Source organism: Staurois parvus, unplaced genomic scaffold, assembly GCF_062004578.1.
Source record: "Staurois parvus isolate SC_StPar_1 unplaced genomic scaffold, SC_StPar_1.0 ptg000694l, whole genome shotgun sequence".
Lineage (NCBI taxonomy): Eukaryota > Metazoa > Chordata > Amphibia > Anura > Ranidae > Staurois > Staurois parvus.
This window is the reverse complement of record NW_028318490.1, coordinates 3,909,453-3,981,541: the sequence shown is the minus strand read 5'-3', so window position 1 is coordinate 3,981,541 and position 72,089 is coordinate 3,909,453. Positions and strand designations below refer to the sequence as shown.

Sequence of the window (72,089 nt, the reverse complement as noted above, 5' to 3'; positions counted from 1 at the left end):
GGAAAGGAGGGGGGAACGAGCAAGCGCCCCCCCCCGAACCAGGCCACATGCCCTTAACATAAGGGGGTGCTTTTGGACTCCTTCCCACAACAAGGGGGTCCCCAGATCCTGCCCCCCCTTATGTGGATGAGTATGCGGTACATGGTTACCGCTACCCATTCACAAAAGAAAACTATAGTGTAAAAAAAGACAGGAGACATTCTTTATTCAAAATAAAAATTAGAAAAATGTCCCTTGAAGTAGATCTGCCTGGCCACCATCGCCGACCCGAAAAAAGGAATAAAAAAACGCTCCGCCCTGTCGACTCTGGCTCCCACCGTCTGACAGCTGCAAAGTGATGACAGTTTTCAAATTGGGTGATGACATCACAAACTGTCGTCAGGTGCAATGCTTTGGCCAATCACAATGCATTGTTATGGCGCAGTGCATTGTGGGGCGTGGCGAGCGAAAAGCGCGCCGAATGCCTGTACCGTTCGTGTGTTCACCAAACACCCCTTATAAACTCGACTCAGACATGCAGCCCATCATTAGTGACAAGGTTTCAAAGTCCAGAAACTAGCATATTGCTTAGCAGAATGAAATTATGATTTGACAGATACCAAATATGACATAGCTATGTTGTATGTTTTTCCTCTAAGGTCTAATGTCTTATTAACCTTCTGGACCTTGTAAAATTGGTGTTTTTGGTGTCTGAGTGTTAAGGTAATTCCATTACGGTAAGAGTTTAAGATTTATAGAATATAAATGCAAGTTACAAATTTGAGGTGTGTTTTCTGCTTTGTGCTCTTTAGCCTGGGTTCACACTTCTGCAGTGCATCATATCGCATGTGACCACACCACATTCCTATGCAAATCACATGTGAATTTTGTGTGGTGCGATTTGAGCCATACATTTTGTAAGAAGGGTCTTTATTATTGTGTTTTAACAAACAAAATGCTGTATATTCAATTGAAGGAAAAACAATACAAGACATACAAAGTATTACAGATATACATACAAGACGCCTGCACAGCCTACCTAAACTTCCTAGAAAATGAGCATGAACAATAGTCTGGGTACAATAGGAATACACTAAATGTTATTTAAGCTCAGGTTATAGTAGCTTCATGAACTCCATAGGCAACCAGGACCCCAGGCTCCATGAGCAAATGCAGGAAATCGGGCGTTAATGTCATTCCCAGGTGAAACACTTCCTATGGCCCTGTAAAGTCCCCTCTGGCACAAACCTTCTTTGTTGTTATTTTGTTATGGAGTCCTCCAAAAAAATACTTCTGCTTCTTTGTCTTCAGCACATGGCTTTGTTCAAGTCCTTGAATTCCTTGTTACATATTCTGTTATATTCTTTGTAACATTTAAACGATGATAATGTTCCTTTATTTTTATATTTTTTAAAAGCTCTTTTTTTTATTATTTGTAGCTTTTATAACTTTGGACTTGTGTTACATAGATTTTATTTTTAGCCTTTTATTCTTATTGCCCATGGGAATATATTTTGTAGTGTATTCACATACAGTATTTTTGAAGAATTTCCATTTGTGTTCTGTGTTCTTCAATGCCAATATTCCCTCCCAATCTAAGTCTTGGAAAGCAGCCCTCATCCTTGGAAAATTTGCTCTCTTAAAGTTAACTGTTATTATCTTTCCAGTATGTGTTTGTTGTTTACAGCTAACATTAAATGAAATCAAGTTATGGTCACTTCTACCCAGATGTTCTTTTATAGGAACATTCATAATAAGTTCTGCTTGTTTTGCGATTACCAGGTCCAGCAGAGCATCATTCCTAGTCGGGCCTCTATGAACTGTACCAATTAATATCAGGGAAGTTAAACTCCCCATTATTTTCATCGTCTTAACCCTTGCAGCCCTTTCCATCTGTGCAAGGAGCTGAGTCTCCACCTCCTCATTAACTCTCGGTGGCCTGTGACAAACGCCAATGATTAACTTTGTTCTATGCACATCCATATGCAGTTCCACCCATAATGCTCTTATGCCTCTTTCACACTCACTTTGAGATAACTTCTCACATAGAGACTGACACCGTCACCTTTGTATTTTACCCTGTCTCTCTGAAAAAGAGTATATCCAGGAATATTAATAGCCCAGTTGTGTGAGGAATGAAGCCAATATTCAGCAATACAAATTAAATCATAGTTCTCTTCATGCACCAAAGCTTCCAACTCGCCTATTATGCTTGGCAGACTCCTGGCATTTGATTCATTGTCACATTTTGCTCGTTTTTGTATATCATTGTTAGTAGTACAAATACTACTATCATTTTCAATAGTTGTTTGTAACATGGGAACCTTCTTATCACCTGCCATAACCCTTCCCACATCTATCCTTATTACACTCTCCATTATTGTCTGACCCCTAACTGACCTCTCTGCCCTATTGAATTCTAGTTCATCCTCCCCCCTCAATTCTAGTTTAAGTACTCCTCCAGACTTCCCATAAACCTCTTCCCAAGCACAGCAGACCCCCTTCTGTTTAGATGCAAGCCATCTTTAGTGTATAGGTTGTACCCCATGAAAAGTCAGCCCAGTGCTCTAGAAACCCGAATCCTTCTCTCTTACACAAAGTCTTTAGCCATGTATTCAGAACCCCTGTTTTCCTGTGTTGCGCATGGTACAGGCAATATTTCAAATAATATCACTTTGGAGGTCCTTCCCTTGCAGCCTAATTCTTTAAATTGATTTTTAAGGAGCCTCCGCCTTCCATGTATTCCATCATTGGTTCCAAGGTGGACCAAGACAGCTGGGTCATGCCCAGACCTTCCCAGTAATTTAACAACCCAGTCCACCACATGCACCTGGCAGCAGGGAGACAGCAAAACAATCGGTTGAAGCGATCCTGGCAACAAATTACTCTATCAGTCCTACTGATTATAGAATCCCCTATTAGCACCAACTGTCTAAGCCTTCCTGCGCTATCCTCACCACCAATACTAGATGGGCTGCTCTCCCGGCTGTTAGGTGTAGCAGTGACATCTAGAGCTGCCACCTCTGTGTTTGCCACCTCCACATCACTCAACTTTTCTTCCTTTTCTGTGAACCCTTGCCACTCCCCCTAGCTACAGTAACCCATCTTTCTCCTTGATAATCCTGACTTACCCCTCCTCATCAATCCCATTAACCACCTGCTCAGTGAGCAGAAGGCCCCTTTCAAGGTTGTCTTTTCTGATCAGTGTCGCTCCTCCTGATCTCTAATGTTAGCTTCTAGAATGGCAACCTGCTCACATTTGTCACAGTGGTATGCATCCTGAAGCTGTTGCACCATTTCTGCATACACATGACACACTTCACTGAGCAATACTGTGATGGATTTGGTAAAATGCCTATTCGGTTTCCTCCTGAATATATATACATTTTATACATATTTGTATACAAATATATACTTTTATAGTTTTATGCTTTTTCATATTTCTAAATATATGTGTTGTGCGTATATATTTTGTCTGCTGGGCTTTGCAGTCCTCCTTAACTTGTTTGTTCAGAGCGATGTTCTCAACCCCTCCCTTCGAGCTGTGAGAATCTTGTACCTAGGCCTTGAATACGTGAGGGGGAGTGAAGAGATAACGGGCCTCAAGCATCAAGTTTCTGCACTTTTCCCATATTTCAGCCAAGCAAAATGTGCCTTTTAGAATGTGACTGTATTTATATAATAATGACGTATACCCTATTGCTCTCCTTGTATAAAAGGTTAAGCACTGCCCTGCAATAAAGAGATTATGTGAAAGTGGTTATACTGGACAGTTGTCAGTGTATTGCGTGCACGCAATCCATATCTCAAAATCAGGAGCAGCAGCAGACATTCAACCCTGAGCCCAATTGTGGTTCCCAAAACCTTTACCCTTGCTAGCACCAGGGGCGGACTGACAACTCATGGGGCCCCCGGGTAATAGGGGATCATGGGGCCCCTGTGTTCTTGCCCAAGCTCAAAAATCCTATGAAAAAGGTACCAGGGGCATCTCATGGGGCCCCCTACTGACCCCGGGCCCTCGGGCAGCGCCCGAGTTTCCAAATGGTCAGTCCGCCCCTGGCTAGCACCCATTATTCCTGTTACAATATAACTACTTATAGGAAATTTAGGATTTTACTTACGACTTAGAAGACTGCTATCTTAACTCCTGTTTTTTAACTCTCCCCTTCAGTTCAAAATTCCACTTTTGTTCACAAATTTCACATGCAAGCAACCATCAAGTGTGAGCAAGGTCAAATGTGAGTTCTATATAAACTTATATACCCCTGTGAATAATTAAGCACTCCCCTAATTAGCAAACTGAAGGAAAACCAAAGTACTTTTTAAAAAGATTCAGAAAAGGAGAGAGAAAAAAAGGAAAAACTGTTTTAAAAACTGATAGCAAACTTATCAAATAAGGAAAGGAAAAAAAAAACACTTGCAATCACAAGCAGTCCCCAAGCAATCAAAAGCACAATTCCTGGTTTTCAATTCTCCACTTTTGTTCGCCAATTTCACATGCAAGCCACCATCAAGTGTGAGCACGCTCAAATGTTTTCCTATGTGTCCATGTACAGTAGTTTACAGGCAGTTGAGTTTACAGTTGTTTTTTTTTAACGCAGAAAATTTGCGCTCAGGAGTAGATTTTATCAGCATTGATAGAGTCCGGATCTTTCCCCAGCCTGGACAGCTGAGTGACATCAGCTTATAGCAGACTTTAGCCCCCTGTTGACTAAAAACAGGTAATAGAAGTGTAGAACGAACTGCACTCCTGTGATCCACAGGAGAATTACAGCCAAAACGAGCTTATGCTTTACTTCTCCTTTAACCTTGGACTGTGAGAAGGAGCAGTAAAGCTCAAACAATGTCAGGTGGCTCTTTATGTTTAAGCCTATGGAGCAGGGCAGGGGGCCATTGTGCCCATTTCTCCGGTTGACTTAACTAATCCACTTGTTGTTCCCACCAATACGCCTTATTCAGTAGTGACTCTGATTATCCCTCCAGTGTCTACTGTCTACTAGCGCCTTTACATATATAACTTAAAACATGAAAAGACAATGCATCACCTCTAAATAAAAAAATACTGAGAAGAAAAACACCTGCCAAATCCAAGAGTGTAAGGTTCCCTAAGTGATTGCTGCTACTCCATGTAGACATATGACATTCCATGTGGTTACTGATAAGGACTGACACATTGGCTGGAGTAGTGAGCACTGGGAGTTTGAATATTTCCTCTCTGTAGTGCACAAAGAGCTTTGCAATTATAAAGCAAACAAAGGATTGGATTATCTCAATCAGACAATTCTGTATCAGCCTTTTGCACAAAGCTGCTTGCAAACTATGAGTGCAACAGCACAAGAGTCTCCTGGCCTGTGAATTATAGATGATATATGTTTTTTTTTTTCTACACTTTTTTTTTCTGTTGATGGCATGTTGCATTGTAGAGCACAGCAACTCTTTCCTAAACTCCAATTAAAAAATCCATCTGCAGCTGACCAATCTTCATTTTTTAAGCCTATAACACCTAAAAAAATCTGAGGTCATGTGATCTATTGCAGCACCTCTTCTTGTAGTTATGACTACTCACATTTCTCTCTGGTCAACCGGTCCTTCACTCCTGAAGTGGTCAGGACTTTGTGAGGGCCCTGTTATGGACTCTTATGACAGCCAATGAGCAGTACCCACAACACCAGGAAGCAATGTGACCAATGTAGACTTGACCCTTTAACACTGCAGACCAGAAGAATAAAGGCCCCGGGACCCAACTTGTCATGTAACCAAAGATTTAAGTAAGTAATCGGGGCTTTAAAAAATGTATATGTGTGTATATATATATATGACATATATGTGTGCTATCGTAAAACATAAATAACTCAGTCAAGCTTGTTTCACATGACGTGTAAGGCCATTAAAGCTATCTGAATGCAAAACGTGCTATAAAACGTCTCTACCACAGCTTAACAACTCCACACACAATTTGTAAAATCCAACAGGAAGAGGACACATTAATATTAGGTATATATTTGAATGGGGAATATCATACTGAATAATTCAAGGTCATACATGAATACATACATACAAGTTAACACATACGAAAGGGGAGAAAGCAGTCTCCTCCCTCCTGGGTACTCTGTGTTTAGTATCCCTGGATACGAAATATAATTCTGAATATTAATCTGCCAGTTTCTAGAATACCACCTGCATATGTTGGAAGATATTAATATTAGTATAAAACTGTATTTGGGACTCATAAACTTGGTGACCTCCCAGCACCCATCCCTTAAACCCGATTATTGGTCAGTTGGTCTCTGTGGACACCCCTTTGATATCATAGAAAAAGGGAATGACAGGACCTTGTCAGGAAGCTCTTGTTTTAACATCACCCAAGGAACACCCAAGAGAGCCACGGCAAAGTTTTTGCTTGGACAATTGGACTCTGCTAAAACCAGGACTTTTCAAGTATTCTCCATTTTCACCTCCTTTTATTTCCCTGTTGTGTTATTGTTCTCTTTATGTCTTTCAAACATTTCTGTAAATATTTTAATTGCACCATTTGACCTTCATTATTAACCAATTCAATACCGTGCAATTTTACACCTTCCTGCCCAGGCCATTTTTCAGGTTTCAGCGCTCTCACACTTTGAATGACAATTGCGCAGTCATACAGCATTGTACCCAAACTAAAATTTTATAATTTTCTTCACACAACTAGAGCTTTCTTTTGGTGGTATTTAATCATCGCTGGGGTTTTTATTTTTTGCTAAATTAACAAAAAAGACCGAAAATTTTGAAAAGAAAATACGTTTTTCTTTGTTTCTGTTAGCAAAATGTTTGCAAATAAATAATTGTTCTTCATAAATTTAGGCCGAGATGTATTCTACTACATGTCTTTGGTGAAAATAACCCAAATTAGGATGTATTTTTTAGTTTACTGTATAGGAAAGTTATAGAGTTCACAAACTATGGTATAGATCTGAATATTGATCAATCCTGAAGTACTGACAGCCAATCTAATTTCTTGAGGTCCAAGAATGTCAGAATAGTACAGATATCCCCCAAATGACCCCTTTTTGCAAAGTAGACAGTCCAACGTACTTCATAAGAGGCATGGCGAGTTTTTTGAAGTTGTATTTTTTTTGTCATAATTTTTCGGAAAATTAAAAAATTAAAAAAATTATTTTCACTATTTTTTTTTACATACTGTCACCAGTGCAGTACAGCGTCATCATATAACTGGCATGGTGTTGATCAGGGACACTGACTTGTGACAGTCTGAAAAAAAAAATATATTTTTTTTTTATTTTAAATTTTTTATTAATTTTTTTTTCTTTTTTTAAGTTTTTTTTTTCATATTTCACTATGTCCAAAGGAGTACAATGTTACCATAGTAACATTGTACTACTTTGGGGAAGTGATCAGTATTTTTTTTTTTTTTACACAATTTGCTTATAGCAAAGAATTACTTTGCTATAAGCAAGCATTTACCTGAATGACATCGATTCATTCAGAGTTTTTTTTCTGTGCTTAGCTGTGACTTGGCCACGGCTAATCTCATGACATGTGCATGTGATTGTAAAAGGTGGGTAAGTGAGCGCAGACAGATCAGGTAAGCAGCTAACATACAGGGTAATCCTCAATACCTTGGAATGTAAACTATAAATGGGGTATGTAGCGCTAGAGAACAGATATTAGGCACAGAAGTTGTTACGATATGAAGCAACAGTGCAGCAGTTCTTATAATAGTTCATATAATCCGGCCAGAAAAAGCATGGAAAAGGTCCAATGATGTTCCAAATCGCATTCAGTAGAATAGGCAAAAATAATGAGGTTGTGCGCTTACCACAAGTACACACAATATGAGCATTGTATGCAATTTCAACAGCAACCGGGCATCATGGTCTGGTCAGCAGCCTGGGCGACATCTGGTCATATCCGGACATATGGATAACAGGTACACCGCTGTCCAGGTCCCCTCTGGCTTCCAAATCCCAAACGCCACCTTGCATAAGCTCATTAAAAAACGAGCCGGGAGGCAAGAAAGTGCTAATAGTGAAGTACGTTTATTAAAAACATAAAACGTGAGCAAAGCAACCAGAACTCACATCAACAAAATATACATCCAGGCCCAAATTGATGGGCTCCCTGGTGGTTAGTGGATCACTCAGCATGCACTGCATACAAATAAAAGTCCAATAGATAACCCTGGTGGCTAGTGGTATCATTGGTATATAGCCATAGAGTAAGGTAAGTAATATGCAGATATACTCATCCAGGTCTGGTGGGTTTGTTCCCTGGTGGCTAGTGGTTCATTAATAGTAGAGGCGTCAATAGGGTGGATCCCCTAACATGTTTCGAGCGAAAGCTCGTTCTCAAAGGGAAAAGTTCTCAATTCGTTCTCAAAGTTCTCGCTCGAAACATGTTAGGGGATCCACCCTATTGACGCCTCTACTATTAATGAACCACTAGCCACCAGGGAACAAACCCACCAGACCTGGATGAGTATATCTGCATATTACTTACCTTACTCTATGGCTATATACCAATGATACCACTAGCCACCAGGGTTATCTATTGGACTTTTATTTGTATGCAGTGCATGCTGAGTGATCCACTAACCACCAGGGAGCCCATCAATTTGGGCCTGGATGTATATTTTGTTGATGTGAGTTCTGGTTGCTTTGCTCACGTTTTATGTTTTTAATAAACGTACTTCACTATTAGCACTTTCTTGCCTCCCGGCTCGTTTTTTAATGAGCTTATGCAAGGTGGCGTTTGGGATTTGGAAGCCAGAGGGGACCTGGACAGCGGTGTACCTGTTATCCATATGTCCGGATATGACCAGATGTCGCCCAGGCTGCTGACCAGACCATGATGCCCGGTTGCTGTTGAAATTGCATACAATGCTCATATTGTGTGTACTTGTGGTAAGCGCACAACCTCATTATTTTTGCCTATTCTACTGAATGCGATTTGGAACATCATTGGACCTTTTCCATGCTTTTTCTGGCCGGATTATATGAACTATGTGCATGTGATTAGCTGTGACCATTCACAGCTAGACACTAGTATACAATGGATGGCATGAATGAAGCCATCCATTGTATACAACTGTCATGTGACCTATTGTGATTGGTCACAGCAGGTCACATGGTACCGGCAACAGGGGCCGGTACTCAGATCTGTCCGAGGTACACATCCGGTGACAGATCGCGCCGCTGTGCGGCTCTGCAAGCGTGCGAACTGCGCATGTGCGGGAGGACGCCATATGGCGGCCTCCCGGAAAGGTAATGCATTTTTGCAGATGCCATTTGGCCATAGGCCGGGCGTCAAATGGTTAATGAACCCTATTTTGAAAGTGTTAAAACTATCTCTAATGCTTTTAATGCAAACTAAAGAATCCCTGTTACTGTATATAATCCTCTGAGTATACCTGTCTGTGATGACAGCGTGTGTTACAGACGTTTATTGTTCACATTTGTTCTTGCTAACATTGTGAAGGGTTAATAAGCCCAAAACTATCTGGTGGCAGTTTGGAGTTTGAAGAGTTAATTGCTAATTAACCTAACCCCGTGACAATTGCTCTCAGGCTGCTGGCACCTAGATTGTGGTCCCGTGAGCTGGAAAATCTCTGTGCAGGGTGCAGTTGAGAGTGGCTGGTCCTTTGTCACGAGTTGGTGAGAAGGGCGGAGGTCGGGCACCGCGTTCGTCACAATGTGCAGTGCCATTTGACCTCCAAATATGGTGTGTATTAAGGCATCCTAAGAGTTAAATTTTGGTCTCATCTGAGCAGACTATACTCTCCCAGTATTTTACAGGCTTGTCTAAATATTGTGCAGCAAACTTTAACTGTACTTCAACATGCTTTTTCTTCAGAAATGGAGTCTTGCGTGGTGAGCTTGCATACAGGCCATGGCGACTGAGTGCATTACTTATTGTTTTCTTTGAAACAATTGTACCTGCTAACTCCACGTCTTTCTGAAGCTCTCCATAATGTGCATACTAGCACATTATGACATTAACTTTTTTTCCCACCACTTTAATGTAGCAGATGAAAGACATATCATGCTTACTTCCCGTCAACATCAGGGTGAAACCAGTGGAACCCAGGTACACCCATCTACTGTCCAGAGAAGTCTGGCCAGAAGTGATCTTCATGGAAAAATGTGGGCCAAAAAGCCATACCTTCAATGTGGAAACAAGGTTACACAACTCACCTATGCAGAAATATGGCAGCAGGTGCTCTAGACAAATTTGAAACAAATTTGAAACATTTGTCAGTAGCAGGAAGCAGTTTGTTCGCAGAAGGGCTGGAGAGCTGTACAATATTTAGTGTCTGCAGGCAACAGTTAAGCATGGTGGAGGTTCCTTGCAAGTTTAGTTCCGTGTTTCTGCAAATGGAGTTGGAGATTTGGTCAGGATCAATAGTATTATCAATGCTCAGAAATACAGGCAGATATTTATCTTCATGCCGTACCACCAAGGAACCATGTGATTGGCCCAAATGTATTCTTCAGGAGATCAAACATACAGCCAATGTAAAAAAGAACTATCTTCAGTGTAAAAAAGAGCAAGGAGACCTGGAAGTGATAGTTTGGCCCCCACAAAGCCCTGATCTTAACATCCTTGGGTCGGTCTGGGATTACATAAAGAGACAGAAGGATGTGAGGCAGTCTACATCCACTGAAGATCTGTAGTTAGTCCTCCAATATGTTGATTTGGAGCAACCTACCTACCAAGTTTCTTCAAGAACTGTGTGCAGTTGTACCTAGAAGAATTGATGCTGTTTTGAAAGCAAAGGATGGTCACACCAAACAATGATTTGATTTGGATTTCTCTTTTGTTCATTTACTTTCTATTTTGTTAACTGCTAAATATAAAGTATTAACACTTCTGAAAGCATTCTTAATTTACAGCATTTTTTCACACCTGCCTAAAACTTTTACACATTAGAATGCTGGAGAAAGAAAACATTTTAGGTGCTCTAATGAAATCTTGGGCCCCAACGCCAGCCACAGACAGATATACCGTAGCCAGTTGGAAGGAATAAGGAGGGACTGTGACTTATAGCCCCCAAAGTGTATATATCTTATATTTAGGGCTCTCCCATAGGTCAGGGCTTCGGATGTGCAGACTTTGCCTCTTAAGCCAGGTTTTCAGATACCCTGTGAAGCTGTGTTTTATAATACCTTGTTCAGAAACTGTTATCAGTGCAACTGATATTTGCTTTTGTTTGCAATTGTCTGATGTTATTGTTACTAGTACTTGCCTGTTTGATGTGTTTCCCAAATAAACATCTTCTCTTTCATCCTTGGTGTGTCAGACTGTGTGATGTTGATTCAAGGGTCATCATCATTACAAACCAGGGAACCCAATCATCCAGCGGCTTCTTCAGCTAGCACTACAAAAAAACATACTTACTAGACCATAGAATTCGATATTGTCTTGCCTGAATCTAAAGTTCTCCCTTCGCTCCTCTCTTCCAGTGCTACCATCCTTACTGGGAATCTCTCACATGCACAGACACATTGCAGTCTTTTTCCAGTTTTTTGGCGGAGATTCTGTGATGTGTGTGCATGTGCAATGTCTCTCAAATGGCTCCTGGGATAGCGATGTCACACATTCCAGGAGGCAGCTTGCAAGATGTGCATGTGCAAACACATGTCTACACATGTGGGGGGCTGCAATGTCATCCTGGTCTAGGCTGGGATTTAGCAAGTGTAACATGGACTGCACTTCATAACTCCTATGAAACGTCTTCCTTTGTTGCTTCTGTATTATCCTTCTTCAGTATGGACAGGGTTAAACTGGATGCAGAAGAGCAGCAGCTATTTTTAAAGAGACCACTTTGCAATGGTCATCTATGGGGTGTCACAAGTACAGAGGGAAGCCATCTTGGCTAGGCCTGTGTCGATCCTGCAAGGACAGTGATTGGCTTCTGCAATCAAACAAGCAGAGGAGGTTCTGCAGACTGCTAAGAGGAATGAAGAAGACAGTCGTAAAAGAGATGGGGTGAGAAAAAGAGACTAGACTGCTGGTTAAACAGAGAGGCTGAATTGCTGGCTGAACAGAACCCAGTCATAGCCAGTAGATCTCAGAGAGAATGTTTATTGCACAGGACATTGCCACAAGGATGGGAAATTTCTTCCTGGGAAGGTGTGAGGTGTGATTTGGATGTTTGGTGAAATGGATTTGTACTACACAGTGCTCTCACTGCTTGTAAGGAAAAAAAAGGACTGTCTCAGCAGGATTGAAAGAGAGAAATCACAGCAACTCCTACTTCTATCTTAGGCCTTGAACTGAATAGGAGCACATGTCCAGAGACCCAGAACAGAGTTCCCTGGTCCTGGTAGGAGACTAACATTGCACAAGTTAATCTGTTGTCTGCTGGGGGCTGTTGTACTTTCTTCAAGGGCCCCAACTTTGCTGGCCAATGTTTTTCGTTTATAGAGCAAAAAATTAAAAACCCAGTGATGATCAAATACCACAAAAAGAAAGCTCTATTTGTGTAAAAAAATATATAAATTTAATTTGTATACAGTGTTGCAGGACCTTGCAGTGCCGTATAGCATAAAATGGTCTGGTCACGAAGGGGGTAAAATCTTCCGGAGGTCAAGTAGTTAAACAAGCTGCTAGCAGGCTCCAGTAAGATTTCAACAAGCTCCAAGTAGTACTAAAGGCTTGGCTTAATGATTTATTTGAAATATACCAACAGGGCCAGTGCTAGACTATTTCATGCAAGAAGACCAGCTACTTGCAGCCCACCCCAAAAAAAAAATAAATAAAATTTCCTAATTTTTTAAAACAATAGAAGAAATAAAAGAACAAAACATTAAACTGCTAAATGTGCCAAATGTGCCAAAGGGTAGGTGCAGTGTTCTGTAAAGTAGATTGGTATGGGGTGGGGGTGCAGGGTTCTGTAGTGGAGATCAGTATGGGGTTGTGGATTTCAGATTTGTACAGAGTGATCAGTATGGAATAAGAGGTGCAGAGTTTTGTGGAGTGGGGGATGCAGTGCTGTACAGGGTGATCAGCATGGGGTGTAGTATCGATCAATATGGGGTGGGGTGCAGATTTGTACAGAGTGATCAGTATGAGGCAAGGGTGCAAGGTTCTGTAGAGTGATCAGTATGGGTTAGTGGGGTGAAGTGTTGTACAGAGTGGGTCAGGGTGGGTGCAGGGTTGTGTAGAGTAGATGAGTATGGGGTGGGGGGTCCAGTATTCTGTAGAGTAGATTAGTATGAGGTGGGGGGAGGATGTATTTGGTGCAATATTCTCTAAAGTGATCGTATGGGGTGGGGGGGTGCAGTGTTCTATGGAATGGAGGACGGGGAGAGGGTTGTGTAGAGTATATCAGTGAGGGGTGCAGTGTTGTACAGGGTAATCAGTATGGGGTGAAGGGTGTTTCGTTCTATGGGTGGGGGGTGGGTGTATATTGAGGGGTGCAGTGTTCTGTAGAGTGATCAGTATGGGGTGAGGGTTGCAGTGTTGTAAAGGATGATTGGTGAGGGGAGAAGGGTCCTGTAGCGTGATCAGTGAGGGGTGCAAAGTAGATGGGTTGGTGCAGGAAGAGGAGAGGGTTCTTGCACAGGGTCAAGCGGGACCCCAGACAGCCTGACACAGTCGGAGGGTCCCCGGATCACAGCCCTCTGTACTGATCAGAGGTGGGAAGGGAGGAGGGCAGCTGGTACTCGCGATTTGGGCAGCAGCAGAGCCCGGTCTCTTCTTGAAGCACATTTGTTTGGCTGGGGAGTGAGCAGGCACCAAGAAGGAGGGACCCAGGAATTGGGACTCACAGGAGGGACCCGGGGACACAGAAACAGCCAGTGCCACACTGGGCATGCTCCCCGTCCCCACTTTCACTTCTGATCAGTTGCTGCTGCTCCACGTCAATCTCTGAGAACTGGGCACAGCACCGATCAACGGGATCTGTCAAACTGTAGCCACCTGTGGCTGAGATTGGGCTCAAACATTCTGCCCAGGATACTGGAGCAGCACTGCATGTGGCTAGGGTGGCACTCAAATTCAGTCATACCTGACACAGGTGCGGCAGAGAGTAGAGTAACCAGCAGCCGTGGCTGCGCCCTAGGAGGCAGTGCGCCCTAGGCGGCTGCCTAGTTCACCTAGTGGTACTGGCGGTCCTGTATACCAAAGAGTGTCAGTAGGTGTTCGGTGAGCAAGATGTGTCATCTTCATGTGTGCAGATAAATCACAAGACAATACAATGGCTCCTCCGGGGTAGTGCTACATAAGCAAGTGTTAAAAAAAGTTTACACCTTTCAAATAAATATTTTTACTAATGTGTAGGAGGGAAGGGAGAAGACAGGAGAGGGGGCCTTGAGAAAATGGGCATAGTTGTGCTTTAATTTAAATGTGTTTTTTTTTTGCTGCAATCTTAGTAAATACATTTTATGATTTTATAATATCTCCTCTATAAGATATTTATATGGGCAGCACAGTGGCTAAAGGGTTAGCCCTTCCGCCTGGCAGTACTAGGGTCGTTGCTTCAAATCCCAACCACAGCACCACCTGCCTGGAGTTTGCATGCTCTCCCTGTGCCTGTGTGGGTTTCCTCTGGGTACTCCAGTTTCCTCCCACACTCCAAAGACATACTGGGAAGTTAATTTGATCCTGTCTAAATTGGCCTTAGTATGCGTATGTATGAATGTAAGTTAGGGACTTTAGATTGTACGACCCTTGAGGGTTAGGGACTGATGTAAATGTACAATATATATGTAAAGCACTGCGTAAAATTGACAGCGCTATATAAGTACCTGTAATAAATAAATATATGCCACTACCAACACAAATCCAAAAAGCACAGCTCCTTCTTCTAGTTTGTATACAGCTTTTCAAGCAAGCTGCAATAAATTGCTCTGTGATTTTAGACTGTAATTGTGCTGTAAACCATCAGTTCCCAACGCACAGTTGGGCATAAACAAATAATTTGCAGGAAAAAACCTTCTTCTAGATTTGTGTAGGAAGTGATAGTATAGAAATATCTCCTCTTCTAAGAAGGCTCAAGGCTGATGCTGCTGCATTCTGCAAACATATGCTACATATAAAGTACTGTATGTGCAGGCATCTGACTGCATGGATTTAAACTGAAACATATTACAGGCGTACCTCAGTTTACGAACGCCTCGGTTAACGTGATTTTCTGTTTACGAATGAAAATCCATTGAAAATAATGCCTCGGTTTACTAATTTATTTTCGCAATACGAACGGATTAATTGGTTTTCAATGCATTTACTAATTTTTTTGAATCATGTCCCTGTACAGTACTATGCCTTTAAAGTGCACTTTATAAAGAGTTTTGAACAGATAAAACTTTTTTTGACTTGTTTCTGACTTCCGGAACGGATTAATTGGTTTTCAATGCATTTACAAATTTTTTTTTAAATCATGTCCATTTATGCCTTTAAAGTTCACTTTATAAAGAGTTTTGAACAGATAAAACTTTTGTGGACTTTTTTCTGACTTCCAGAACGGATTAATTGGTTTTCAATGCATTTAGAAATTAATGTTTAATTATTTCCCTGTACAGTAGTTATGCCTTTAACCACTAGCCTGCAGGGCACTTTTACCCCCTTCCTGCCCAGGCCAATTTCCAGCTCTCAGCGCTGTCACACTTTGAATGACAATTGCGCGGTCATGCAACACTATACCCATATGAAATTTTTATCATTTTTTTGAGACAGATAGAGCTTTCTTTTGGTGGTATTTAATCACCTCTGGGATTTTTTATTTTTTCTTAAACAAACCAAAAACCACTGAAAATTTTGAAAAAAAAACGTTTTTTCTTAGTTTTTGTTATACAATTTCGTAAATAAGTGATTTTTCTCCTTCACTGATGTGTGCTAATGAGGCTGCAGTGATTGGCACTGATAGGCTGCACTGATGGACACTGATAGGTGGCACTGATGGGCACTGATGAGGAGGCACTGGTAGGTTGCACTGATGGGCATTGACAGGCATCACTGATGGGCACTGAAAGGCGACACTGATACATGACACTGATACATGACAGTGATATATGGCACTGATAGGCGGCACTGATAGGCGGCACTGACTGGCACTGTTAGGCAGCAGTGACTGACACTGTTAGGCGGCACTGACTGGCACTGATAGGAGGCACTGACTGGCACTGATAGGCGACACTGACTGGCACTGATAAGTGGCACTGATTGGCAGCACTGATAGGTGGCACTGATAGGCATTGATAGGTGGCACTGACTGGCACTGATGGGTGACATTGAAAGGCAGCTCAGATGACACTGATATGTGGCATTGATGTGCACTGGTATGCACTGATATGTGGCATTGATGTGGCACTGATGGGCACTGGCAGGTGGCACTGATGGGCACTGGCACTGATGAGCACTGACAGGTGGCACTTCTGGGGCCACACTGATCATCAGGGCACACTGATCATCAGTGCCCTGATGATCAGTGTACATGTCCCCTCCGCGGAACGCTGATCACCGGCTCTCCTCCCGAGCTGTCAGCATGACAGCTCGAGAGGAGAGAAATGCCGATAACCGGCATTTCCGTGTTTACATGTGATCAGCTGTGATTGGACACAGCTGATCACATGACCGAGCCGACATCTTCGTCTCTTTCCGTGATCGGACTGCCGATCGAGAGAACCACCTTGCGCCCATCATTGTACTATAGGGCGGGCGGAAGGTGGTTAAAGTGCACTTTATAAAGAGTTTTGAACAGATACTTTTTTTTTTACTTTTTTCTGACCTCCGGAACAGATTAATTGGTTTACAATGCATTCCTATGGGAAACTGCATTTCTTTTTACAAATTGTTTGCAATACGAAAAATCCCACAGAATGAATTAAATTTGTAAGGTGAGGTGCGCCTGTACTTAGTTTTTTGTACTAAATATAAAGGATTAGTTGATCCTGTGTGCACCTGGCTATGGAGAGTTCACTAGAATGAAGAAATAAAGTAAATCATTGATGTACAAATCAAATGAAAAGGAGATCTTTCAGAGGTCTTATAACTCCTACAGAAGTGTACCTTGCATCTGTAAGAGAACTCTAGCCAGCTTGTGCATTTACAGCTGAAATACATTCATGAAACCTGTTTTACTTGTCATAGAATTTGTAATCCTGTTCAGCTACTATTGTAACTATTGTGTAGGTGCAAATATGTCGCTTTTACTCATGTGTGGTGTGACTTTCTTCTCTTCCTGGAATGAAAAGGTTCCAGGGGTAGAAAATCCCGCTAGATCATGTGCCTCTACTAACACAGACACAGCTCTGCTTCTCCATTTGTTGCAGGAGATCAGCCAAAAATCATTGGCCAGGACCTGCTGACAAGCATGTCCTGCAGCGAATGACGGAGGGATCAGCAGGGTGGCGCACGCATGCATGTGCCAAACCTGAAAAAACACAGTGACATATGGGTCCTTCACTGGTCGCATAGTGGCCCCGATCCTCCATCCTCTTGTCCCCCGCTGGCGCTCCTGGCTCTTCTCCCCTGCCGAGTGCCCCCATAGCTAGCCACTTGCTATAAGGGCACTCGTGCAGGCTCACTGCCGAGCCCTGCTCTGTGTGTCCATTGACACATACAGCGTGGCTCAGCCCCACCCCCTCCTCATTGGCTATGATTGTCAGCAGTGGAAGCCAATGTCTCAGGGTCCAGCGATGTGCTGTCCCATCCCTCCTCCCCCCCGGCGCCAGCATCTTAACTGTGGGCACCAGGCTGTGACAACTTGCGCATGGGCCTATCCCATGAGGAAGTCATGTGATTTGTGATGTAACGCCTAGGAAGGAAGTGTGGTGACATAATATTTGGTCGGACGGCGGCTGCCATCTTGTTACACCTGTTTCTGTGTATTTTATTATCAATGCTTGTATGGGTCTGCTGGCCTGATTTTAAAAGTTGAATAATCTCTACCTAGTTTTTATGCATTAAACATGGAAGTATTACACTATGAGATGTTCTTTGATATTTTTTTGAATATGGATTTCTGATGAGGAATTGGAGAAGGAGCCAAAAAAGTACACTTATAGAGGAGAGCTGGTTGGATTTCAGGTTGATATTAAAGCGCATTTGAGCTATATTCCCTATAGGTCAAAATGGGAGGAAAGCGTGCACGCTCGCTGGTGGAGGCTTTTTAACGTTGACTGTAGCAATTGTACGTACAAATATGGACGCGAACATTCATTTTGGTATAGACCCTCCATCTTGTATCATTTCTCACTCCAAATCAGCTCCCCCCCTCCCTCTCTGTTGAGTGACACGTGGTCCTTGTGTGCTGGGTTCAGGAGTGCGCAGGACACAGCTGGATATCCTTCATGGTTGTAAACCCAATTAGCTGATTCCAGTGTGTCTGGCAAACTCTTGCCCTGAAGCTGATCATAAAGCTATAAACCCATCAGTCACTGGACTTCAAACGCATTCCGAAATAGCAGTAAAACCTGTATCCCATGTGAAAACACTTTTTCATACAATTTCGTAATTTCTCGTAGGTATACATACCATAAAACAAGAAATACAGTTGCAAGAAAAAGTATGTGAACCCCTTGGGATTATGTGGAGTTTTGCATGAAATGGGCATAAAATGTGCTATGTCACAACAATAGAAGAACACAGTCTGCTGAACATAATACTACACAAACATTAGATGTTGCCATGGTTTAATTGCACATAACATGTAAACATTCACAGTGCAGGGAGGAAAAAGTATGTGAACCTTTGGACTTAATAACTGGTTGACCCTCCTTTGGCAGCAATAACCTCAACCAAACGTTTCCTGTAGTTGCAGATCAGACCTGCACAACGATCTGGAGTAATTTTGGACCACTCTTCTTCACAAAACTGTTTCAGTGTAGCAATATTCTTGGGATGTCTGGTGTGAATCGCTCTCTTAAGGTCATGCCACAGCATTTCAATCGGGTTGAGGTCAGGACTCTGACTGGGCCACTCCAGAAGGCGTATTCTGTGCTGTTGCAGCCATTGTTTTGTTGAATTACTTGTATGCTTTGGGTCATTGTTGTGTTGCATCACCCATCCTCTGCGGAGCTTCAGTTGGCGGACAGATGGTCGTACGTTTTCCTGCAAAATGTCTTGATAAACTCTGGAATTCATTTTCCCATCAATGACAACAATCCGTCCAGGCCCTGAGGCAGCAAAGCAGCCCCAAACCATGATGCTCCCTCCGCCATGTTTTACAGTGGGGATGAGGTTTTGATGTTGGTGTGCTGTGCCTTTTTTTCTCCACACATAGTGTTGTGTGTTCTTCCCAAACAACTCAATCTTGGTTTCATCTGTCCACAGTATATTTTGCCAGTAGTGCTGTGGAACATCCAGGTGCTCTTTTGCAAACTTCAAACGTGCTGCAATATTCTTTTTGGACAGCAATGGCTTCCTCCGTGGTGTCCTCCCATGTACTCCATTCTTGTTTAATGTTTTCCTTATTGTAGATGTGTCAACAAAAATGTTAGCATGTGCCAGAGATTTCTGTAGGTCTTTAGCTGACACTCTGGGATTCTTCTTTACCTCATGCAGCATTCTGCGCTGTGCTCTTGCAGTCATTTTTACAGGATGACCACGCCTAGGGAGAGTAGCAACAGTGCTAAACTTTCTCCATTTGTAGACAGTCTGTCTTACCGTGGACACATGAACATCAAGGCTTTTGGAGATACTTTTGTAACCCTTTCCAGCTTCATGCAAGTCAACAATTCTTGATCGTAGGTCTTCTTAGAGCTCTTTTCTGCGAGGCATGGTTCACATCAGACAATGCTTCTTGAAACCAGTAAACCCAAAACAGGTGTGTGTTTTGTAAGGGCAGGACAGCTGTCAGCAACACATCCAATATCATCACACTGATTGGAGTCAAGGTTGGCTCACTCCTGGCTCCAATTAACTCTGGGAGAAGTCATTAAGCTAGGGCCTCACATACTTTTTCCTCCCTGCACTGTGAATGTTTACATGTTATGTGCAATTAAAGCATGGCAACATCTAATGTTTGTGTAGTATTATGTTCAGCAGACTGTGTTCTTCTATTGTTGTGACTTAGATGATGTTCAGAGCACATTTTATGCCCAATTCATGCAAAACTCCACGTAATCCCAAGGGGTTCACATACTTTTTCTTGCAACTGTATATTCAGAGAGGTAATTTTAAAACAAGTCACCTGATACCTTACACCCCTAGATTACGTCTACAAGAGAGCAGAAAGCGATATCTCCTTAACCGTCACAGCCAGATACATCATATCTGATGTCTGGACGTTCAGAATATCGTTCTGCATATTATCCTGCCAGTGGATAGGATGCCACATGTACCTAGGGAAGGTTATTGACCCTTGTATAACATGCGAGGGATTTTTGTTCTAGCCTGGATCTCCGCCTAACCCCCCCCCCTCCCCAAATGAGGCGATTGGCCCTTTGCTTCAGTAGACGCCCCCTGCTGGAGGACTACAAAATACGCTGTCAGGCCTGGAGAAGTAAGTTGAAGAATTCTCCCTTTTTAACATCAGGAACCAACTTGAGAGAACGGTACCCTTTGTTCAGGAAACTTGATTTGCTTAAACCAAGGCTGACGGCAAGTATTCTACCTCTCTAAACTTCTTTCTGTTATCTTTCTGTTGTGTTATTGCTCTCTGTATTTATATATATATATATATATATATTGGCTAAATCTTTTTCTGTAAATATTTTTATTGCACCATTTTGACCTTTTTAGTAATAAATCCTATTTTCTGAAAAGTGTTGAACTGTTTCTAAAGCTCTTTAATGCAAACTAAGAATCCCTGTTTCTGAAGAGCGCTACTGTGTGTTTTTAAACTTCTGCATACATCTGCCTGCGGTGATATTGTGTATACAGACGCTTATTCAAACATCATAGTGTTACTGCTAAGATTGGCAAGTTTCCTCCTACTCTGTACAAAAAGGCGGTGGTGGCAGTGTGAAGGGTTAATTGCATAATTAACCTGATCCAGTAACAATCGCTCTCAGGCTGCGGTATATTATTATTATTATAATACAGTATTTATATAGCGCTAAAAGGTTTGCTCAGCGCTGTACATTATAGTGGGGGACAGAACATGAGGCAATACAGTAACAAAACAATGCACGAGGGGGTCAAGGGCCCTGCTCTTTCGAGTTTACAATCTAGGAGATAGATTGTGGTCCATTAACTGGAAAATCTTTGTGCAGGGTGCAGCTGAGCGTGGCATTGTTACGCACGTGACAGTGCGGTTTTAGATTGGTTAGTCCTTCGGTCACGAGTTGGTGAGAAGGGCTGGGGGTCTGACGCCGCGTCCGTCACAGTGACCACTCTTCAAGTCATTTGTGGAATATATGCTGATTTGAAGATTTTTCTGCACTACAGATCTTGATTTGTACTACATTTATGGACAATTATTCACAGACTGTTACTTGCTTGAGGGCTCAGCCGGGTGTTTATTATTCATCATTTTCTTTTTATTTTGTGTGCTTTGTTTTATATGTAAAATATATATATATATATATATATATATATATATATATATATATATGTCGTATATTTGCACATACAGTGGATGTAAATGTTTAAGTTTCACTTATTGATTTGCTCATAATTGGTATTTCACTTATTGATTTGTTCATATTTGGTATTTCACTTATTGATTTGTTCATATTTAATATTGCCCAGCAGGGCATCTAGTCTGGATATTTTCATTCACTTGTGTTTGGTTATTCTCTAGGTATGCACTTATATCACCTTATTTAGGAGCTCTGTCAGGTGTTTACTTTTTGCTCTATGGTTAGGTTTAGAAAGTGGCGCAGCACTATTTATCTATTCATTTATTTGTTAGTGTTGTGGGAACGCAATTCGGTGTTTGCAGACACTCTTAGTTTATCATATTAGGTTTGGCAGCACAAGAGGATTTTGTATTTGTTTATAAGTCGCTGATCACAGCCATTACTAGTATAAAAAATAAATAAATAAAAAGTCCAGTATATACAGCACCATTTGTAAACGCTATAACTTTCACGTAAACTAATTTACACGTTTTGGATTTTTTTTAGCAGACATGTAGCAGAATACATTTTGGCCTAAATTTATGATGAAATTTAATTTTTTAAAAAAATTTTTACTGGTGGTTTTATAGCAAAATGTCAAAAATATTTTCGTTTTTCAAAATTGCCGGTCTTTGTTGTTTATAACACAAATTATAAAAACTGCACAAGCGATTAAAGAAAGCTCAATTTGTGGAGAAAAAAAGGATATAAATGTCATTTTGGTGCAGCGTTGCATGACCACGCAATTGTCAAAGTAATGCAGCTCCGTATCGCAAAAAATTGCCTGGTCAGGAAGGGGGGGTAAATCCTCTGGAGGGCAAGTGGTTAATACAGACAAAGCATTAAGGTGCAACAAAACTTCGGTCTTTAAAACCACTTTAATATTTATTCACTGGCATTGCCCTGCATTGAAGACATATAGAAGTGGAACGCCAGAAGCATCAACACTTCCCGGCTCAGACAGAACGTCCAGCACAATGCTTGTTTACAGCGCCCTGCGTCAGGGATACGCACATTGCGCAAACCAAGCGCTGGGCGACATGGGAAAACAACATCGTCCGGGGTTCAAAGAGGACAGCGGGAGCAGATCGCCATAGCAACCCATTGTTTACATGTCACGTGAAAGAAGACGCAACTCAACCATCGGGCGGTGCTTAATGACGTCTTGGAGATCGATTGGAGGAAGGAGAGAACTGTTACTAGGGAGACAATGTGTGGGCGGGGGTAGCGAAAGATCCCGGAAGGAAAGCGGGAAATAAACATAGGACTGGGGGATGGAGGAATGAGAGCGACAATTATAGCTGTCCAGACAGTGAGAAGAGGCGGCTCCTGAGCTGGGGTCATCGCCACAGAGAGATAAACACGAAATCAGAGACGTCCATCCACTTATAACAGTCCGAGGAGCTGTGCTGGAGAAGTAGGAGAGGTAAAGCCATTGTCCTGGTTTGCATGGGAGGTGGGTGAAGCAGGGAAGATGGCCGGGGGCTGAGACATTGTATTGTGGGTGAGAAGGTGTTCTGAGAAATATGGGGGGAGGACAAAAAGGGGCTCAGTGGGGTAGATTTACTAAAACTGGTGCAGCTGTGCATGGTAGCCAATCAGCTTCTAACTTCAGCTTGTTCAATTATGGACCAGGCTTTTTCTGTTACTTTTCTTTCCATGTGACAATCAGTTTTTTTTTTTGCTAGAAAGTTACTTAGACCCCCCCCCCAATGTTATTAATATTTATTAAAGCAGAGGTCCTAGAGAATAAATTGGTGGGTATTGTAATTTTTATGTCCCATAGTATTTGCGCAGTGTTTTTTTAAATGCAATTGGGACAAAATACACTTTTTTTTAATTTGAATACAAAAACAAACGCAATACATAACCCACTTTTTTGTAAAATATAAAAGATGATGTTATGCCGAGTAAATAGATACCAAACATGTCATGCTTTAAAATTGCATACACCCGTGCAATGGCAACAAACAATGTAAATTTTACTATCCTTAGGTGACAGGTTAATAACCTTTACACTTTAAATTTACAGAGAAGGTCTGGTGCTCACGATCTGACGTTCATGGTGATACCTCACATGTGTGGGAAGATCGCTGTTTGCGTGCATGTGGGGCCAATGTGTTAGTTCTCCTTTGCGCACAAGCATGGGGGAATGGGGGCACTTTATTTATTTTACACTGTCACTTTAACCTCTTGGGGCCGGCTGCACGCAAATGACGCCAAGCAGCCACACATTTGCGGGCAATTAATAAAAACATATGTGCTGAGAGTGCGCGCCCTGCTCTCTCCCAGCACGCATGTCTGGTACTCACGGAAAGGTCCCGATCTCCTCTTTCCTCCTCGATCTTTCCCGATCATGTGACTGCCGTGATGGTGAATCACGGCAGTCACATGACCCTAAAACCCCGCCCCGCCTCCCAGCTTTTCACGGAAAGGTCCCAATCTTCTCTTTCCTCCTCGATCTTTCCCGATCATGTGACTGCCGCGACGGTGAATCACGGCAGTCACATGACCCTAAAACCCCGCCCCGCCTCTCAGCTTCTGAAACCTTTAATGGGTCGGGAGGTGCCGGTGCCAAGGGGTTAAATCTTCTTTTTTTTTTTTTTAATCACTTTTATTGCTGTCACAAGGAACATAAACATCCCTTGTGACAGCAATAAGCCTGTGACAGGTACTCCTTTATGGAGGGATCTGGGGTCAGTGAGACCCCCAAATCCCTCCTCTGCTCTTCAAAGCATTTAATCACAGCAAGATTGATATGATTGAATGCTTTTCTATTTTAAAAATGGCGCCAAGTGTTTCAGAGTTAACCGATCGTGATGTCAGGTCATCGCTTCCAGTCTACTATTTAACGGAGCAAAACAAAGCTGATCTGGTCCTTGTTCGGCTCGGTGACTAGCTGGTGGCAACGCATGCTGGTCAGTCGGGACTGGCTGGTCAAACAGGAGAATCCCGTTAAAGCATCAGGAAGGGGGGAGCGGGAACATCCCCTCTCGCTGCTTGTAATAGAGATCAAGCGGCTAGTTAGCCACTCTAATTGCTATTACAAGACAGCCAACCGTCGTCTGTAAATAGCTGTACCTGGATAATACCTGCATCTGCAGGCATCATCCCAGTACAACCACTTGAAGACCGGTGATGTACCAGGTATGTGACTGGTCGGCAAGTGGTTAAGCTTTGACAATAAAACCTGGACGGTGATTGGTTTCTGTGCAGAGTTGCACCAGATTTTGCACTCTCCATCTTCAGCAAATCAACCCCAATATTATACAGACTGCGCACTCCTGTTTAGAGGTTGCAGAGTCCTTTATAGCAGTGGTCTCTAAACTGCTGCCGGGGTCAGATGCAGCTCTTTGCTTGCCTCTATCTGGCCCTGGGACACTATTCTTCCAACTGACACCATTACTGGGGCACTATTCCTCCCAATGACGCTGTCGACGGGGCACTATTCCTCCCAATGACGCTGTCGACGGGGCACTATTCCTCCCACTGACGCTGTCGACGGGGCACTATTCCTCCCACTGACGCTGTCGACGGGGCACTATTCCTCCCACTGACGCTGTCGACGGGGCACTATTCCTCCCACTGACGCTGTCGACGGGGCACTATTCCTCCCACTGACGCTGTCGACGGGGCACTATTCCTCCCACTGACGCTGTCGACGGGGCACTATTCCTCCTTTTAATACCAACCATGGGGCATTATTCCTCCTCCTAAAACAAACAATGGGGCTCCTTTCCTCCTGTTAAGACCAATGATATGGCAGTGTTTAATCCCGCTGATGACAGGAAATTGTCTACTCCCACTGGCCACAGTCTGGCCCTCCAGAAGTCTGAAGGATAATAAACTGGTCCTTTGTTTACAAAGTTTGAAGACACCTGCTCATTAGTCTAAAGTCCCAGACTCTCCCCAGGCCAGGGAAGCCACACAAAGACACAAATACAAGTGAATGGCTGTACTTGTGTAAACATGAATGCTTCTGCATCAGCCTTTGGCTGCACATGTACATACGGCTTATTTTCCTGAATGTGCCACTTTTGATTTTTGGGAAATACGTTATACAGGCATGTACAGTGGATATAGAAAGTCTACACACCCCTGTTAAAATGTCAGGTTTCTGTGATGTAAAAAAAAGTGAGACAAAGATAAATAATTTCAGAACTTTTTCCACCTTTAACCTCCCTGGCGGTATGATTATTTCAGATTTTGGTGCTGAAAGCAGTACCATTATTTTGCATGGAAATTTGGCGTTTTTTTATTGTAGGCTGTAATTTTTAGGAATAACTCACTGAAATCTGTCCGAACAAGAGTCTAGTAAACATCCCAGGTATGTTAAAATTTGAAACGCGAAATCATAAATTATAATTTAATAAATAATAATAATTTAATAATATAATCAAACCAAAAACACTGAAATTTGAAATATAGCGCCAAGTTCGCACATCACTGAGAAAAGTCGCAAAATCTTTTTTAGTATCTGATGACGAATTTCCCCACGAATCATTATCACTCAATTCTGCAAGTGGTTCTGATTTACTATCACTGTTCTCTAGCTGGTCTAAAACCGCTTTTGACATAAAGGGACGCTTTTTGGACACCATGGACTTTTCTCAGTTTCCAAGCAGAAAGAACAATAAAAATGCAGGCAGGGCACAGGACAAAGCAATCGGGACAAAATGTATGTGAAATGGTTTGGTACAGTAATGTTTTACTATGTGATTTTAGTGATTTTAGTGAATGTCACTTTTTGTAATTTTCAAATTTCCTGCCGTTCCGTCCCCCGTACGTCCCGACGCTCGCAGGGGACGGAACCCAGATGACAGATGCCGGCATCCGCCGGATTACATTGCCGGGGACACTGCAGGAGGGACATCGCGGGAGCGCAGGACAAGGTAAGTGACCGAGGGATCCCGGAGCAGCGCCGCATGGTAAGCCTGAGTGTAGCTCGGGGTTACCGCTTGTGGTACTGAAACTTTACCCCAAGCTACACTCGGGAATACCGCCAGGGAGGTTAATGTAACCTATAAACCGTACAACTAAGGGCTCATGTACACTGCAGCTGCTAAACTCACGTTCAGGAGTTCAGCGTTTTTTTTCAGCAGCCCCTGAACTCTCCCTAATGTTTTCCTATGTGTCCATGTACATAGTCGTTTACAGGCGGTTGAGTTTACAGTAGTTTTTTTTAACGCACCAAACTTGCGTTCAGGAGTAGATTTTACCGGCGTTTCAAACACTTGTAAACGTTAACCGCATTTATAAGCATTTGCGTTTTAGAAACGTTTTTTAACTGTTCCATATCCAGACGCTTTGCAGAGCCTTTTTTCTTCATCGGAAATGCATGCAAAGCATTTTCCATGTATTCAAATGGACCCAGTACACCAGCGCAGTCAGTTCCAGGTTTCGCATGAAGGAAAAAATGATAGAACGTGTTGCACTATGCTCATGATGGGATCCATAGTGAATACAACCAGAAAATACAGGTCATCTCAACAAATACTGCTCTCTCTGCTTCTGCTCTCTCTATTCCACTCAAAATGTCTGAAATAGTAAATTTTTTACTATTTTTTTCAGTGCATTTGGGAAGGTCTTCTGAGGTTATCTCTTATAAACGCTTCTATAGCAATCGCGCATAAACGCGGTATACAAACGTGGCTAAACTGACGTTTTTTAACCTACGTTTTCCAGCAGTCAGTTTTCATCGTTCAGAAGTGTTTTCAGTCAGCATGGCACGTCTTGACTTGGCAATATTTGCCTACTCTTTCTTGCAAAAACACTCAAAATCTGTCAGATTGCGAGGGCATCGCCTGTGCACAGCCCTCTCTGGGCCATTCCAAAACTTTAATCTTCTGCTGGTGAAGCCATTTCTTTGTTGATTTGGATGTATGCTTTGGGTCGTTGTCATGTTGAAAGATGAAGTTCCTCTTCATGTTCAGCTTTCTTGCAGAAGCCTGAAGGTTTGTGCCAATATTGCCTGGTATTTGGAACTTTTCATAATTCCCTCTGCCTGACTAAGGCCCCAGTTCCAGCTGAAGAAAAACAGCCCCAAAGCATGATGCTGCCACCACCATGCTTCACTGTGGGTATGGTGTTCTTTTGGTGATGTTCAGTGTTTTTGCTCCAAACATATCTTTTGGACTTATGGTAAAAAGATTCAACCTTGGTTTCATCAGACCATAACACATTTTCCCACTTGCTTTTGGGAGACTTCAGATGAGTTTTTGCAAAATTTAGCTGGACTTGGATGTTTTTCTTTATAAGAAAAGGCTTCCGTCTTGCCAGACATATGAGGAATACAGGAGATTGTTGTCACATGTACCACACAGCCAGTAGTTGCCAGATATTCCTGCAGCTCCTTTAATGTTGCTGTAGGCCTCTTGGCAGCCTCCCAGACCAGTTTTCTTCTCGTGTTTTCATCAATTTTGGAGGGATGTCCAGTTCTTGGTAATGTCACAGTTGTGCCATATTATCTCCACTTGATAATGACTGCCTTCACGGTGTTCCATGATATATCTAATGCCTTGGAAATTCTTTTGTACCTGTCTTCTGACTGATACCTTTTTAACAATGAGATCCCTCTGATGCTTTGGAAGCTTTCTGCAGACCATGGCTTTTGCTGCAGGATGTGACTAAGAAAATGCTAGGAAAGACCTACTAGAACAGCTGAACTTTATTTGGGGTTAATCAGAGGTACTTTAAATGATGGCAGGTGTGTACTGACTCCTATTTAACATGATTTTGAATGTGATTGCTTAATTCTGAACACAGCTACATACCCAGTTACAAGAGGGTGTGCACACTTGTGCAACCACATTATTTTAGTTTTTTATGTTTACTCTCTCCCCCCCCCCCCTAAAAGATTTCAGTTTGTTTTTCAATTGAGTTGTACAGTTTATAGGTCACATTAAAGGTGGAAAAAGTTATGAAATAATTTTAGCTTTGTCTAATTTTTTTACATCACAGAAACCTGACATTTTAACGGGTGTGTAGAATTTTTTATATCCACTGTATGGATAAAAGCTATGTCTACATGAGCAAAGCCTGCAGAGAAGCAGGTAACGTGTACAGCCACCAATACAAGAGAATGGCTATATATGTCACCTGCTGCCTGGGCACAGGAAAGTGCTGCGTATTTTACACTAGAAGACATGTCTGTATGCGGCCTAGAGTAGTATCAAGTTGAAGCAGACCTTTACCGTATTTTTCGCCGTATAAGACGCACCTGACCATAAGACGCACCTAGGTTTTAGAGGCAGAAAACAGGAAAAAAAAAATTCTGAACTAATGGACTGCAGACACAGTACAGGAGATGACCAGAGACTGCGGACAGCACAGGGATGACCAGAGACTGCGGACAGCACAGGGATGACCAGAGACTGTGGACAGCACAGATGACTGCTGACCTTTGGGGAGGTCTCTTACTTCCGCAGAGTTTTTGTTTGATCTTACCTGTTCCTCGATCCAGCCGCGCGCTGTCTTCCCGGCTTCTGTAATGGCGCTCGGCATGATAGCCGGGTGCCCAGTGCGCATGAGCGAGAAGCACTTGCGCTTTGTGATTGGTCCGGCGGCTTCTGGGATCTGTCATGTGTCCCAGGTACCGCCTTACCATTCACAAAGCGCACCTCTTCTCGCGCATGCGCACTGGGCACCCGGCTGTCATGCCCAGTGCCCACACTACAGAAGCCGGGAAGACAGCACGCCGCTGGATAGAGGAACAGGTAAGGTCCCGCTGCAGAGCTGAGCGGCCGGCCCGGTATTCTGACACGGCCGTGGTGGAAATACCGGACCGGCCGCTCCATATTCGCCCCATAAGAGGGACTGACATTTCCCCCCCAGTTTTGGGGAAGAAAAAGTGCGTCTTATACGGCGAAAAATACGGTACCTATGGAACACAAAATTGAATGGTGCATGCAGTACTGTATGTCTATCCATAAACAGCATAAGGGTCAGTTCACACCATGAATCAAAATGTTCGCTCCTGCACAATTCACATGCGATCCGGGTGCAGTGTGATTTCAACCTATTCATTTGAATGGGCTGAAATTGCACCGGACTGCAGCAAAAGTGCATGCACTACTTTGCAAAACCCAGAGCAACCAGATCAGATGGTACTTCTGTACCATGCAAGTTGATGCATTTGCGACTTGTGTTTGGGGTGACATTAGCATTGCACTGATACTTACTGCAGATCGCAAGTGCAGTGCGTTTTGAACACAGTGCAGGAAATGCTGACGGAACACAGATTTCATGTTCTGGTATGAGCTGGCACTAAATGTATCATTCAATAAGCTCCTATACTTCCACCCTCACCACAAAATTACAACTTTCTCCCTAGAAAGTATACAATCTAATAAATCTATTTGCGTATCACAAAAAGGATTTATTAGATGGCACTAAATGTAATTTTGAAAATCAAATACTTTTTTTTAACTTATTTTCTTTACAACTTCCTGGAATCCCTGAGACACTGGTGATGTGCCTCCAGCCTCACAGATGGCTCATGGGAAGGCTGTGTCACCAGTGGAACAACTGCCACCTGATCTCACGCATATGGTGCACATGATCTGGAGCAGCTTATATACAGAGCATGTTTCAGAAGAGATTGGACACAGCCTGTTATTCTTCAATAACAGGCCATCCCAGATTCCCTATAATGCATGCGCCAGATCTGGTGCAACATAATCAGTGGGCCAGCAAAGAAACTAGGAAGAAATTCGGTCACCGCATTTTTGAAAATGGAGTGGCAGGGCACATAGCGATTGATACATATAAAAAAAACAAAACGAAACCAGCGCTCAAATCTTCATGCAGACTAAGGAGATTCTGAATGCCAAACGTTGAAGTGCAGCCCTTCAGAGATCGGGAAATCTAGGTGATGGTGAACAAAAACAAACAAGGGCGCACTCCCATCGTGCATTATTGTGGTACGTGGTACACCATGTATTTATTGAAAAAGTATAAATACTCACAAACCAAAAGGGATAAAAACAGAACAGGTGATCCGTAAGGACAGTCCAATGGATTCAAACACCTTGTAGGGGATAGGCTAACGCGTTTCGGGAGACAAACCTCCTTCCTCAGCTAAAATGTAGACCTGCTAGTCCAACTTGAGTAGGCCAATAAATGGGATAAAGAAATGGACACACCTCCCTTCCCACACAGGCAATTGTGGGGCCTGTCCCTATATGTGGCACAGAAGGAGGGAATTCGTGGGTACGGATGGCAGGGTATATCCTATCAGACAGTTCATTAATTGTGGCACACAGTCTGTTGTTTGCTTGGTTTGCCCGTGTGGGCTTTTTTATGTTGGTCGCACTACACGTTCACTTAGGACTCGCTTTGGTGAGCACAAACGCAACATCTTACTTGGTTTTGACAAACACACGGTGTCCTGTCACTTCAGTGAGACGCATGACCCCTTGGACAAAGAGAATCCTATTGGATACACAAATTAGACACTCTGCTGCCTAAAGGTCTCAATGATGCAGTTGACATTCAGTCCCTTATTTAGCATCCCAATGACAGATTGGTTCCAAAGGGTTTGCCTCATTATCATGTGTGACTGTATATATATATATATATATATATATATATATATATATATATATATATATATTTTCCTTTTTTGTTTTCTTTGTTCCTTCTTCTTTTTTTTTTTTTCCCTTACGGATCACCTGTTCTGTTTTTATCCCTTTTTGGTTTGTGAGTATTTATAATTTTTCAATAAATACGTGGTGTACCACGTTAATGCACGATGGGAGTGCGCCCTTGTTTGTTTTTGTTCACCATCAGCTAGATTGATACATATGACTATTTTGACACATCTATATATTGTAACTGATTAATCTGAATACTTTAAAAGAGCATAGGCTGTTTATTTTGGAGGTTGGGGAGGGCCCCGCTTTAACAATTATATGTCATTCATACTACTCAGGGCATATATGTGAACAAATAAAAGGAATAAAACACCATTGATACACCTTCATATTCAATGCAAATAGTTAAAGGATTCCTAATAGAAAAATATAGTATTTTAGTAGCTGTGTGTGGTTTATACCTGTAATGATAGTATTTACAGTTGCAAGAAAAAGTATGTGAACCCCTTGGGATTCCGTGGAGTTTTGCATGAATTGGGCATAAAATGTGCTCTGAACGTCATCTAAATCACAACAATAGAAGAACATAGTCTGCTGAACATAATACTACACAAACATTAGATGTTGCCATGGTTTAATTGCACATAACATGTAAACATTCACAGTGCAGGGAGGAAAACGTATGTGAGGCCCTAGCTTAATGACTTCTCCCAGAGCTAATTGGAGCCAGGAGTGAGCCAACCTTGACTCCAATCAGTGTGATGATATTGGATGTGTTGCTGACAGCTGTCCTGCCCTTAAAAAACACACGCCTGTTTTGGGTTTACTGGTTTCAAGAAGCACTGTCTGATGTGAACCATGCCTCGCAGAAAAGAGCTCTCAGAAGACCTACAATCAAGAATTGTTGACTTGCATGAAGCTGGAAAGGGTTACAAAAGTATCTCCAAAAGCCTTGATCTTCATGTGTCCACGGTAAGACAGACTGTCTACAAATGGAGAAAGTTTAGCACTGTTGCTACTCTCCCTAGGCGTGGTCATCCTGTAAAAATGACTGCAAGAGCACAACGCAGAATGCTGCATGAGGTAAAGAAGAATCCCAGAGTGTCAGCTAAAGACCTACAGAAATCTCTGGCACATGCTAACATTTTTGTTGACACATCTACAATAAGGAAAACATTAAACAAGAGTGGAGTACGTGGGAGGACACCACGGAGGAAGCCATTGCTGTCCAAAAAGAATATTGCAGCACGTTTGAAGTTTGCAAAAGAGCACCTGGATGTTCCACAGCACTACTGGCAAAATATACTGTGGACAGATGAAACCAAGATTGAGTTGTTTGGGAAGAATACACAACACTATGTGTGGAGAAAAAAAGGCACAGCACACCAACATCAAAACCTCATCCCCACTGTAAAACATGGTGGAAGGAGCATCATTGTTTAGGGCTGCTTTGCTGCCTCAGGGCCTGGACAGATTGTTGTCATTGATGGGAAAATGAATTCCAGAGTTTATCAAGACATTTTGCAGGAAAACGTACGACCATCTGTCCGCCAACTGAATCTCCGCAGAGGATGGGTGATGCAACAGGACAATGACCCAAAGCATACAAGCAATTCAACAAAACAATACCTGCAACAGCACAGAATATGCCTTCTGGAGTGGCCCAGTCAGAGTCCTGACCTCAACCCGATTGAAATGCTGTGGCATGACCTTAAGAGAGCGATTCACACCAGACATCCCAAGAATATTGCTACACTGAAACAGTTTTGTGAAGAGCAGTGGTCCAAAATTACTCCAGATCGTTGTGCAGGTCTGATCTGCAACTACAGGAAATGTTTGGTTGAGGTTATTGCTGCCAAAGGAGGGTCAACCAGTTATTAAGTCCAAAGGTTCACATACTTTTTCCTCCCTGCACTGTGAATGTTTACATGTTATGTGCAATTAAACCATGGCAAAATCTTATGTTTGTGTAGTATTATGTTCAGCAGACTGTGTTCTTCTATTGTTGTGACTTAGATGACGTTCAGAGCACATTTTATGCCCAATTCATGCAAAACTCCGCGTAATCCCAAGGGGTTCACATACTTTTTCTTGGAACTGTAGTATAGGAACTCCTTTTTCACATGCCTTTTATTTATGTTTTTCCACATTTACCTGCAGAGAAAGTTTTCTAACTATAGTTACAGGGATTAAGACAAACCATATATCATGGGCACTGGTGCTTTTATTTATATACTCTAAACCTTTTTTCCAACAGAAAGTAAAACTCTTGCTGCTTAAAGAGGAACTCCAGTCAAAAATCAAAGTCAGCAGCTGCAAATACTGTAGCTGCTGACTTTCAACAAACAGACACTCACCAGCCTAGGGAGCCAACGCTGTCATCACCAGGGCTGGTTCTTCAGCGGTCTTCCAGTCCCTGACCAAAATCTTTTTGTCTTACTTAAAAACTACATATACAGTATATCTAAGACTACCCTGTCCACAGGGAGACCAGTACTGTAATGATTTCAATGCAGAAAGAAGAGCATTGTCACCCTAGGAAGTGGGAAAATAATGTATTTAGGATCAACAAATCATAAAACCACTGTATTGTATATGTCATTTTTTATTTTGCACATATACATTTTAAATCTTCATTTAATAAATATTCTGACTCTTGTATAAGCCTAATCTTGAATGGTTCTTTGTAAAAAAAACAAAAAACAAAAGAAAAACCCTGTAACCTTTTTTTATATGGCTTTAAAGCAAACATGAGGTGGAAACAAAGTTAGGTTGCCCTAAATCTGTGATGCTCTGGTATGCACATATTGATGCAACTGCCTTCTCACTCTTGATCCATCACTGTGATTGATGACCTAAGTGCCCACTAGGTTTAAAACAGAACTAAACCCTTTGATTTAATGGTTTCCCAAACAGCTAAGTTTAGGGCATACCCTGAATGATAACTGTCATGGTTGCTTGTGCTCTCAACTGAACTGTCAAACCATTAAATGGCTGGTGTCGAAACTGATCCTGTGCAGCAAAATGTCAGCTGCAGATCAGAGGCTAAGATGGCAGCTTCTTTGACTGTAATGTAAATGATAGGAGTGTTTAGTTCTGCTTTAAGAAGCGGAGTGGGTTGGGCCAGGCTCTCAACTTGGTAAGCTGGGTTAATATGTAGAAACCAGGGCACATGGAGTGCCAAACTAAAAAATTGCAGTCAGCTGCACACAGCGAAAATGTTACTTTAGCTACAGTTAGGTCCATATATATTTGGACACAAGCACAATTTTTTTTGTATTTTTTTTTTCTGGTATTTACCAAAACACATTCAAGCTATAGTTATATAATGGATATGGGCTGAAAGTGCACACTCTCAGGTTTAATTTGAGGGCATGTACATACATCCAAATCGGAGGAAGGGTTTAGGAATTACAGCGCTTAAGAGTGGCCATCCCCCATTTTTCAAGGGACCAAAAGTAACTGGACAATTTAATCAAAAGCTGTTTCATGGCCAGGTGTGGGCTACTCCATTATTTCTTCATCAGTTAAGCAGGTAAAAGCTCTGGAGTTGATTCTAAGTTTGGTATTTGCATTTGGAATCTATTGCTGTGAACCTAGATCATGTGTTCAAAGGAGCTGTCCATGCAAGTGAAACAGGCCATTGTAAGGCTTCAAAAATGAACCAAATCCATCACAGAAAGCAGCAACATTAGGAATGACCAAATTAACAGTTTGGTACATTCTGAGGAAAGAAGAACGCACTGGTGAGCTCGGCAACATAAAAAGGCATAGACGTCCATGGGAGACAACAGTGATTGCAGAATCCTCTCTATGGTAAAGAAAAACCCATTCACAACATCCAGACAAGTGAAGGACACTCTCCAGGAGGTGGGTGTATCATTGTCAAAGTCTACAATCAAGAGAAGACTCCACGAGAGCAAATACAGAGGGTTCACCACAAGGTGCAAACCATTCATAAGCCTGAAGAATAGAAAAGCCAGATTAAAATTTGCCAAAACACATCTAAAAAAGCCAGACCAGTTCATAGGTTTCAGACTTCAGGCAGTCATTGCCAGTAAAGGATTCTCAACAAAATATTAAAAATGAACATTTTATTTCTGATTATATTCCATTGTCCAATTACTTTTGGTCCCTTGAAAAAGTGGGGATGGTTACTCTTAAGAGCTGTAATTCCTAAACCCTTTCTCCAATTTGGATGTACAGATCCTCAATTTAAACCTGAGAATGTGCACTTTCGGCCCATATCCATTATATAATTATAGCTTGAATATATTTTGGTAAATACCTGGGGGAAAAAAAAAATTTGTGCCTGTGTCCAAATATCTATGGATCTAACTGTATGTTTTAAAGGAATGCTGCTAATAAAACATAACATCTCCTAGATTGTAAGCTCCAAGGAGCAGGGCCCTCGATCCCCTCATGTTTTGCATTGTATTGGTATTGTTCTGTCACATGTTCTGTCCCCCTTTGTAATGTACAGCGCTGAGCGAACTATTGGCGCTTTATAAATACTGTATAATAATAATTTACCCAAATACTTTCTTCTTTTTTTATAGATGGGGGATTCTCCTCCTAAGTCTATGTTTAGTATTGAAGAGTTTCCAGTAACAGAAAGGGGGTCTGCATTTTCTGGAACAAGTCCTCCATCTTTCGGAGGAGATCCTGGATACCGGAGCTCCCCTAACTTGAGAAGAATAAAAGGTATATCTTGGACATGATGGCTAAAAGAAAATAATTGTTTTGTTGTTAGCATTGCACTGGTTTTCATGTTATTTTTCCACAGTATTTACTGCATTATGAGAAATAAATTATTCTTAGTAAATTCTAGAAATTTCACCTCAAGGAGCATTTGTTATCATCCAGTACCTTATCCCTTATCGCTGTACTGGATCACCCCTCCCCCATTTCTCTCTGTACAGCTCCTGGAAACATTCAGCCAATCTGTATGCATCTTCCCAGATCTCACACCCTCACTTGTGTGCAAAGTTCATTTCACAACTTTCCTGTATACACTGCTGCAAGAATCTTAGCACTCTCTATGTCTTTTGCTGCAATTCTCCTCACTAGCAGTTGTTTTTCTTATGCCCTTGCTCCTCCGAGTCCCCTCATCCTGATTTTTCGCTCAGTGCTCTCCCGTTCTTTGCCTTACTCCCCTTGCTGCCATAAAGCAGATTTCTACTTTTGCAGTCAAATTGAGATAACACATACTTTATATTCCTAATAAGTACCCATTTTAGTAGAAAAAGTAAAAACAAATTACAATCACAGCTTGCCCATCTTAATCGTACAGTATAGGATACAGGCTGAATATGCAAAGACCTTGGGTTCTAGGCTGGTACCCTCAAGTGATTCCACACTGGCAAGCTTTTGAGGACACACACCCTAGTCATCTCTTCCCCCCCCCCCCCCCAATAACCATACCCACTCTGTGATTTTTACTGCTAGTGTCCTAAGGTAATAAACCTCTTCTCCTTCACAGAGAAAGCCTGGACCAAGGATATGGACAGGTGAGACGGGGTCAGAGTAACACTTGCTATAGCCCAAAAATCCAATAGTATGCATTCTTACCTTAGCGCTTTCAGGAAACTAGGACTGATTTTGCAGCATATATATTTTTACTGTGTAAACTTTTTAAATTTGGAGCTAAAGTTCAACCACTCAGAGTTTAGTCTCAGGTGGATGACCAGGTGTTAAATCACACCAGAAATCGCACACTTTACTGCCACTTCCTTCCTATAGCCCTTCATAAGGTACCCCTACAAGGCACCTCCTCCTGCCCTTTTGCCACGAGGACTTTTGTTTCAGGATTGCCTGCAATGGGGTTGCTTCATACTCCTTCTCGGACACACTTACTCCAATTCTGCACCCATTTCAGTGAATACACCACAGGGGAATACCCTCACCTGTAGGAATGGTGGAAGCCAGGCAAAAGGGAGCCATGTCAAAAACTCCTGTGAACATTTGCTCTGCTGAAGGCTGCATAACACTCAGTCTCATAATCATGATGCTTCCCTTGTACTGGAACAGGCCCCTATTTAACACTGGTCTCCTTATCTGATTCTAACTCTCAAGCATGCAACAAGCGGCCTATCTACCAGTCTTTTCTGAGGCTATCCAGAACAACATACTCAAAGATGCACTGGGAACTTTTAAACTCACAAGTGTAGTCAGATAAAACTTTAAATAAACTCAATATCTCGGATGAGGCAGGTCCCACACAGCAAGGTTTTCCTTGATGAGCACCCGACAGTAATTGAAACAATAGAAGTACAGAAAGAAACAGCCTATCAAAATCAGATAAGAGTCCAAGATCATTTGAATTGTTGATAGAAAAAAAAAAAATCATATCAAAACAGCCAATGTTTTTCGGGGTCAGTACCACTCCCCATTCACCAGGGCTCAACACAGGATAAAACTTGGATGGTCTCAAATAAAACAATGACTTTACAGATCCTTATTAGAACCACTATAGAACTGTCCTCATGGAGGAAGAACTTGACAATTATGTCACAATTCCTTGGGTAAATACCTGCTTTAATACAGCCACCATTTTGGATATGCTATCCCTAGAAGAGGCAGACTTCGAATGCAGTGACCCAGAGTTGTGTTAGTGGGGGCTGTAAAAGATTTCTCACCCCCAGGTTCCTATGCACCTGACATTATGGCTTCACACAATATGCTTTCCAATGTTGATATACCTTTACTTTTTTCTACTGTGTGCAAAATGCTGTCCATTTATATATAATTGTTGCAATCCAGAAAAGATTTTTACCCATCCAAAAAGCACTGTCAAGCTCTAACCAGTGTAAAAAGAGTTTACAAAAAAGTGGTCTGTTCCGCTAGTAGACCCTGCCATCTTGGTCTTAAACAAACTTCTCACTGTACCAACTGAAGATGCTCCTTTTAAAGATTCTATGGATAGAAGGTTTGAGACATTTTTAAAGGCCCAGGTCTGCAACCAGCTATAGCTTCAATTTTTGGTTGCCGAATCACAGCTAACTGGACTATGGCAATGAACAACCAACATGATTTTGTATTCCAGGACCATGTCCTGAGAAATTACATCAATTATCTTCTGCCCTTCTCTTTTGTGTGGATGCATTAGATCAACGTTTGACACAAATCTACATAATGTCTCTGATTTCCATGTGCAGAATGTTGTGACTAAAAGCCTGGTGAGTTCCAGAATCCCTTCCTCAGGCTCCTCTACCTCCTCAAAATGAAGAGCACCTCAATGCTCTTCCCAGGCTTCAACTTCTTAGCCTACGTTCAGCCCCTCCTTTCAGAACAAGCCCACAAAGCCAAATGAGTCCATCTCAAAGACCTCTTCCCAATGAAGGGAAAGATCTCACTTCTAAGAGTAAGGGGACATTTGTTTCAGTTTGACTATATCTGTGTCACAGATGTGCCAGACCTGTGGATTCAAATGGTGGTTTCAAAGGGGTACAAAATAGAGTTCAAAACTCTACCCTCATTACTGCTTTCTTCTCCCAAATCCACCAAAATATGCCCAAGGACAGTGAGATATACAGAATGACTAATCTCTTGTCTCGGGGAGTAGCTGTTCCAGTTCTTTTTAAACCTGTTCATGGTACCAAAGTCCAGCTGGTTTAGTCATCCTAACTTGGACCTAAACAAATACCTTCAGATTCTAAAATTTTGTATGGAATCTACAACATTGGTTATTGCCTCTCTGAGACAAGGAGGATAGCTTGGCTTGCCAATCTGCATATTCCTATTTATCTCCATTTAGCGTTTTCTACTCATTGCAGTAGGGGACAATCCCTTCCAATTTGTTGCACAGCCATATGGCATATCTTCACTTACAGAGTGTTCACAAAGGTCCTTGCACCTCTTCTCGTCTTTCTAAGGTTCCAGGTCTCAGGTTATCTAGACCAGCCTTTCTCAACCAGGGTAAATAACACAAAAAACAGCGCAAAAATTAAATAAATAAAAATAATCACAAATAAATAAATGTCCGTGCAAAAATATATAAATAATATTTCAAACATAAGTCCTTATTTTCCCAAAAGGATTTTCAAGACAATGTTCCAAAATGTGCTTCCACCTAATCACCACGTGAAAAATAATATTGACCGCACTCACCAGATGGAGGTGAGTAATAAGCCTCATAGGATATAAGGGATCCTATAGCCCCTCAGGAGGAACTCAAATCGCCTTCACCCTGCTTAGATACAGCAATCGACTCCACTCTACTTCTCCATGGAATCCTCAATAATGTGCAAGGAAAGAAAGGCTACATAGTGTAATACTGCTACTCAATACCATATAAATCCATAGAATAAGGACACTCACATGTTTCAATAAAATAACAGGCCTTGTTTAATAGCCTCAAAGGCTTCAAAGGAACAAGTTTCCAAATTGTAAATATAGGGATCTCACGCTTTAAGGATCACTGTAGAGGATGACCAGCTTTCCACCTCAAAAATGGCTGCTTGAACCGCAAAAGTCAGCGTGCGTTCCAAATACCGGAAGTGACGTAGGCCAAGAAGACGGCAGACCGGAAGTGCGTCAACGCGTTTCGCTCCACCCACAGGGCGTTCTCGAGGGGCTATAGGATCCCTTATATCCTATGGGGCTCCTGAGGGGCTATAGGATCCCTTATATCCTATGAGGCTTATTACTCACCTCCATCTGGTGAGTGCGGTCAATATTATTTTTCACGTGGTGATTAGGTGGAAGCACATTTTGGAACATTGTCTTGAAAATCCTTTTGGGAAAATAAGGACTTATGTTTGAAATATTATATATATATTTTTGCACGGACATTTATTTATTTGTGATTATTTTTATTTATTTAATTTTCGCGCTGTTTTTTGTGTTATTTATTATTGGTGGTTTTCACTGGTGCACAGCTGCATAATTGTATACTTTCTTTGATTGGCGCTTGGATTTTTTTAGTTTGTTTTCTCAACCAGGGTGCCTAGGCACCCTGGTGTGCCTTCAGGCTTCTTCAGGGGTGCCTTGGCAAATTGCCCAAAAATTGTATACAAACCAGCAGGTGGATCAATCCTGCCTTTTTAGTACACAAAGCAACAGGTTTTGATTGTTCACTTCTATGACCTTCTAGCTGCCTGCATCCTAACAACCAATGACATCATCAGTTGATGAGGAAGACGTGGGGTGCATGCACATCATTCTTGTTTGCCCCTCTCCACCAGCACTGGAGTCACATTAACAGAGTGAGGGAGAAAAACACACAGGAGATGGACACACTGGAATACTAGTCGATACCAGTGTGCAAAGATGTATTTGCTTTGGAAGAATAAATCACCTCTAATATTGGTATAAGGGATGTGTGTAGAGTAGTTTTTTACATTTTAGAATGGGGTGCTTTGAGATTGTGCATAATTTTAACCGGTTCCTGCCCGGCCAATAGCACAAAGGCGGCCGGCAATACACCTCATCCCTCCGGGTGGGCACCATATGGCGTCCTTTCAGGCATGTGCAGTGCGCCTGCCCGCAGGGCCGCTCTGCGGCGTGATCTGTCATTGGCCGTGTACCTCAGACACGGCCGATGACAGATCTGTGTACCGGCCCTGTTTCCAGTACCATGTGACCTGCTGTGACCAATCATAGCAGATCACATGACAGTTGTATACAATGGATGGCTTCCTTTCATGCCATCCATTGTATACCAGTGTGTCTAGCTGTGAATGGTCACAGCGATCACATGCACAAGCTGGGCCAATCACAGCCCAGCTGTGTCATGTGATTAGCCGTGGCCAAATCACAGCTAAGCACAAAAAAAAAACCCTGAATGAATTGATGTCATTCAGGTAAATGCTTGCTTATAGCAAAGTAATTCTTTGCTATAAGCAAATTGTGTACAAAAAAAAAAAATTACTGATCACTTCCCCAAAGTAGTACAATGTTACTATGGTAACATTTATACTACTTTGGTAATAGTGAAATATGAAAACAAAATCTTAAAAAAAAGAGAAAAAAATGTAATCACAAATTAAAACTAATAAAAAAAATAAAAATTATAATTTTTTTTTTCGTACTGTCACCAGTTAGTGTCCCTGATCACCGCCATGCCAGCTATATGATGACGCTGTACTGCACTAGTGACAGTATGTTAAAAAAAAAAAAATAGTGAAAATATTTTTTTTCTTTTTTTTTTCATTTTCTGAAAAATTATGACAAAAAAATTACAACTTCAAAAAACTCGCCATGCCTCTTATGAAATACGTCGGACTGTCTACTTTGCAAAAAGTGGTCATTTGGGGGATATCTGTACTGTTCTGACATTCTTGGACCTCAAGAAATTAGATTGGCCGTCAGTACTTCAGGATTAATCAAAATTCAGATATACAGTTGTGTTCAAAATAATAGCAATGTGTTGAAAAAAGTGAATAAAGCTCAAAATCCTTCTAATAGCTTTTATTTCCATACACACAAATGCATTGGGAACACTACACATTCTATTCCAAATCAAAACATGAAAAAAAATATATCAAATTTGTGTTGTTCCTCTAAAAACAATTAGGAAAAGTGAATATTAGACTGTTCAAAAAAATAGCAGTGTTTGTATTCTTCTTTACAAACTCAAACATTCACTATATAAACTGAAAAATGTTTGAAGATTTTGCTTTTTTTTATGTTTTCCCCTCTCCAGTCAACTTTTTAATCAAGGTACACTGTTCTTCTGAACAATGTCTGGAACGACCCATTTTCCTCAGAATTTCAGAGAGAAATGCACTGTAACCAGCATGTACAACATTTGCTGCCTTCCTTCCTTAAACAAGGGCAATAATTGCCACCTGTTTTTCAAAGAATGAATGACCTCACTAATAGAACTCTACACTGCTATTATTTTGAACACGCTCCTTTCAATTAGTGATTCAATTACACAGAATCAGCAGCATGCATGTCATGACTGTTGGGTCTGTTGGATTTCTATTACTCTACTACACCTGCTAGTAAATTATTTGCCATGTAGAAATATCATTTCTACCAAAAACAGTGGTTGATCAGGTTAGTGATGTCTAACTGCTATTATTTTGAACACAACTGTATACCATAGTTTGTGAACTCTATAACTTTCCTACAAACTAAATAATACATCCTAATTTTGGTTATTTTCACCAAAGAAATGTAGTAGAATACATCTTGGCCTAAATGTATGAAGAACAATTATTTATTTGCAAACTTTTATAACAGAAACAAAGAAAAATGTGGGTTTTTTTTTTTCAAAATTTTCATTCTTATTTTTTTTTTTATTTAGCAAAAAATAAAAACCCCAGTGTTGATTAAATACCACCAAAAGAAAGCTCTAGTTGTGTGAAGAAAATTATAAAATTTTAGTTTGGGTACAGTGTTGTATGACCGTGCGATTGTCATTCAAAGTGTGAGAGTGCTGAAACCTGAAAAATGGCCTGGGCAGGAAGGGGGTAAAAGTGCCCTGTATGGAAGCGGTTAAAGGGTGCCTTGAGATTATCCATAATTTTGCTCTTTGCAATGCAGCCCAGGACAATTCACATTTTTCAGGTGATCATCTTCCAAAAATCTGGTCTCTAACCTTCTCTTTGCCTGGAGATTTTGGCCTGTTCTAGACACAGCCCAAGTAAAAGTCTTTTGTTCCAGAGTCTGCAGTCTCTCAGAACTTTGCTTGAGACTTGAGAACAAAGAGAACCCCCTCTAAGATTCTCCATGAGAATTTTGGATATCAGGGTGGCCTCCTTCCAGTCTGTCCAATTTGCCCAATTTTATTCAAGACCTCTGCAACACATCTTGTTGGAATGGAACAAGCATTCTCCTTCTCTCAACCTACCCATGTTCATATACAGCCATACAAGGAATTCCTCAGCTTGGTGGACCTCTAACCCAACTTTGATGATCGGGAAGTCGTTTCTGCCATAATACTGGAAGGGGAGTATGACAGATGCAAGTTTTTCAGGCCGGAGTAGTGTTCCAGTCCCTTAAAGTTCAGGGAACATAGTCACAGGAGGAAGCCAAGCTCCCCATCAACATCCTGAAGCTCAGAGTGATAAGAATGGCTTGGCACCACTGGACCCCTCCCTCTGCAAGGACAAACAATTTGAATGCAAACAGACAATGCCACAGCTGTGGCTTGACTCACCCACCAGGGGATTACCTGGACTTGTTCAGCCTTAAAAGAATCAAGCCTAATCATCTCAGGGATATAGAAACACTGTCCAGTGATCTCTGCTGTCTACGTTCCAGGAGTGGACAGTTGAAAGGAAGATTACCTCAGTCATCACCACCAGGATTATGGGGAAAGGCCCTTCACCCCAGCATTTTCAGCTAGATATGTCAGAGTCAAATCTCCCCCACTCTGTGCTTCATGTTCTGGCCTTCCTACAAACAGGACTGGGCCTTGATGAAGCGGTAGAGTCTTTCCCTCTCTGTGCCCTGCTCCAAAGCACCCAAAGAAAATTGCTCTTCACTGCCTGGATGTAGGCAGAGCCATCAGAGTCTACCTCAAAACACCAGCTTCTATCAAGAAGACTCCCCAGTGTTCCTACCCGTAGGACTTTGCAAGGGACATCCTGCTTCAAAGTCTACCATTGTTAGATGGATAAGACAACTGTTCAACAAAGCTTACACTCTAAAGGACAAAGCTCCTCCTTCACCTTTACATGTTCACTCCACCAGGTTGGTGGTTGTTTCCTGGGCAATCTTTCTATGTCCATCTACCTCCCCTGTGTGCTCTAGTTAATCACCTATGGTGCCCTGCTTTGCCTACCTTCCGTCTCATATCTGCTGTGCTGTGTCCCCCAAGATGAGGTCCAGCTGTGTTCTTTACCCTCCACTGCACTTTCATATTTTGTACTCCCCTTCCACTTCCATTAGCTACAATTCTCAGCAGATCATCAGCTCCTGCGCCTCCCATCATGAGCTTTGAACGACTTCAGTTAAATTATGTACAGGTTTTTGTGTTCTTGGCTATCATTGAAGTTTTAATGCAGCAGATCTAACTCAAACCAGACCCTCACTTTTTCCTATATCCACTATTGAGCACTATTCCTCATTGTGCTTCATACCTTCATTACTGAGCAGTACTACATTGTGGGGCAGATTTACTAAAGCTGGTGCACCTGTGCATGGTAGCCAATCAGCTTCTAAACTCAGCTTGTTCAATTAAGCTTTACTAATAAAACCTGGAAGCTGATTGGTTTCCATGCAGAAGTACACCAGATTCTGAGTGAACCAGCTTTAGTAAATAAACCCCACTGTATCAGACACCACTCAACACTATATATTCTATCTATCTATCTATCTATCTATATATACAGTCAGGTCCATAAATATTGGGACATCGACACAATTCTAACATTTTTGGCTCTATACACCACCATAATGGTTTTTAAATTAAACAAACAAGATGTGCTTTAACTGCAGACTGTCAGCTTTAATTGGAGGGTATTTACATCCAAATCAGGTGAACGGTGTAGGAATTACAACAGTTTGCATATGTGCCTCCCACTTGTTAAGGGACCAAAAGTAATGGGACAATTGGCTTCTCAGCTGTTCCATGGCCAGGTGTGTGTTATTCTCTCATTATCCCAATTACAATGAGCAGATAAAAGGTCCAGAGTTCATTGCAAGTGTGCTATTTGCATTTGGAATCTGTTGCCGTCAACTCTCAAGATGAGATCCAAAGAGCTGTCACTATCAGTGAAGGAGGCCATCATTAGGCTGAAAAAACAAAACAAACCCATCAGAGAGATAGCAAAAACATTAGGCGTGGCCAAAACAACTGTTTGGAACATTCTTAAAAAGAAGGAATGCACCGGTGAGCTCAGCGACACCAAAAGACCCGGAAGACCATGGAAAACAACTGTGGTGGATGACCGAAGAATTCTTTGCCTGGTGAAGAAAACACCCTTCACAACAGTTGGCCAGATCAAGAACACTCTCCGGGAGGTAGGTGTATGTGTGTCAAAGTCAACAATCAAGAGAAGACTTCACCAGAGTGAACACAGAAGGTTCACCACAAGATGTAAACCATTGGTAAGCCTCAAAATCAGGAAGGCCAGATTAGAGTTTGCCAAACGACATCCAAAAAAGCCTTCACAGTTCTGGAACAACATCCTATGGACAGATGATACCGAGATCAACTTGTACCAGAGTGATGGGAAGAGAAGCGTATGGAGAAGGAAAGGAATTGCTCATGATCCTAAGCATACCACCTCACCAGTGAAGCATGGTGGTGGTAGTGTCATGGCGTGGGCATGTATGGCTGCCAATGGAACAGGTGATCTTGTATTTATTGATGATGTGACTGCTGACAAAAGCAGCAGGATGAATTCTGAAGTGTTTCAGGCAATATTATCTGCTCATATTCAGCCAGATGCTTCAGAACTCATTGGACGCCGCTTCACAGTGCAGATGGACAATGACCCAAAGCATACTGCAAAAGCAACCAAAGAGTTTTTTAAGGGAAAGAAGTGGAATGTTATGCAATGGCCAAGTCAATCACCTGACCTGAATCCGATTGAGCATGCATTTCACTTGCTGAATACAAAACTGAAGGGAAAATGCCCCAAGAACAAGCAGGAACTGAAGACAGTTGCAGTAGAGGCCTGGCAGAGCATCACCAGGGATGAAACCCAGCGTCTGGTGATGTCTATGCTTTCCAGACTTCAGGCTGTAATTGAATGCAAAGGATTTACTACCAAGTACTAAAAAGTGAAAGTTTGATTTATGATTATTATTCTGTCCCATTACTTTTGGTCCCTTAACAAGTGGGAGGCACATATGCAAACTGTTGTAATTCCTACACCGTTCACCTGATTTGGATGTAAATACCCTCAAATTAAAGCTGACAGTCTGCAGTTAAAGCACATCTTGTTTGTTTCATTTCAAAACCATTGTGGTGGTGTATAGAGCCAAAAATGTTAGAATTGTGTCGATGTCCCAATATTTATGGACCTGACTGTATATAGCTCCTGCGTGAACACTGCTGCAGGTAATGTGCTTCAAATCACTCCATTCTGTAGACTGATATCTACCTTCTATATTTCACACTGCTCTTCTCTGCACATTTTGCAGTATGTTGTATACACCATGCTTCTTCAAGACGTTGTGCTCTATGTTTTTATACTACAATGTGCATTTCATACTGCAGCGTTCCATTCTGTTTATTGTGCTGTATGATCAATACTCGCACTGTTGTGTTTTTGTTTTTTTTTTGGACTCCACTCGGCTTAATGTGCTGTCCATTCTATAATCCACATGATTCCACACTGTACATTATCTTATACTATATACTACTACATTTTGTACACTATGTTGTATGCTATCTAAATCCCACAGCTCCACTCTGTACACTGTGCATACTTCACACCCCTCCACTGCTATCCGTTGTATACTCCACACCACTGCATCTGCATTTTGTGGTGTACAGTCTTTTTATATATATATATATATATATATATATATATATATATATATATATATATATAATATTACTTTTGTACATTCTGGGCCTAATTTACTAAATGTGAATTAAACCTCTGTGTCAAACACTTTGTTTAATTTGCAGCCCAACCCTTTGTGTTGAATATTTCACACCACCCAATACTGTACATTCTATAGTTTACACAACTCCACTATGTATAGTGTTCTGTATATTTTGTAATTGACACACTGTGCTTCTCATACTTCAAACCACTCCACTGTTCCTTTCTGCACACTGTGTTGCACAATATACGGTGGGTATAGAAAAGAATCGCCCCCTTTTAAAAGAATCACATTTTGTTGTTTTACAGCCTGAAATGAAGACACACAGTTTTTGTTTTATCTAGCTGTATTTACTTAGTGCAACTTATTACATCCAAGTGAAAGATGTAACACCAATGTCAGAAATTTGTTTTTAAAAATTACTGAGTTGGAAAAAGAATCACCTTCCTCCTAAAAAAAAAAAAAAAAAAAAAAAAGACTTGTAAACTTAATCAGGTGTAGCTAGTTACCTGCTCAATGGTGCGCAAAGCCATCTGACTTTCAGCTGTGGTCATTTGGATGAAAAGAGCTTTCCTGGAGCATTTCAGTCCCTGCTAGTGCAAACTGAAGCAAACAATCAACTATGGGTGGCAAGGCACTGTCAAAAGATCTCTGTGATAAAGTTGTGGAAAGGCACAAATCAGGAGATTGATACAAAAAACTTTCAAAGGCTTTATCAATGCCTAGAAGCACAATGAAGTCTATTATTAAGAAGTGGAAGGTATTTGGTACAACACGAACCCTAATGCGAGTGGGAAAGTAATATCTCAAAAGACCATTCACAAGGCCAGATGAAAGAGGAAATCCGGGATCCCCGCAATATAGAGTACCAGTGTACAACTAATGTTATCTTTTGAGAGAAGGGAACACATACACTTCAGACAGAGGCTATAACACATACTGGGGGGATTTTCAGAGAAGGGGATATGATATGAAAAATTTCCACACCCGTGTGATACCCGATGCCCTGAAGGTCCCGGTCATCTACCATATACCAAAGGTCCAAAAAGAATCCAACAAAACCCCCCGGAAAGGCCCATTGTTAGTGGAGTTGATATCCTGTTTTCTAAGTTGAGGGAGTATATTGATTACTTCCTTCAGTCCTTGTCCCAAGAGTATCTTGCATACTTTTAAAGATAGCAAGGATCTCATTAATACCACTAAGGAGATGAAAGTTGGACATAATTACATACTGGCCAGTATAGATATTCATTCGCTCTATACGAATATTAAAAAAAGTTATGCAATTGAAGCAATTACATGGGCTTTACAACAAACTAGTTTAAAACAGAAGCCTTGGATTTAGCAATGCGTAACAATTTTTTTGGCACTATGGAATATATTTTAGGCAAAAGAAAGGGGTTCCAATGGGGGCAAAGTATGCTCCCTCAGTAGCAAATCTTTTTATGAGTAAATGGGAACATGAGGAAATTTTACAGAGACAAGACGGCAGTTCAAACTATATAGACAATATATCATGATATTTTTATAATATGGAAGGGGTCAGAAGAATCATTTGAACAATTTTGAAAGGAAATGGGTAGCAATAGATATGGAATTTCGTTTTAAGAAAGCAGTAGTAGGGAAATGGTCTTTTAACTGGATTTGTCAGTATTTAAAAGAGAAGGGAAGTTATATACGCACACCCATTTTAAAGATGTTGATCGGAATGGGTATATACCCATTAATAGTTGCTACCACCCTAGGTGGCTAAGAGAGTCAGATGATAATTAGCAGAAACTGCAATTATGATATAGATTACAATACACAAACAGACATATTAATTAATACATTTTGTGATAACGGTATAAAAGGGAAGGCCTCCTTGCCAGTAAGAAGGGAAGTAGAGGAAATGAATAGAGGGGAGTTGTTAGAAATTAAAGGAAATTGAAAGATTATGTGGTAGCTTTTATTACAGGTTATAGTTGGCAATATAGAGAGGTTGAGTGTATAATTAGGAGGTATTGGCAGATACTCCGTAAGGATGAAAATTTAGCCAAATTATTACCCAAGACCCCTCAGTTTATATATACTACACCGCCCACATTGAGGACCAGGTTGGTTTAAAAAGGTCATAAACCCTCCTAAAAGAACTAGTACCTTTTTGGACCAAGTGGGATTTTTTAGCTGTGAATGATGTATCGCGTGTAGAACAATGTGCTAAAGAGTAAGAAAAACCACTTGTTTTAAATCCAGCTCCGAAGGGGGGATTATAAGATTAGGAAGTGTTACTTGTGGGAGATATGTAACTTTTCTTTTAGAAGGTCCGTGCAAATTGCAGTATATAGGGAGGGCAATCAGAAAGTTAGAGACACGTCTGGGAAAACATATCATTAATATATAAAAAGTGTATAAGAACCACAGCATGTCCAAACATTTTAGGTATCATAATAAGGAAGCCACATTTCTTAAATGTTTTGGTATAGATAGGGTTCAACCATATTGGAGGGGGAAAGATTTTAAAAAACCTATATCGCAGAATGAAACCCGGTGGATCCACCAGGCACTTTAACCCCCAAGGGGCTTAATATTGAAATTGACTTTCTGGAAAACTGTTTTATTTGCAACTGGTAAAATTTAGATTAGGATTAGAATTTACAGAGGGTTGTTGTCCTTTCTTGGTAGATTATATTTGAAGTAATAAGGAAATATACAACATAATTTTTCACTGTCATTGGCAAAATGAGCAATAGAGGGCAATGTAAAAGTGGAAGCAAGTTCTATGTGTAATATAAGTGCAATTTCTGATCAAGAGACTGTTTAAAAAGAAATTTTATATTTTTTTAAATACTTGATTCTTTTCTAATTCATTTAGATTATAATTAAGTAACAGTATATGGACGGCAAAGTGCTTTTCTCTAGGTCGGCATATCAATATCTGGGTGGACAGGAAGTGACGTTACTGTGAATGAAATGAAGTGAGTACACCCATTTATACAGGAACAGGAAGTGCATTGATTACAGGAACAGGAATTTAGATGACCTGAGAAACAGGAACTTCTTGTCACTGAAGTGGGAGGGGCGAAACACATTGGATAAGGCTTCTGGTTTCTAGCGACGTCACACCCTGTCCGTAGAACGCACGCGATCAGCGACGCCCCAAGATTGTCTCGGCTTGCCTGGCAGGTTTAAGTTTGTTTTATTTTGATTGTAAGTGCAATACATTATACAATTATTTTTTTTTTTTAATATTAAAGGCAGTATTACACTATAAGGGCATCCTCTGTCCTTTTGGTCCCCATGAGTTTATAGATAATACATTATTAATAACATGGCTAAATGGATGGACTGATAATCAGCAGGATATCAGAAAAAAAGAGACATCCACCTCCAGATAAATACTGCTTACATTATTCCAGCCTTTAAAACCGCTTTGTATACATAATAAATAACCTTTCTGCCATCCAAGAAACGTCCGGGCTCTAACAGGTGATCCTTTCCCTTTTCCAAATGGCCGCCAGTCTACTTCCGGTTCCTGTGAGCATCTGACGTCACTTCACTTACTTGACGCGTTATGTCATCGACTTAATCATAAGGGATTCGATCGTCAGACAAGGAAGTTCTATTTATACTCCTCCTCTACATAGCGCCGAAACACGCACCGCCATGTTAGAGAGGGGAACAGTGCCCTTACTATCCGGCATATGCTCAGAGGAATAAAACAGCGGAGAATCTTTGTACACATATAGCGCAATGCCCTACAATAACCATAATAACATAGCAATCCTATATACACAATAATATAAACTCATCTGACTATATGTCCTTACTAAGCTCCATATATATCAGTGAGTATGAAGATTATTTGTCTATTAGTATCTATATAGCACAATGCCCTACAGTAACAATAATAACATAGGATTCCTATGTACACATTAATATATAGTCATCTGGCAGTATGTCTCTACTGGGCTCCATATCTATATATATATATATATATATATATATATATATATCTCTATATCTATATCAGTGAGTATGAAAATTAATATAGCTATATACATACATAATAACTAATATGATTTTAAAATTTCATACATAATACCTTTTTATAAGTTTAAAATTTCATACAATAGACTACTAATTCATATAATGGAATATTGATTATTAAAAAAGGAACTTTACCTAGTCTGAATCCATCCAAAAGTTATGAATTTTAAAAAGAACTAAAATTATATTTTTAAATCTATAAAATTATAAATTCATATACAGTATAGCATCAAACTATTCTACTAAAAATAATTTAGAATTATAAAAATCAATTTACATACTAAAATATTTTTTAGAATTTTATTAATTATATAAAATATTATAAAAATATTAAATGTTTTTATAATTAATTCCCCATACACTCCAATCTTAATAATCATTCATTGTTACAGCCCACATTAAAAATTAGAAATAAAACAATTCAGATCCAGATCTACAGTCAAACCCCTAGGTCTTAAAGTTTGTAGCTCATATAGCCAAAACATTTCGTTCTTTGAAATAGCCTTAATTTTATCACCCCCCTTCCAGTGTGTATCAATCCTATCGATTTCACTAAACGTTAAACCACTCGGGTCACAGTTGTGACAATCCCTAAAATGTCTCGATAGACAATGATCTTTTTTACCTTTTTTAATGTTCGTAACATGTTTACTTTTCTGTAACGGCCTCGAAGTTCTGCCTACATACTGAAGCCGACATGGACGTTCCAATAAATACGTAACGAAGGGGGTGGTGCAAGTAATAAAATCCTTAATATTAAAACTATTACCCATTCTACATGAAGTAAAACCTGAGATCACTCTTGTTTTAATATTGGTAACTTTACAAATACTACATTTTCTACGTGGATAAAAACCTTTAAAATCAAACATATGCTTTTACTTTTGTTTGGGAGGAGATATAATATTTTTTTACTAAAACATCTCTCAAATTTTTAGTTTTCCTATATATAAATGTAGGCTTTTCAGGAATATTTGGTCCTAAAACAAAATCTTTTCTTAATAAGGGCCAATATTTATAAAAAAATTGATTAAATTTCTTTATATTGGCTATTATAACCTGAAATAAATGCATATTCCACCCTATTATTTTTATTTATGTTCTTTTTAGATTGAAGTTTACAGTTCTTGTTTCCTATATAACTTTTACTCACTTCAAATCTTGTCTTCTCCAATACTACAGGGCCATAACCTTTTTCTATAAATCTATCCTTAATGATCTCTGTCTGTTCAATCTTGTACAATTTCTCATGATTCTCAGAAATTGTCCCTTTGGTATTCCATTAATCCAAGTAGGATGGTGGCAGCTATTAGTAGGTATATTCCTGAAAAGCCTACATTTATATATAGGAAAACTAAAAATTTGAGAGATGTTTTAGTAAAAGCTTATTGATTAAAGTCTATCTATCTATCTATCTATCTATCTATCTATCTATCTATCTATCTATCTATCTATCTATATCTGGATGGAGCAAGGTGTATGGGGACACATGGAGCACTTTGGCTGATGAATCCAGGTAGTGCCGTGGAGGTTGCATATACCTTGTGGAGATCTACAGGAGGGCCATTTTTCACCATTTATTGGATTTCAATATAGGCGTGATTATTTTGGATTGTTGCTAAGGGTACACACTCCTTATTTTAATTAGAAGTGTACACTGTGTTAGTTTGCTTTTTGGGCACTGAAGAGTGATTCACATACACAGTGTTGGTTCACGGTTTGATTCACAGTTTTATTTTTCACAATTTTTCACTATTTTTTTCACTGCAAAGTTTTTTGATGGGATACTCACTAGAGTGAAGTCACCTGTTTATATACGGTTGATAAGAGATAATGCACTATGTGATATTTTTCTTTTTTTGAGGTAACACTTATCATGGAAATCATTGGGAGGATAATAATTTCTTTGGACGCATTTTTTTCATCGTGATTACACAGGAAGGACATATTTGTGTTTATATATATTTTTCTTGGTATTGTGGACTTTTTAGGGATTGGATTTCACTTGTATTGTGTTATTGAGGAGTTGATTTATAGCATATTCTGTATTATATTGTTTACATCGTCAGGGGTGAAGGTGTTGATTGTGCTGTGGGGGAGTTGAATTTGTGTATTTATTTAGGAAGTGGTATTATTTAAACACCTCCAGATAAAGCATTATTTGACTCCATTGTGAAAGCACAGGGTCCACCAGATCTGGTGAGTGTGGTCAAAACTAGGTCACTATAAGAAGAGAACTTTTTAAAAGAACTTTTAAAGAGCACCTGTCACTTTACTATGTGGTTTAAACACTGAGCACTTTGAGAAGAAAATGCATGCATATTCTGAATTGAAGTCAGTTGAAGGTTCATTGGGATGAACATTATCAATTTTAGTTATTTACACCGTGGAGTGCTGTATATCATTTTCTGTTTAGTACTAGCAACACACTTGAACAGCAGCACCAGCCATTATTGTATTTTTTATTCTCAGTTTAGAACTATAGTGCAGTTCATACTTTGGTTATATTTTGTCACAACACAGACCCTCCCTGGATCAGCCCATTGCTCCAAACTGGAAGAAAGAGCCAGGAGGAAACTGGTCAGAGAGGCTACCAAGAGACCTACAGCAACTCTGAAGCAGTTGCAGGAATTTATGACAAAAAGAGGTTATTGTGCATGGGTGTCACCCATCCTCTGGAACTCCCTGCCCCAACCCATCAGATTATCACCTACTCTCCTCTCCTTTAGGCGCACCCTGAAAACCCACCTCTTCAGGGAAGCCTACCCCACCCCCTGCTAACTTGCCAACCTCCTCCACTCTTCCTACCACCCCATCCCCCATAGCTATCTCTTCCTGTGCCACCATCCCCTCCCTCCTAGATTGTAAGCTCGAAAGAGCAGGGCCCTCGATCCCCTCATGTTTTGCATTGTATTGTTGTTGTTCTGTCACATGTTCTGTCCCCCTTTGTAATGTACAGCGCTGAGCGAACTATTGGCGCTTTATAAATATTGTATAATAATAATAATGTGACAACAATATCACAAATTCTGAGAGAAAAAAACTCAGTATATATATACCGCCATTTGTAAATGCAGTAACTTTCATGTAATTAATAAAGGCAGTATTACACTATCAGGGCATCCTCTGTCCTTTTTGGTCCTCATGAGTTTATACAGTTGTGTTCAAAATAATAGCAGTCAGACATCACTAACCTGATCAATCACTGTTTTTGGTAGAAATGATATTTCTACATGGCAAATAATTTACTAGCAGGTGTAGTAGAGTAATAGAAATCCAACAGACCCAACAGTCATGACATGCATGCTGCTGATTTTGTGTAATTAAATCACAAATTGAAAGGGGCATGTTCAAAATAATAGCAGTGTGGAGTTCTATTAGTGAGGTCATTCATTCTTTGAAAAACAGGTGGCAATTATTGCCCTTATTTAAGGAAGGAAGGCAGCAAATGTTGTACATGCTGGTTACAGTGCATTTCTCTCTGTGTGAAGGAAAGACGGCCGCCACACATCTCTATGCCCTTGGAGAACCGGAGCGATGCCAATTCCCGTTCCGGCCATTATTTTATTTTCTTTTTTCTTTTTAAAGCACCAGATCAAGCTTTTGCTTTTTTTTTTTTTTTTTTTTTTTTTTTTTTTTGATGCAATGCTTATTGACCCCATATCTCTCCATAAAGAGGGCCTGTCACCAATTATTTCTATCAGAAGTGATGCATGCATTTCTTGTGATACGAATAAAAGTAATTACATTTTTTTTAAAGGAACAGTGCAAAAAAAAACCCCCCAAAAAATTAAATACATTTTTTTTTTTAAAGTTTAAAGTGCCCCCGTCCCCCCGTGCTCTCACATAGTGGTGAATGCATACATAGGCCACGCCCACATATGTAAATGGTGTTCAAACCACACATTTAAAAATTAATTTCAGGCTTTGTGACATTTCTCTTCCATGTGGTGCCATTGCTGACGGCATGAAATGGGAAGGGGATTTATTTAAGTCACGCCCTTTTATAATCCGCTGTCTGCTGGACACCTGTTAAATGAAAAATTCGACTCACCTGTAGTTGAATTTTTGTTAATTAGGATTTTGTTGTCTAAAATTTTAGCTTTGCTCATAAAACTTTCATTGGGGTGTATTCATTTTTGCAACATGGTCTTGAATGAATTTCTTAGGAAAAATACTTTTTTGTGTGCGTAAATGAACAAATCTTGTTTGCAATCAATGGCCCGCATTTTTGGGACTGTTCTGCAGTAATGTGTCCCATAGAAAATGTTGATTCTGAAAGGAAAGTAAATGTTTTCTGACAAATCTGTTGGGGTGTACTCATTTATGCTGAGAACTGTACATTTAACAACATGACATGCCATATACTTTGCTGTACATTATATACTTGACATTGCTCTACTTTATACATTTTTATGCTTTTTCAAGTTATTTCTAACAATATTGTCTTACAGGAAAAGAAACTCGGCAACGGACAGAATCTGCTTCAGAAGCCTTAGAGACAGACAATGTTGGAGAGCTTCAACATTTCCGCTCACGTTCCCGCTCTGCTCCATCTTCTCTAATGGTTGCAGCTCGTTATGGACGGGAGCTGAGACGAATGAGTGATGAATTTGACCAAATCTTCACGGTAAATGTTCCCATGCCTTCTTTATTATTCTGTATTTGTATAACATTTGCATATGTTGAAGCATTTACATTTGTCTCTGCTGTGGTGGAGCTTACAGTCTAATGCTGCTACCACAGTCATCCAGTCTCACACACTGGAGACAGTTTTGTTTGAAGCCTATTTAACATGCCAGTGTATTTTTTGATCGTGAGGGAAAAGCATGAGAAATTTAGGGTAAAATTGGATATTTTATGACAACATCACAGCAAATGCCTGAACCTGTTTATTTCAGGTACTTATATAGCGCCGTCAATTTATGCCACGCTTTAAATATATATTGTACATTCACATCAGTCCCTAACCCTCAAGGGGCGTACAATCTAAGGTCCCTAACTCACATCCATACATACACATGCTAGGGCCAATGTAGACAGGAGCCATTTCACCTACCAGCATGTCTTTGGAGTGTGGGAGGAAACCGGAGTATCCGGAGGAAACCCATGCAGGCACAGGGAGAACATGCAAACTCCAGGCAGGTGGTGTGTGTGTGTGTGTGTGTGTGTGTGTGTGTGTGTGTGTGTGTGTGTGTATGTGTATTACCTCTTGCCTTTGGGATGGTAATTCATACACTGCTCCAATATCTGCAATGGGTTCCTCTTTCTTTAAGTCTAATAGATTTATCCTTGATTTTTATTAAATCCAGTTTCTAGATACCTTAACATCTGTTGCTTATTTACTTTAAACAGAACTTATGTTATTCAGCTAACTTTGGAAAGTAAAAAAACATGTTCGTTTCCATTGCATAATGTTTTTTCCTAAACTGCTCATATGACTCGCATGTCTCTGCCACCCTATATTACCTGATAAAGACACCACTATTCAGATCCTATAGCTGTCACTTCCCCTTTTTTTCATCCTGCTTGGAGGGCCTCACTAAGTAAGGGCCCTTTCTTTGCTCTTTCATTCTTTTTTTACCCAGTGTCTGAATTGTTAGGATTTCAATACAAACAAGTCTCATTATTAGCTTGGATTCTGGTGTGAATAGTGGATTATGGATATTTAAAACAAAGGTCAATTGCAGGTGATTATTCAGTATTCTCAGCAAAATTAAATAACTGCACTAAACCGTGTTTTTATTTTGCTTTGAATTCTACTTTTATTGTTTGTTGAATTTACTTTATTGTTTTCACATGCTAAAATCGTTTGCAGAAGATAATCATATGATTGATTTTTCCATTCAGAGTCTCCCTCGACCTAAAAGTGCAAATGCAGCCACTCAGCTTACTGTTAGCAAGAGTTTTGGAGAAACATTTTTGAACTTCTTTAGAAGAAAGAACAAAGACAGAAGTGAGTCAGAAAATGATAAGCACTGACGATTTTTGTGAAGGAGAAAATACTGTGGTATGTATACTTAAAGTACTGTTATCATAATGTTACTGCATATTTTCTGCTGATCATATAAATATTTGTAAGTCTTTAATAAGAGGATGTAGTAAAACTTGAGAACACTTTCTGGCATCATTCACACGGGCGCTAACACCCATAGTCTGTTAATAGGTTGTGCCTCTAAGCCGCTGTAGCCACTGTGTGCTGCACATAGGAAGCCCATTTGTGTCTATGAGAATGTAGTGGACACCTCTGCTGATCCCAGTTTGACAAACTTGCGTATGAGCGGCCCCAAACGCAGTCTCCCAAAATTAAACTTTGCATGCATTCTGATATTGCATAGAGTTTTTCGCCTTGGATAAGAACTGCTGTCATAACCTGATGTATTTTTTTTTGCACTGTGTCTATGACTAGTCCACGGCATATTTGTGTTAATTCAAACTCCCTGACCTATCTATCATATATATATATATATATAACGACCAACAACGCCACCATCAGTCCCACCCCGCAAGCCAAAGTCCTAGGTGTCACTAGACTCAAAGCTGTCCTTCCAACCCCATGTCCAATCGTTGGCAAACTCATGCAGACTCCACCTCCACAACATCTCCAAAATACGTACGTTCCTAACCCCAGACACTACTAAGCAACTCGTTCATTCCCTTATTATCTCACGTCTGGACTACTGCAACTCCCTTCTCACCGGCCTACCCCAACACAGGCTATCCCCGCTTCAGTCTATCCTGAACTCAGCGGCCAGACTCATCCACCTTACCAACCGCTCCGCTTCTGCCACCCCCCTCTGTCATTCCCTCCACTGGCTTCCGATTGCCCAACGCATTACATTCAAAATACTAACACTGACATACAAAGCCATTCATAACGCTGCCCCAAACTACCTCACTGACCTGATACCCAAATACCACCCAACCCATACTCTTCGCTCCTCACAAGACCTCCTACTTTCTAGCTCCCTGGTCTCCTCCTCCCACGCCCGACTGCATGACTTCTCCAGGACTTCCCCCATCCTCTGGAACTCACTACCCCAATCCATCAGACTGTCACCTACCCTCCTCACCTTTAGGCGCACCCTGAAAATCCATCTCTTCAGGGAAGCCTACCCCACCCTCACTTAACAGCTGATCTCCTCCAATCCTCCTACCACTCCATCCCCCTCAGCCACTTCCTCCTGTACCACAATCCCCTCCCTCCTAGATTGTAAGCTCGAAAGAGCAGGGCCCTCGAACCCCTCGTGTATTGTTTTGTTACTGTATTGTCTCATGTTCTGTCCCCCACTATAATGTACAGCGCTGAGCAAACCTTTTGGCGCTATATAAATACTGTATAATAATAATATATGGGCAGAAACAAAATCCACCCCAAAATTTGTAGTGACCTCCTTTTGTTAATGCCTGTGTCCTCGGCTGCTTAAATAAGGCCATAGGATGTGGTTTCTGTTTAAAAACAAAAAACACTACTAGATATAGTTTTGGCTGGCACTACAACAACAGACTCTGGGGAATTTATAACGGGTGTCCTAGGCACCTCTTTAGACTTCCGTCTGGGTGCAGCACCAAAAATAACAGTTGCTTGCTGCTGATTCATATACAGTTGCAAGAAAAAGTATGTGAACCCCTTGGGATTACGTGGAGTTTTGCATGAATTGGGCATAAAATGTGGTCTGAACGTCATCTAAGTCACAACAATAGAAGAACACAGTCTGCTGAACATAATACTACACAAACATTAGATGTTGCCATGGTTTAATTGCACATAACATGTAAACATTCACATTGCAGGGAGGAAAAGTATGTGAACCTTTGGACTTAATAACTGGTTGACCCTCCTTTGGCAGCAATAACCTCAACCAAACGTTTCCTGTAGTTGCAGATCAGACCTGCACAACGATCTGGAGTAATTTTGGACCACTCCTCTTCACAAAACTGTTTCAGTGTAGCAATATTCTTGGGATGTCTGGTGTGAATCACTCTCTTAAGGTCATGCCACAGCATTTCAATCGGGTTGAGGTCAGGACTCTGACTGGGCCACTCCAGAAGGCGTATTCTGTGCTGTTGCAGCCATTGTTTTGTTGAATTACTTGTATGCTTTGGGTCATTGTCCTTGTGCATCACCCATCCTCTGTGGAGCTTCAGTTGGCGGACAGATGGTCGTACGTTTTCCTGCAAAATGTCTTGATAAACTCTGGAATTCATTTTCCCATCAATGACAACAATCCGTCCAGGCCCTGAGGCAGCAAAGCAGCCCCAAACCATGATGCTCCCTCTGCAATGTTTTACAGTGGGGAGGAGGTTTTGATGTTGGTGTGCTGTGCCTTTTTTTCTCCACACATAGTGTTGTGTGTTCTTCCCAAACAACTCAATCTTGGTTTCATCTGTCCACAGTATATTTTGCCAGTAGTGCTGTGGAACATCCCGGTGCTCTTTTGCAAACTTCAAACATGCTGCAATATTCTTTTTGGACAGCAATGGCTTCCTCCGTGGTGTCCTCCCATGTACTCCATTCTTGTTTAATGTTTTCCTTATTGTAGATGCGTCAACAAAAATGTTAGCATGTGCCAGAGATTTCTGTAGGTCTTTAGCTGACACTCTGGGATTCTTCTTTACCTCATGCAGCATTCTGCGCTGTGCTCTTGCAGTCATTTTTACAGGATGAAAACGCCTAGGGAGAGTAGCAACAGTGCTAAACTTTCTCCATTTGTAGACCGTCTGTCTTACCGTGGACACATGAACATCAAGGCCTTTGGAGATACTTTCTGTAACCCTTTCTAGCTTCATGCAAGTCAACAATTCTTGATCGTAGGTCTTCTGAGAGCTCTTTTCTGCGAGGCATGGTTCACATGAGACAGTGCTTCTTGAAACCAGTAAACCCATAACAGGTGTGTGTTTTTAAGGGCAGGACAACTGTCAGCAACACATCCAATATCATCACACTGATTGGAGTCAAGGTTGGCTCACTCCTGGCTCCAGTTAGCTCTGGGAGAAGTCATTAAGCTAGGGCCTCACATACGTTTTCCTCCCTGCACTGTGAATGTTTACATGTTATGTGCAATTAAACCATGGCAACATCTAATGTTTGTGTAGTATTCTGTTCAACAGACTGTGTTCTTCTATTGTTGTGATTTAGATGACGTTCAGAGCACATTTTATGCCCAATTCATGCAAAACGCCACGTAATCCCAAGGGGTTCACATACTTTTTCTTGCAACTGTACTTGTCACAGACTAGCACATCATTTTATCAATTCATGCACCGAGGTTGGAGAGTCCATAATGGACACTTGTTCCTCAGTGCTAGTCCTTCCCCTATCCTTGTGAGCAAGCCAGGGTTGGCTAAACACGTCTATGAAGGCTGGTTTTGGGTTGGCAACATCACTGTGTGCAGTCAATAGACTGATTATTAAAAATACCGCAAGAAGAGATAATTGGAGTGCGGATGATTTTTTTTTTTTTTCCTATCTTCAGTGAAGTGTGGAGACAGACTGTGATGGCCAGTACCCAGGTTGTCCATGTGCAAGAGAAGCTTGTCTGGAGCTATGGATCTTTTTTTTCTGTTCTGCGTCATTGGTTGCTATGATGCGGGTAACCTTCGTCCTAGGAACCAGTGAAGTGAATGCAGAATACATTCAAACATATTAATAAAGCACTGAACAAACAACAACCTCCTTCTGTACACCAACGTTGAATCAATCACTGTTGTTTAAAAGACATGCACCAGGAAGATACACGTGCAGTGACTGCTCACAGCATAAAAACCTATAAACATACCCAGGCTATGATTGCTCTTACTACACCAGAGTAAAAATAAGTAAAAATACATTTTTTTTAAAAGGAGTGAAAATATTTGAGATAGCAAATAAATAGTGATATCATCCAAAATGTAATAAACAATAAAGGCTTCTGCTAAGATCGGGTTAACACCCTCTAAATCAAAATCAAGATGTAGGAACTCCAAGCACTGCCCTTTATAAATAAATATAAAACATAATATTGAGTGTCCAAGAAAAACATTTGCAATAAAGTTCAATCAATAGTGCAGTTTATGGTGATATTGTTCAATATTCTTCCAAGGAGGTTAGTGCAAAGATCACAGTGCCTTGCTTCCCTCCTGTGTTTCCACACTCACCAATAGCTGTGGATAATATTAAGAGTATAGTGCGCCCATACTGCAGATCTCTTGGTATTGCTGGGACTTGTATTCCTCCTTATAGATCGCTCCTCCACTGTGATAACAGGATTCAAAGGCTGATGTGCTCTTACATGATAAAGGAATGGCAAAAGGGGTCCTCATAGCATAATTCTATTTTTAATAAGAGAATCTAAAAAATAGGCTGCATTTGCATAAACTCTGAAGATAGTATACAAAGTCCAGATAGTACGAGAAATATGACAATTCAGAAATTGCCACCTTGGTTTGTCCTGGTGGGGGGATATCTTGCAGCCCCTTTAGGCATACTACCTGTGGGATTGGCTTCTGCTGATGCCTTTTTGTAAATGCAATGACATTATTAGTATCCAAACTCTGTTTGCTTTATACATCTGTATATATTTGCACGTTTATATTTGTGTGTTGCATTTTATTCTTTAGGTAGCAATCCAAACTATGCACCTTTTGTGCTCCCGAAGAAGCAGAATACATGAAACGTGTTGAGCCTTATGTGAATGGATGGTGGCAATATCTGAATTATCATATTTCTTGTACCATCTGGACATTGTATACCGTCTTCAGAGTATATGGCCACCATCTCAATCGACATAAGGGTGCAGGATGCTATTATGTTTTAAGTATAAATTGTTTTTAACTTATTTATTTTAATTGTGCATTAATAAGGATTGTTTATTTTATGATAATTTGGTATGGGGCCTATAAAGTCCATGTACTAATGTCCATTTTATGGGTTTTTTTTTGTTTTTGTTTTTTCACTAATGTAGGGTAATGAGCACTTTATCTTTTCCATCCGCAGTGATTTAGTTTCCTCCTAGTTATTCATTTGCACTCACGTACAATAAAACAGAAAAGGCACAAACCGCCAAACCGGAAGTTCCACTGCCTGGATGTGACGTCACTGGAAGCTGCAAAAATACACGCCGGTGCGTCACTTCTGGTTCAGCATTTTGTGCCTTTTTTCTATTTTGATTTTTATGCGACTGCAACCTATTTTTATGTTCTCTTAATAAAAATGGAATTACGCTATGTGGACCCTTTTGCTATTCCTTTTTCATGTGAGAGAGCACATCGGCCTTTGAATCCTGTTATCATGGCGGAGGAGCCATCAATATGGAGGAATACAAGTCCCAGCAATACCAAATGATATGCAGTATATGTACACTAGACTCTGTTGGTGAGTGTGGAAACACAGGAGGAGAGCACGGCCCTGTGATTTCTGCACTAACCTCCTTGGAAGAATATTGCACAGTTTCACCATAGACTGCATTTTTATTGCAAATGGGGTTTTTTTGGACACTCAATATAGAGAACTTTTATGTTGTTTATTTATAGAGGGCAGAGTTTTAATGTTCACAGAATACTTGTGATGGTTTTGGATAAATTAGGGAATGGTCAAAACCCTAGGGGGTTACATATACAAAAACAAGGAAGGGGGGGGTACTCCCTTCACTTACAGGCACACAAAGGGGAAATTTCCTCTGACTTAATTACAGGAGCAGGTCTCCCCACTAGAAGATCTCACCTCATCTTTTGTTGCTGTGACAGCTGTAAAACTTTGTATTTTCTATTGGTTTTTATTCCAGTGACAGTGATCACCAGGACAGATATAGAGTGAATTTCCTCAGCAGGGACACCAACAGCAGTTAAAGATTCACAGAGGATGTAACCCTTCTCTACTGTATCCCAAACCATTAACAATGATGGGAGAAGCAGTATAGTGATGAGCTCATCTGTCTGTCACAATGCTTTTCTCATCTTATCAGCATGCTCCTTGTCAGCACATGAACTGATTGCTGCCTTGCTTCTTCTTCATACATCAGCTCTGTTGTACAGGGACTGCAAGAGGCTGACGCTAGGGTCAAATTCAGATACTCACATTTCTTGCTGTTTAATGATTACAAAGCTGCATTAATTTGCATATTTTGTAATTGCTTTAAACAATGCTTTCATCGCTTGGATTTTCTAAAGTAACGTTTGCATGCATTTCACAAGCCATCGAAGAAAACAAAAAATAATAAAACCTTTTAGTAAGCTTGTGTTTTTCTGCAAATTGTTTTTAATATGTGTTTCATATTTTCTTTACAGCTGCAATACAGATGGTGGCGCTCTTCTTCTTTTTGGGTGCACATTGCTATTTATAGAAAGGAAAATGGACTTAACCACTGAACAGAAACCTTGCATGATGATTTGTGAGGTGGATTATGAAATGTGCCACATTATTTTGTTTTATTGTTAACAATTATACAAGAAATAATGCAATATTAAATCTGTATAGAGAAAAAAAGACTAACGTAAGCATGACATTGCCCAGCAAGCACCATAAGTTTACCTCACTTGTCCATTCAAGTCAATTGCCAAAGCCTCCCTAAATACCATTCAATCCAGATACGGAGCACACAGGATACTCCCTCCCCGATTCTACCCTGGGCATCTGAGCAGCCAATTGCCATATTCAAATGCTGTCTTGTACAGTGTGACTGAGCATGCTTAGCCCTGTCCTTATGGATTTTAGGGGGCACTGGCAGTGGATACCAGCCCAAGGTAAGTGTAAGTACCTTTATGGTGTCTGCTATACAGTGTGAAGAAATCTTTCATTTGTTTTCTCTATACAGGGTAAATTTAAATGAACAAAAATGATTTTAGAAGGGATGAAACATCAGAATAAAATGTGAACTTTTTATTGTTATAATGTTTTTACTTAGAAAAATAACAATTTGCAAGATTTTCATACTCTTTTTACTAAGCACAACTGTTGAAATATAAAGTAATAAGCATTTTGTAATATAAAATGTAAGGCAGGTAACCACTGCAATATTGTTTGAATTGAGCCAGGATAAACAACACTGTCTTGTGCCAGCATATTATATCATATGTTGGCCCTTTCTGGTGCTGAAATAAATGATTATATGCAAATGTGTTCTTGGTTGAGTCATTTTTCTTTGACCATATTTATATGTATAGGTGAGAGAAAAAGGTCTGTGTTAATCAGAGCAGAGATTTTCCTCTGCGCTGGCCTTTTTTCAAGCTGAGATTTGAAAATAGAAAGAAAAAAGAATCTTATTGGTTGCTATGGTGTTTTTCTAGTAAACTGGAACCTAAAGGGTAACTGGGAAAATAGCAAATAAAAAAAATAAGAGTATACAACTGCAACACAAGTAATGTTCTAGTTCAGAGGGCTCCAAACTTTCTAAACATAGGGCCAGTTTACTGCCCTCCCAAACTTTATGGAGGGCAGAATGTGGCCAGTGGGAGTAAATTGTGTCAACTCTTTGGTAGTAGGGGGAGGCATAGTGTCCCATGGTTTGTGTCAGTGGGAGGAATAGTGCCCCATTGTTGGTGTCAGTGGGAGGAATAGTGCCCCATTGTTGGTGTCAGTGGGAGGAATAGTGCCCCATTTGTGTCCGTGGGAGGAATAGTGCCCCATTGTTGGTGTCAGTGGGAAGAATAGTGTCTCATTGTCAGGCAGGAACTATGTCCCACTGTTACTGACAGTGGGGGGAATAATCCCCCCACCCCAAGGGCCAGATAAAAACAGGAAAAGGGCTGCATATGGACCCTGGGCTGCAGTTTGAAGATCACTGTTCTAGCCGAATGATATTAAAAATTGCCGTTCCCTTTTAATCTGCAGAGCTGTAATTTCCTGTAAAAAGCAATGCAATACGGCAACCTGGGGGTTGGTGTACAGAACGCCACCACAAATGCCGTTTCATGCTTGTGTGATTGGCTTACTGATTTTCCCAAAAGTCTTCACTAACAGAAGTTAGATTTTAGGCATTCTCTGCAACAAAAATGGCATTTTTGTTGAGATACTCCCAAAGGGAGATCATGTCTAGAGGGATGTAGACCTTGCAATTTTCCTCATCAAAGCCCTGCAGGTTCAGCAGCTGATTGATAATGATAAAATATCTACTGTACAGATTCACTCTGCATATGGACATAGACAAAAAGACTTACTTCCTGTGCGCAAGAAAAAGTAGGAATCTGCAACAAAGTTTATTAAAATCCCTGATGTACATAAATCGCTCAAAGAGGAATGTTTTTTCTCAAACAGTAGAGTTACTCTTTAAGCCCAAATGAGCACTTATTTTTTTCCCAATGTTTGTTGTGGGTTTCAGCAGTAAGATCTCACAGTTTCAGGGCCTCCAGCCCTGCCAATGACAATAAGTGAGCTGAAATTCCGCAATTCACATTTGTTACCATACAAGTGTCCCTATTAGGGGTATACTCCTACTTTGTTTCTGATTTTGGGGAGTCTTTTCTTATTGCAGTGTCTCCCGGTCAGAAATCAAGGAGATATCTTCCCAACAAGTCCAAAATATCCCCAATATTTCCCAATAGGAAATATGTTTATTACTTAATAAAAACAGTAGACCACTTTTTAGACACTCTACTTTGATTTGGGGTGCTGCAAAGCTTGAAATGTTGATGATTTACTGTCACGCTGACAGCTCGAGAGGAGAGCAGAGCCGGTAATCGGCATTCCTCAGAGGGGACATGTGCACTGATCATCAGGGCACTGATGATCTGTGTAGCCCCACCAGTGCCACCTGCCAGTGCTCATCCATGCTACCTGCCAGTGCCACATATCAGTGCCTACCAGTGCACATCAATGCCACATATCAGTGCCCATCTGAGCTGCCTTTCAGTGTCACCCATCAGTGCTAGTCAGTGCAGCCTAACAGTGCCAGTCAGTGCCTTATGAGTGCTGCCTTTCAGTGTCCATCAGTGCCCATCACTGCAGCCTTATTAGTGCACAGCAGTGAAGGAGAAAAAAATCACTTATTTACAAAATTTTATAACAAAAACTAAATTTTCAGTGGTTTTTGGCTTGTTTAAGAAAAAAAAACCCAGAGGTGATTAAATACCACCAAAATAAAGCTCTATCTGTCTCAAAAAAATGATACAAATTTAATATGGGTACAGTGTTGCATGACCGCACAATTGTCATTCAAAGTGTGACAGAGCTGAAAGCTGGAAATTGGCCTGGGCAGGAAGGAGGTATAAGTGCCTTGTAGGCTAGTGGTTAAACAAGGTATTGCAAATACATTGCACTTAGACTCTAGGCTTTTCTTTTTTTTTAACCTACCTGGGAATGGACAGTGGAGGGTCTTGTCGTGGTGAATGGTTCATGTTAGGAGAGGCGCTAGAGAACTGCAAAAATTATAAGAAGATGATTGAAAAATAAAGATTACAATTGTGACCAAATATATAATGAGTAGTATAATAAACAGGGAAATTAGTGGTTAATTAAGAACTAACATAACCGTCCTAATGCAGACAACGAAAAAGAGAAAAGATGGTGGAGGGTCACAGAAAGGGACCTGGATGCCATCACCCTGCAAAAGACACTTTACAGCCTGGCCTAGAGGAAAGAAAGAAAGAAAAGAAATGACAGAGAGGGGAAGAAATTGAATATAGCATAAAAGAAAAGGGTGAAACTAAAAGGAGTAGTTCTCAGATGCTGAAACCTAAGCCAGTTAATGAAGGTTTAATTAATTTTAGTGCATTTTTTCATAAAAATATGCATTTGATAAACAGTAACGTAAGTATCATGCAACAAAAAACCTACCCACAATTATTTTATTCTACAGGGTATCTGCTTTCAGAAAATATATGATGTTTGGGGGTTTAAAGTAATTTTGTTGTAAAAATTGCATATTTTAACGTGTTAAAAAAAATTAACAAATGACCCCGGTAAACGAGTGGTTAAGTAAGCTATTCCCAGTGATGCCACTTCCTTAGACCAGCTGTTATACTGTATATTTTTACTGGTCCAGGATACTGGAGCTTCTGGTCTGAGACCCCTCTTAGCCCTCTGTCCTTTCTCAGAAAAAGCTCCACATAGACCTGTGCTGTGCATCCTTGCCAGGAACCACTTGCTAGCTAGAGGTCTGTTTCTCGCTGACAAAATAGGTTCCTGTCCTTGCCTGAACTTCCCACACTGCAGGCCCCCAATATTCCAGGGAAGAGCTATATATAGCCCCTCTGTATAAAAAAGCTGGCTGCCCAAATCTTGAGTGAACCAATGGGTTCCCAAGATGGCGGCTGAAGTCCAGAGGAACCTTTGGTCCAATGTTGAACTTCACAAGTGCCAGTAGAAAGCAGAGGTCATATTATTGCTTGGCTTACTATTGCAACACAACTGGGAAGTGACAGTGCGATTGCTGCATCACTCACAGAACAACGAAGTGCTCTTCAGACTAGCAGCCCAAGTGCTGCCACCTGCCTACATGTACACTCAGGTGCTATTTAGAACAGATGGCACAGCACCTAAACGATGCATTGTGATAAGGCACATTTTAACCCAGGGGTTTAACTTGCATTGCTGCACATGCATAAATGTAAATCTAGCCTTAAATGGAACTTGTAAGGACCCATTCATTTATAGCTGCTACAATATGTATATAAGTGTGAATTGGTTTTAAGATCTGCTAGTATTGATTGGCAGAGAAGGAATCGCCATAGTGCACAGATCAACTTGATGGATTCCAGCTATGGTTTACAACTTATCCGGAGTACAACTCCCACCATCATATCACCTCATAAAGAAAAGACTCCACGTGCATAAACTTTAAAACATTTTAATATTTCAAAATTAAACGAATTGTGCACTCACAAAAAAGGTGCCCAACCGCACCAGGTACAGTCAGCCTATAAACTATCCTTAAACTGAACCTCTCCAAAACCGAGTTTCTTGTCTTCCCCCCAGCCCGGACACCACCCCCCATTGACTTCTCCGTCACATCCAACAATGCCACCATCAAACCCGCCCTGCAGACCAGAGTACTTGGTGTCATTCTGGACTCCAACCTATCCTTCCAGCCCCAAGTCCAATCTTTAACAAACTCGTGCAGACTCCACCTCCGCAACATCGCCAAAATACGCACGTTCCTAACCCCAGAAACCACTAAACAGCTCATCCACTCCCTCATCATATCACGACTCGACTACTGCAACTCCCTCCTCACTGGCCTGCCTCGCCGCTGGCTATCCCAGCTTCAGTCGATCCTGAATACGGCTGCCAGATGCATTCACCTTTCCAACCGCTCCATCTCTGCCACCCCCCTCTGCCAATCCCTCCACTGGCTTCCGATTGCGCAACGGATCAAATTCAAAATCCTAACACTGACGTACAAAGCTGTCCACCATACTGCCCCGTACTACATCACTGACCTAATATCCAAGTACCGCCCAGCACGCACACTCCGCTCCTCACAAGACCTCCTTCTCTCTAGTTCCCTGGTCTCCTCCTCCCATGCTCGCCTCCAGGACTTCTCCAGGGTGTCAACCATCCTCTGGAACTCCCTGCCCCAACCCATCAGATTATCACCTACTCTCCTCTCCTTTAGGCGCACCCTGAAAACCCACCTCTTCAGGGAAGCCTACCCCACCCCCTGCTAACTTGCCGACCTCCTCCACTCTTCCTACCACTCCATCCCCACAGCTATCTCCTCCTGTACCACTATCCCCTCCCTCCTAGATTGTAAGCTCCAAAGAGCAGGGCCATCGATCCCCTCATGTTTTGCATTGTATTGGTATTGTTCTGTCACATGTTCTGTCCCCCTTTGTAATGTACAGCGCTGAGCGAACCATTGGCACTTTATAAATACTGTATAATAATAATAATAATCTATGGTGATTCACATTTCCCTTGTTTATGAAGTGATGTGATGGTGGGAATTGTATTCTGGAATTCATCAAGTTGATCTTCAGTGTCCATTTTGGGACCAAAAGCGCACTTAGACCAAACATAATACTATGTAAGGTCACACAGCTAGAGGTTAGCAGACATTTGGTGGTGGAATAATTGCACTCATATTCTTTGGAGCACTTGGTGGTTGCAGAAGGATGGAAGTATTCTAATGAAGATAATTGGACTTTTATATATTATTTTTTATATAATTTAGTGATTTTACTATATATTGTAGCGATGCACTGGTCACGGTATTTATTAGTTATTCCTGATATGAGATAAGGGTTATTTCATTTTTGGAAAAACTAATTAATTTATTATATATTTTGTATTCACACTGAGGTATTTTTAGGAGGGTAATTGTTATCCATAGAAGCGTGCAGGATTATTATAAATTTTTTTATTGGCCATAGTGCACAGAACTCTGTTCAAGGAATTTTTTAAATACCGGTAAGTAAAATTTGTTATTTATGACTACAAAACTGGTTTGTTCAGTCCCTGAACAGTGGCATCTTTCCACTCCAATTTTTATGTGCTGTTTACAAAAAAAATAACAGCCTTTCCCCTAAGAATGCATGCTAAAACCAAAAATAGCTTGTGTGCTGTAGAGTCAACAAAATGGTCAGCAAAGCAGATGAAAAAAAGAACATTTCCCATGTCACCTTGGATACAGATTTTCTCTGACGCTCTCTTACCAGTATATTGCTATTTGTCATTAGTTACCAGAATCTCCGTGCAGAACTAAATTTGCATGTGAATCAAGATTTGACTGTCATTTTGGCTGGTTAGCCTGTACTGAAAGAAAAATAAAATCTGCATGGCTCAGGCATATGAGATTAAAACTATGCATAATCAATTATTGTAATAAACTGCCCAAGACATCAAAGGAAATATGCCTCATTATAACTACTGGGCTGTTAATGCTTCCTTATTCTAAAAACAATTATGCAAAAGCACAAACATAGTCTTTCTAATTAATCTACTTTTTTTGCATTCATTACAAAATAGAATCCATATTTGCTATAACAAATTGGTAACATGGTATTATTCAGATCACGTAAATAACATTTATCTGATAGCCAGTCTTTGGAGTACAAGACTATTACACCTACAGCAGAACAAAATAATATTAAATATACCCATGCATGGGGCAATTATGTGACACATTTGGGCATATTCGATTTAAAGTGCACATTTCCATTCCCCTAGTATGGAAACTTAGTGGTACCTTCATAATAAGGTCCATTCATTGTTTCAAAAACATCCATTCTTAATCCAAAACATACAGTTCTGGACTAAACAGTATTCTTATTTATATGCTAACTCCAACTTTTATCAAAAGTCAGAAGCTAAGGTCTCATTACCACACCCTGGAAGTATGCAGAGAGCAGTGACACACGGCTGTTACAGAAAAAGTAAATATATGTTTAAAAGGAGGGCTGAAATTGACTGCATAGCTTCACCTTTTCTATATTGTGCAAGAGGGAAAATATAGGTGATCAGTGGAGGGATAAACACTGGTAAGACGATTATTACCTTTAATACTTTATATATAAAGCATTGGCAAAGGAAGAGGTTGCTTTAATTGGCCTATGCATGGGTAACAAAACATAAAAATTTCCAATGAATATTCGTTGGGCTCTCAATTTAAGGGAATGGAAAAACAGGAATTTTAATCCACCTGTAAAATTCATTATCTAGGGGTACAGTACAGGACTTGTATTTATAGACCATGGGTTAAATGTTTCTATCTTCAGGTGATTGGACAGTGGCAAAAAATTTTGCTAGGGCCATCCATAAAGTATACCCATATGACCCGCCCACTCCACAGAGCTCCATATTTTTAGAAAGCAATAAGCAGTGATCAAGATATAGGGAGGAGGAACCTGTGTTCTGTACTGTTCTCCAAGATAAGGAATGTACAGGCAAGTCAAAGTTCCTGTTATCTTAATCGTGCAGTACAGGACACAGGGCTTACTTTCATAGACCATTGGACATACAGTTGTGTTCAAAATAATAGCAGTCAGACATCACTAACCTGATCAACCACTGTTTTTGGTAGAAATGATATTTCTACATAGCAAGTAATTTACTAGCAGGTGTAGTAGAGTAATAGCAATCCAACAGACCCCACAGTCATGACATGCATGCTGCTGATTCTGTGTAATTGAATCACTAATTGAAAGGAACATGTTCAAAATAATAGCAGTGTGGAGTTCTATTAGTGAGGTCATTCATTCTTTTAAAAACAAGTGGCAATTATTGCCCTTATTTAAGGAAGGAAGGCAGCAAATGTTGTACATACTGGTTACAGTGCATTTCTCTCTGAAATTCTGAGGAAAATGGGTCGTTCCAGACATTGTTCAGAAGAACAGCGTACCTTGATTAAAAAGTTGACTGGAGAAGGGAAAACATATAAAGAAGTGCAGAAAATGATAGGCTGCTCAGCTAAAATGAGCGCAAATGCTTTAAAATGGCAACCAAAACCTGAAAGACGTGGAAGAAAGCAAAAAACTACCATTCGAATGGATAGCAGAATAACCAAAATGGCAAGGACTCAGCCAACAATCAGCTCCAGGAAAATCAAAGAAGGTGTAAAGTTACCTGTGAGTACTGTTACAATTAGAAGACACCTATGTGAAGCCAAGCTATCTGCAAGAAGCCCCCGCAAAGTCCCACTGTTGAAAAAAAGACGTGCTGAAGAGGTTACAATTTGCCAAAGAGCACATTGACTGGCCTAAAGAGAAATGGCGCAACATTTTGTGGCCTGTCGAAAGTAAGATTGTTCTTTTTGGGTCTAGTGGCCGGAGACAGTTTGTCAGACAACCCTCAAACACTGAATTCAAGCCACAGTACACTGTGAAGACAGTGAAGCATGGTTGTGCAAGCATCATGATACGGGGATGTTTCTCATACTACGGTGTTGGGTTTATTTATCGCATACCAGGGATCATGGATCAGTTTGAATACATCAGAATACTTGAAGAGGTCATGCTGCCTTATGCTGAAGAGGAAATGCCCTTGAAATGGGTGTTCCAACAAGACAACGACCCCAAACACACCAGTAAACGTGCAACATCTTGGTTCCAGACCAACAAGATTGATGTTATGGAGTGGCCAGCCCAATTCCCGGGTCTTAGTCCAATAGAAAACTTGTGGGGTGACATCAAAAATGCAGTTTCTGAGGCAAAACCAAGAAATAGAGAAGAACTGTGGAATGTAGTCCAATTATCCTGGGCTGGAATACCTGTTCACAGGTGCCAGAAGTTGGTTGACTCCATGCAACACAGATGTACAGCAGTTCTCAGAAACAGTGCTTATACAACTAAATATTAATTAAGTGATTCAAAGGAAAGCAAAATCTTCAAACATTTTTCAGTTTATATAGTGAATGTTTGAGTTTGTAAAGAAGAATACAAACACTGCTATTTTTTTGAACAGTCTAATATTCACTTTTCTTCAATTTTTTTTAGAGGAACAACACAAATTTGATATATTTTTCTTCATGTTTTGATTTGGAATAGAATGTGTAGTGTTCCCAATGCATTTGTGTGTATGGAACTAAAAGCTATTAGAAGGATTTTGAGCTTTATTCACTTTTTTCAATACACTGCTATTATTTTGAACACAACTGTACCTAACCAATAGACCTAA

At 40.8% G+C, this 72,089-nt stretch overlaps 1 protein-coding gene across 3 annotated transcripts; it reads left to right on the top strand.

Annotated features, from left to right (window-relative positions):
* Window positions 1–22,701: 22,701 nt before the first annotated feature.
* Window positions 22,702–63,655, top strand: BAD (BCL2 associated agonist of cell death). 3 transcript variants are annotated; one of them, XM_089652828.1, is made up of 5 exons: window positions 22,702–22,911; window positions 35,638–35,782; window positions 55,018–55,193; window positions 56,414–56,519; window positions 62,828–63,655. In XM_089652828.1, exons 2-5 carry the CDS (start codon window positions 35,638–35,640, stop codon window positions 62,881–62,883), a joined length of 483 nt encoding a protein of 160 aa, XP_089508954.1. In that variant the 5' UTR covers window positions 22,702–22,911; the 3' UTR covers window positions 62,884–63,655. The 3 variants fall into 3 exon arrangements, with proteins under 3 accessions (XP_089508954.1, XP_089508956.1, XP_089508955.1); XM_089652830.1 differs by having other exon boundaries at window positions 22,704–22,911; window positions 56,414–56,553; XM_089652829.1 differs by having other exon boundaries at window positions 22,705–22,911; window positions 56,414–56,573.
* Window positions 63,656–72,089: the final 8,434 nt, after the last annotated feature.

What these genes read in the sequence shown, in the direction of transcription:
- BAD (XM_089652828.1), top strand. Translation starts at nt 35,638, where the DNA reads ATGGGGGATTCTCCTCCTAAGTCTATGTTTAGTATTGAAGAGTTTCCA. An exon ending in TAACTTGAGAAGAATAAAAG is followed by an intron (nt 35,783 to 55,017) that starts GTATATCTTGGA and finishes ATTGTCTTACAG; the next exon opens with GAAAAGAAACTCGGCAACGG. An exon ending in AATTTGACCAAATCTTCACG is followed by an intron (nt 55,194 to 56,413) that starts GTAAATGTTCCC and finishes TTTTCCATTCAG; the next exon opens with AGTCTCCCTCGACCTAAAAG.